The sequence below is a fragment of the Colossoma macropomum genome, unplaced genomic scaffold, assembly GCF_904425465.1.
Source record: "Colossoma macropomum unplaced genomic scaffold, Colossoma_macropomum, whole genome shotgun sequence".
Lineage (NCBI taxonomy): Eukaryota > Metazoa > Chordata > Actinopteri > Characiformes > Serrasalmidae > Colossoma > Colossoma macropomum.
In genome coordinates, this window is record NW_023495821.1 from 113,970 (window position 1) to 179,189 (window position 65,220).

The following is a 65,220-nucleotide window of genomic DNA, read 5'->3' on the forward strand; positions in this document are numbered from 1 at the left end:
CTTTCTATATGATTCTTCCTCATTTTCTGTGATCATGGCTGTGTTTGAAATAGTCTACTACATACTGCTCACATACTGATTGTGCTCAAAAGTAGTATGTCTTTTGTTGTATGTCCTATAATACGGTCATTTCAGGACGGACATATCCATTGACGTAACCACCTGGTTAGCCTTCATCTATGGAATAGCCATTGATTCATTTTTTATGTGGATACAAAAATGACAGCAAAATGCTGCATTGATAACATAGTTAAAACAGTGCTTTACTACAGTTGTTCTCAAGAAATGAAGGAGTTGAACAGCAACTCACAACACCACTGCCCTTCAATACAGTACACAGCTTTTGTCTCATGCCGTTTACTATACTGCTATGGTTCTCAAAGTGGGGTCTGCAAAGCCCCAGGAGTCTTTCACATATAGGCAGGAGGTCTGATTTTATTTTTTTTTTAAATGTGACTGTAATAGAGATCAGTTATGCTATGTGGCCTAATATCACTCACACTACTTTTTTTTGTTATCCAATATAAAGTTTTACATGAAGCAACATCACTACTTTAATCTCCCCTTAAAGCTTTAAGACTGAAACTTGAAACTTGTTACAATCTTTAGTTATATGAGGTGCTGCTGTTTGGCTAGAATGAAACCCTGCAGCCACACCGGCTCTTAGTGGATAAGACTGGTTACTCCTGGAGTAGAGGATGAGTACAATTATGTAATATTGTGGAGCTCATGTAATATTGTATGTAGACTGTACAATTATGTAATATTCTTGCTCTTGCTACTGTATTGTTTCAGAAGTAACCTTGTTATGATCAGTATGATTGTTTTATTCCAAACACACTGACCACTTTCTGTTTGTCCATGTAGTGAAAATAGTCTCATTTAAAATATTCCATTTTATTGACATTCCTTTTTTATTAATAACGTGTAAAATAAGTACAAAAGAAAAGAAAAACTCACACAGGCAATAATACATACATGCTCAATGAACAAAAAAGGCTGCACTGTATTATATCTTCATATTAGATGAGTTAGTTCGAGCACGCATGACTGACTTCACTTACAGAAATTCTGTAAAATAATGTCTAGTTATACTTTGTTTGTTGTGATTTGATAGATAAATATTATTGATTTCTGTTTAAAATATTCAGTGAAATGAAATCTTTCTTGAAATTAAGACACTGTCAAATAATTAAAATAACATCAAACACAATCAACCAGAAAATGATTGCAGTTACATTGACTGTTGTACTTTAACCTGTGAATAAATGTCTTGACTCTCCTTGACTCTGGGTGCTCTGGAAGGAGGTTTCTGTGCAAATTTCACAGTCGCATAATTCAAGGCATCTCTATCCTCAACCTGACACAGAACAAGAGTCATTACAAACCAGCAGAGCTCAGAATAGAAGTAGCATAAAATGGACGATGTTTAATACACTGTAGGTTATAATAAAGGAGTATTTGTATATGAACAGTTTACCTCATTTTTGAGTTTCCTTGGTGACCACTGACAGAACCTTTAGATAAAAAAAAATAATTTATGCAGTTATTTTTAAATGTTGTTATGGTTTTTGCATATTTAGTACTGTGTAAAAGTTTTTGACACCAGAAAAAAAAAATTAAAATCTATTTATTTGCACATTATACATTTTTTATCAGAAACAAGCACGATTAGAATAAATACAAACAACAGTAATACAGTTAGAAGTGAGTCTATATTTGTCAATATTTTTAACACTTAACAGCAATATAAACATTAAAGCTGACCTTTTTTTTTACATAACAGTCAGAGCCATAATCACAATAATGGATATCACGATGGACGTAATCAAGGCAGCAACAATCCAGACGTTATTTTCTGAAACAAGTACATTAAAGACAGTTCAGTACAGATCATGTATTGTTAGATAGAAGTTTCAAGAGTCTATTAAACTATGTAAATTGTAAATATACTGTGAAATTAACTTACAGAAGCTTCATTTACCTTTTCCAGTAGATTTAGCTTCATGTTCACATTCAGCCACAGCACAGTAGTGAGTTCCAGCATCAGAGAGGCTGAGGTTTCTCTTGGGGAGTTTGTAGACACAGCTCTGTGTAGGAGAATCAGTCTCAGAGCTTTTCTCACACTCATCTCTGGTGTGTGGATGAATGTAGATGATTCCTGGATGAGATTCTCCTGATCCATGTCTGATCCAGTACACACTGTGTTCTCCTGAACAGCTCAGAGTAACTGCTTGTACTGAACACTGGAGTTTAACAGGTTCTTCATTCTTGATAGCAGATTCAGGTGGAGGATGATGGTCAGTCTTCTCATCTTTAAAATAGATCAGTAAATGTAGAAGGTAAAGAGAAATGGTCGGGGTATCTTCTGTTCATTTGAGTTTCATTTAAAAAAACAATATTGAAAAATGGCAAATGGGTCGATTCTCGTTTCTGGTTCAGTTATTTTCAGTCAATTTCACAAATTAAGCATAAAATCAAATAAAAAACAAACAGCAATGGAATAAAGGCTCGTATTCTAATAATCCAAATGTAGAATTCCCCATTATAAGCGGAAATAAAGGTGCAGAGCAGGTGTGGAAGCTCAGAAACCACAGAAATCAGGCCTGTGGTTCTGTATTTAGTCGGCTATATTACTTTCTGTATTAGTGTTTGTATATTTGACCTCCACAAACTGTTTAAGAAAGGAACGATACAGGGAAGAACCTGAACTCCCACCATTTGACGGGGGCTTCGTGCTCCCCAGATCAGCTGCTGACGCGCTCAAGTTCAAGAAGTGTTCTGTCGATGTTGTGCTGAACTCCTGCTATGCGTGCGCGCGCTTCGTACAGGCGCATATACACTAGATTACATTGTGTCTTTCAGTCATAATGACCAGTACTGTAGCCTCTTGGTGAAGGAGACTCAGGAGAGGCTGTCATTCTGCTAGAGAAGCGCTCTTTATTGACCCCTACAGAAAAGGCTCATACAGGGCAGCCCATTAGCACTGAAGGTCACCTCCGCTCCCTCCAACTAACTAAACACGCACCCAGGCGCGGTGCCAGGTGGTGCTGAAGCCCCCTCAAAATCGTTCAGCGCCCACTTTATCAACCCTCATAAATGTTGAATTCCCTTGTTTGATTCAGACCCCCGGCGCAGCTCTAATGCCCCCCTAAAGCTCCTTTCCCCCAAAACCGGAGGCGCCGCCGCCGCATGATTAGAAGAACACTATGAACTCAGAGCAGCGCGCGTGGCGGGAGTCGTGTCGCATGTCAGCACAGTTTGTTGCTAATAGAACAAAGTCAATAAACACATATAAAACGATATAAAGCCTCCCATAATGCCACATCTAGACTGACCTTCTCACCACTCATGCTCGATCTTTCCCGGCCTCATCATTTTTAAACGCGACCACCTGATTTCTGAGCTCCTGCGATCATGGGGGGCACTCAGCCCGTTTATTCATCATTAATCTGAATCAGTAAATCGACCCTTTATTCCACTGCTGTTTGTTTGTTGTTTGAATGTTTGATTAGTTTGTGAAATTGTAAAATGAAGCTATTTCTAGTTTTTCGACTGACAATAAGAATCAAAAACGAGAGTCGACCCATTTGCCGTTTTTCAATACTGGATTTTGAAATGAAAATCAAATGAACAGAAATAATGCTAATATCAATAAACAGTACAAAACAACATCAACAACAACAATTACAGCGAATTTGTGAACACAGTTACCTGCAAACAGCAAAAGGGTTCCAGATATGAACTCTAAAGTATTTGTCTGTCCTTTTCCACAGAAATATATTCCTATATCTTCTTCTTTGACTCCATTAATGCTGAGATCAAACATCTCTTCACCCACAGTGAAGTGGCTGTTTTTTAATGTGTTACCAAATCTGTAGTTTACTTTTTCAGAAGAGTTTGGTTCTTTGGTCACAAATGATCTAACGATGTACTGAGGCAGTTTTCCTAAACTCTGTTGATACCAAACTAAATCTTTGGCTGGTTTTTGATCACATTTTATTGTCGTGTTGTCTCCCCGCCTCACTGTTTGTACTTGAAGATCAACGATGTCAGCCGTTTTCACTGAGGAAAAAAAGTCATAATAAACCAGTTATTTATAATAATATGCAAAGGTTTGTATGATCCTAATCAAAATACATGTTTTAATGCACACATTTTAATGCACAATTACTGTTTGATGCTGAATTTAACATACTGTAACAAACATGACAACATATGTGGCTTATGCAAACGTTATGTCACATTTTGTATGTTTTTTATTCAATATATTAAACTCCTTTGTGCACTAAAATTTGCAGAAAAATGCCATATTTAAGTTTTTCCTTGTAGAGAATGTGTTACTTATTTTCCTTTAGGAAATCAACAAAACATGTAATTTGACTGGAGGTGTTCAAACTTTTACATGCGACTGTACATGTAGCAGCTTGATAACATGTTAGTGATATAAACATATTAACCATTCAAAACATCACTTACCAGTTACAAAGAGGCAAAGAGTGAAAAGTAATCCGATCATTGTTGCTGTTTAGACAGAGAGACAGTGAGATCTAATGTTCTGATCTCTTATCTGTTCAGTAGTAAAAGAGGCCCCATGTGTGACCTGAATGGACGTTTTAGAGCTGTGAGCTGTTTTGATTGGTCTGATAGTTTTGAGGAAATATCACGTGGCGAGTGCTATTTCAGACCAGAAATAGTTTAACAGCTGATGGAAACAGCTTTGCTATTTCAAGAATGAAACTGAGGTTAAAGAGAATGAAGCAGAAAAGCCTTTTCTTATTTGAGTCTGTGATGATTCTGTATCTGATTACAATGTTATATAGATTTATACATTAAACATTACAGTTCAGATCTGAGGGTCAGATGTACAAACAAGTGTAGATGCAGTATCAGGGCCAGATATTCATGTTTCAAAATGGGGGAATTCCTCCCTCAAATGTTTCACATAGGGGGGATTTATACATTTGTACTACTTGTGAGCTTGACTATATAGCTTTCTGAAAGAAGGACACTCCAGCTCTTTCATGATTTTAACCAGATGAACAAATTTTGAAGTAGCCCATTTGTTTTCTACTATAAAGTAGGCGGTTTTGAGAAGCCCCTTCATTTCCTCCTCACACTGCAACCGTGCAACTTGAATAGCATTAGCCTTCACATTCTTTGCTGAATCTGCCTCACGCTTTCTTTTCAAGGCTTTTCCAGTGCGTTGTCCAGAGCAGAAGTCGGTCCATTTGGCCAGCCGTCCCACATTCCACATTGGTGCAAACATTGGCTGAAAATGATTAAAAATCATTGCAAATGTCTGCAGGAATTTCCAGCATTGTAAGTGGTAGATTTACGGGAATCGCTGAAATTATAAGCAATACCTGCAATCCCACACTGAAATTTAGGCCCTGAGCATGAAATGTGTCTTGACACGACTACAGTATTGACCAACAATATACCCCCAATGCTAATATACTGCTGGTTTTAAAAGGCAGAGGAGAGCATATATGAGCCACACGTGTAATTTCTCCACCCACTGTTTGCACAATCCTTCCTCATTTTATGTGATCTTGGCATGTTGTTTTCAAAAGTAGTCAGCAGTTTGTAGTATGTGACCAACATGAATTTCTTAGGTACTGGCCTAAAAATGTATTATGTTATTTATTGTTCTGCTGCTACACTCATTGCATTGCTTGCCCTGCTGATCTTGAGATGGTTTTGATCACATCTATTACAATTTTCTGCCTAGATAACATGGTTAAAACAGTAACTCACTTAAGTTGTTCTCAAGATATAAAGAAGCTGAATAGCGACTAGCAGTGGCGCTGCAAGTACAGTAGACAGCTTTTGTCTTATACTACGACTCTGTTTCCAAAAAGGTTGGGACGCTGTGCAAAATATAAAAACATAGTGCAATAATGTGCAAATCATTTAAAGTAGTACAAACACAACATGAAAGTTTACAACTAAGAAATGTTATTATTTTTGGAAAAATACATTCCCATTTTGAAATTGAGGCCAGCAACATGTTTGAAAAAAGTTGGGACAGAGCATGTTTACCACTGTGTCCCATCACCTCTTCTTTCAACAACATCCTCTAAGTGTTTGGGAACTGAGGAGACGAATTGCTGTAGTTTTGAAAGTGAAATGTTTTCACATCCTTGCTTGAAATAAGATTTCAGCTGCTCAACAGTTCAGAGTCTACTGTGTTGAATTATTTGTTTCATAATGTGTAAAGTATTTTCAGTGGGTGACAGGTCTGGACTGCAGGCAGGCCAGTTCAATAACTGGACTCTTGTACTACAGAGCCATCCTGTTGAAATGTATGCATAATGTGGTTTGACTTGCTAAAGTAAGTAAGGCCTTCGCTGAAAAAGACTTTCTGTGTATGACAGCATACATTGCTCTAAAAACCTGTATATATCATTCAGCATTAATGATGCCTTCACAGATGCACAATTCACCCTTGCTATGTGCACTAATGCACCCCCTTACCATCACGGATGCTTTTGAACTGTGTGTTTATAACAAGCTGGAGGGTCCCTCTCCTCTTTAGTCCAGAGGACGCGGCATCCATGACACTTTTTCACTTCACCTCAGTCCATCTTAAATGAGTTCAGGCCCAGAGAAGGCAGCAGCGTTTCTGGATCCTGTTTGTATATGATTTCTTATTTGCTATGTGGATGCAGTGATGAACTGTATTCACAAACAGTGGTTTTTCGGAAGTGTTCCTGAGCCCATGCAGTGACTTCCAGTGCAGTAGTGTCATTTGCATACAGAGATTGAGATTTTTTTTATATGAAATCTCCCAAGTTTTTTGCTATTTTACGTTGAGAAATGTAATTCTTGAATTGTTGCATTATTTCCCCACACAGTTTTTCACAGAGTAGAGAACCCCTCCCCATCTTTAATTCTGAAAGACTCAGCCTCTCTGTGATGCTCTTTTTATATCCAGTCATGTTACTGACCTGTCGCCAATTAACCTATTTAGTTATGATCCAGCGAGGGCCGGGAGACAACACGTGGATTGGGGCTCCATGGTGCAGGACTCCAGGGCTTCAGCTACCTGTGGTCAGAGGCAGGGGCTCACCACCCCCCAGATCCTCTGGGAAAACACAGCAGCAGCAGAAGTCTGGGCCGATGTAAGTTTATGTTAGGGCACCAGGGTGCCTGCTGTGTGCTCCCAGAGCAAGGAGCCCACAGCTCCACCACACGTGTCCTGGAGCTCGCCACTCAAAGCCCAATACAGCAGACCAAGTGGGTCTAGGGCTGCATTCACACAGCAGGTAAAAGTGGCCCAAATATGATCTTTTTTTTATATATATATGTGACACACATGTTGTATCTGTGTGGCAGTGTGAACAGCAAAAAACGCATAAAATCTGACATTTTCAAATTTTCCGATATTCAGCAACGTAACTCACGCTACATCTACACCGCTCCAGCCCCTCAACGCACCACAACATATCCCGTTCGTGGGTTTCGTCAGACACGGCCTCATGGTACATGACAGGTCCGGTGCGTCGAGTCTCAGGGGGCAGCTGGTGTTTGCGTGATTCATATCTGCAGCTCAAGGTATGAAACATTGATTTCACTTCTCAAAGATTCCCATGCAACAAGATGTACCAGCAGCAAAAGCTGATATATTTAAATATAAATAGCTAAATATATTTAAAAACACCTGTTTACCTCCAAAATTTAAAATCCGAATGGAAAAATAATTGGTTGGATGATAACAAACCAAAATGACTGATGTTGCCCTCGAGGGTAATCAATGACCTGAATCCTAATCTTTCCAATTTAAGTTTATTGATGTTCTGGAACAAATATTAGCTAATAATGCATAGTATGTTGACTTGCTGAATATTCAAAACAATAGAAGCATTACTTACATTAATATTGACTTAGCAAGACTACATTTCAATGAGATTTCACAGGGCACTCCCTCGTAACACCCACATGCAACCAAATTAAGGCGGAGGACCCGTTTTCATCCGTCGAAGCGCTGGAGCAGTGTAAATGCAGCATAAATCTAGCCAGCCAGATTGGAATTCATGTGACTTTTCATCCGTCCAACTCTCCTCATAATTTCGTGCTGCTGAGACCTCAGAAACTTTTGGGGTAAATGTTTCTGTACAAAAAGATTAGAAAAGCCCTCCATGTTCAAAGACATTTTGAAAGAAATGGCTGAAAGTGGCTGTTAGAGAACAAGGCTGCAGTTTCAAAGAACAGTTAAAACTCTGAAAGCAAAGTTTAAAGAGTAACTACACCCTAAGACCTTTTTTTCACTCACAGCTGTAATGCATTGCCCTGTCATAATAAAATATACCAGCCTTGCTTGAAATGTGAACACATCTTTACAAACTGTACAAATAACATTTATAAAGTACCAAAGTACAATGGCACATCACAGTATGCAGTCAACCAATGCTGCTGCCCCCTGTTGATGCCCTACTCATGCTGCACTCATAAATATGAAAGCATAGGAGCCTAGAGTGAGGAGATAACCACACTCACATGCTGATCTAAATACTCCCAGCACCACCTTTAAAAGTATGATATGCCAGATGTCTGTAAATAACCCAGTTAATCTAAGCTTAGTTTGTAATAAAGATGTTATGATTAGTGCATTTATTGCTAATCTTCAGCGGATGAGTAAGTAACCTGAAGGACAGATTAAGTGAGGATTCTTGCTCTCCATAAAGCTGCCGGTGTTGCATCCGATTCAGGTTTCGTTCACAAATCAAAGTCTTGGGCGCACTCACTGAATCTTTTCACTTTCCGTAGTTCCACTGTTGCTTGCTGTTGATTTCTGTTCAGTGAGTGTTCACAGCTGAGGGTTTGATTAGTGAAGGGGAATGTGAATTTGAGGGGGAACTGAATGGATGTAACACCAGTAAGTGCCATAAACAGCTTGCAGAGCATAAAGATTTAGGGCCACTGCAGCACACCCTGTCTGACCGGTGATGCAGTCTGAGACCCCATCCTGGTCACATCTGTGAACAACCTGTTTGGTACGATAAAGTCTCCCTGTTATACTTCAGTGCTTGGAATCTAACAGACAGAATGCTAAAAGCTAGGTTGTGATGCTAGAGAACAGCTAGCATAAACTAACTAGCTTAGGCTATAAAGATTGGGTTAGCTTTTTCTGCATTAACTTTTAACATACCTCAGCCACCATCCTACTGCACATGTTCTCAACAAGTGAGAGATTTGTACAGTGCCCACAAGTTCATGTGTATGGAAGGAAACGGTTTTCTAATGGCCTGATAGAAGTATGTTTTTCATAGCTTGTCTGAAGAAATCCACTTTATTAATTTGGGATTCAGTACATCTAAGAAATCAAGACTTGGGTTGTCTCTAATATGGACCTGCTGAACAGATCATTCTAAGCTAGCTGTAAAGGTTTTAGGGAATGTTCTACCATTCAGACGCCTCTCCCGCTCGCTGCTCATCATTTTCTGGTGTTAACTCTTCGGCAGCTTGAGTCAGTGGCTCAAACGGGTAAATGCAGATCAGTTTCATCTTCACCAGCATCACAGGAGCGATCATGAACCTTCATTGACAGACAGCTGGGCTCATCACCCAGATTGTGTTTGAGCCCATGAGCTTGAGTCAGTGGCTCAAACGGGTAAAGATCAAGATGCACTGTCTGATCAGAAACACCTTTCCTCATTGAAGATGGGGATGGCAGTGATAAAAAAGCTTCTTATTAGAACTCGAAGTTGCAAACGTGCTGTTTGATTCCATATTTTTCAACAGCGTCAACCTTTCACATATGTTCTGGTAGCTAATGCTAGCCATAAAAACACAGCAGCCCAGCCCGTCCAGTTTCCCTCTCAGCCCCACCTCCGAAGCCAAACATTACTGCAGTGCCCCGCCCAGCGTGCCTCTCCCATTTTTGAGCATTTTTCAAACTTGGGCCAGGTGGAGTGGAGCTGAAAATAGTGGGGTGTAGTTACTCTTTAAATTATCAGAGGACATGATCCAAAGAAGTGACCGTGCCCTTTTTACAGTGGGCTTCAACACATTCTGGGTGATGAGCCCAGCTGTCAGTCAATAAAGCTTCATGATCACTCCTGTGATGCTGGCGAAGATGAAACTGATCCACATTTGTTGGCAGTCATGATTGTTTACCTCCAGAGGAGCGCGCTATGTGAAGCTATGTTCTTTTGCGCATGCAGGTCAGTTTAGGAGCTGATCTGTTCAGGCTAATGTCACATATAGGTCACATTTAAAAGATATTGTGAATAGCCAAAAATCAGATTTAGTGAAAAATTCCGATTTAGGCCACTTTTATCTGCTGTGTGAATGTAGCCTAAGAGTGATGAAGTAAGTGGCTCCTTTGTTTTTTGTTTTCCTTTTTTAAAATTGCATTCTTTATTAAAATGAAAATGAAACAAACAAAACATAACTAATGGCATTCGCACTGGAACTGTGATGTGTCTCAGAGCCTTGCTCAGCTCCCTGTCACAGGACCTGTCCAGAAAGGGGCACTGCCTGCATCCTCCACCGACATGGTGCGGCCAGGGAAGGGGCCGACACGCACTGACTAGGAAACCTGATAAGAGCACAGAGAGACACACAAACACCAGCACGAGTTAACAAAAGTGATTTATTTACACATCAGCATGAAACAAACAAAACAAAACCAAATGACTTGCTGAGCCTTTTTTTAGAGAGTCCTTTTCTCTCTCTTAGTCTCTTGCTCTCTTTCTCCTGGCATGTGGCATGCAGATCAGCGTCCTCGCGTCTCCTCGCTGGAGAGAGACAGCCAGTTAAAGACTGTAGCTATATTCCAGTTCAGAGGCTGCGTCCTTTGGAGGCTGCATTTGAAGGCAGATTGCGCCACAGCAGCGCGACTAGGCTGTCCCATTTTGAAGGCTCCCTCATGTGTGGCTGAGAAATGTGTCCTTCTTTTCCAAGGCAATGAAAGATCCAATGGGTGGATCCTTCACCAGCCAACATATCCAGAGGTTCATTGCATGCCAGTGAAGATTCGAGAACATGGCAACGTCAACAGAGGAGCGAACGGTGGCTGAGGAGACACTTAAATGTATGTATTGGGTTGAATAGCTTACGATACAAATGTTAAAAAAAGCCAATGTGGTCTGAAGCAAAACATATACTAATGTTCCGTTTTGTTTTAGGGAGCAAGGAGCAGACAGAAGCATCTCCAGTTCTAATAAATGAAAAAAAGAAAAAATAAAATCAAAGTTTCTGTCTTTAAAGAACTGTAAAATAACTTGATAAGAGTGGCATTGCATGATGCAGCGGTAAGGGTGGGAACAGCGGTGCTGCGACACAAACAGGAAATCCACCATAGAGTAGACTGTCTCATTTCAGTTCAGCCTTTGCAGGGGTTTGAAGGACACACCTTCGTAGCCAACGTCCTTCAAAGGATGCAGCTCCTCACTTGTGACAGAGAATGTGCCCACGTCATGTGCTCAGGGCTAGGCTCGTCCTCTCCACTGCCTTGACCGTGCACATGACCTGTGCTCTTCCCATGATTGCACACAGCTAGTGTGCAAGTAAGGATATCTCAGCTGATTTTCAGTCATGGCTGTTGGACAGGTTGTGTACATGCAGGGAATTTTGATTCAGCTGAATGAATCACCAAAAATGGTACTCAGTTAACCCCCTAAATGACCAGAGCCCAACAGCGGGCCCAAAGTTTTATTAACCACTTCTATATAGAATACCTCAACCAGTTTACATTGAGGTCCCTATAGTTACTAAATAATAAGCCTTACTATGTAATAATCCTGGGATTTTAAGGGATTATTTGTTCTGGTACGCTGTCCATGGAAAATGAAATTTATGAAGTATTTTCTGTAAAGAGCTCCCTGGCAGACAGTGCAGCAGCAATGACGGAACATAAAAGTGGAGTTACTGCATGAATAAAAGCTATAAACCTGAACCTTATGGTGATGCATTGTATATTGCATCAGCAAGCACTGATGTACAAAGAAATGGACCCAGAGGTCCATTCTGTTGTGAATAAAGTAATGGTGACAATGAACTTGTGAAATCAAGAGCACTACAGATGAGGACAAACCTGAAAACAGTGCTGTTTTCCAACTCGGCCTGTGTGGCCAAACTTGCTTACCAATTAGCTTATCAATTTACTGAGAGATTATGGATCTATACTGAAAGTCAGTGACAGAGTTAATGGCTTCATTATGCTAACAGAGCTTATCTTAACTAAACAACTAAAAGACCACATTACAGCCATGTTCACCCACCTGACACAGTTTCTCCACACAAGCAGCCTGACAGTAGATGTAGTGAGAGACGCTGCCTGAGCGCATCTTGCATTACATTTAAGTCTTTGAATTCAAATCTTATCTCTAAATGTGAGCCATGGAGGTCTGTAGATTTTTTCACACTTATTAATAGCAGATTCAAATACATGCTGTTTTGGTGGAGCAAACAGGCCTCCATACTAATGCCATCCCATCATTCGAGGGACAATAAAAACTGCACAGAAAGATGTTTCAACAGGTTTGGGATGCTACAGGGTGATAACCTTTTATGCGAGAACTAAAGACTTAATGTCTGTAAAACATAATCATTAAATCATGAACACGGCAGCCGTCCACACCCACCCTACATACAGCAATGTTTAATCCAGACACTGTTTTTATTCACATTATAAGTGGCATTTATCATGAAAGTTCTACCACTACCATAATGCTCATTTCTGTTAGCCTGCTAAAGGTAATTCCTATGTAATATTAGCATTAGGCTAATGGCATGTGCCATGTTTTGGGCTTTAGTTTGATTGTATCACATACTCACCAATCTTATCCACAAAGACTCAGTGTAGCTAAGATCAGTCTTTTTATGAATGAAATTTTATTGTCATTACTTTTTTCATCAAAAACATGTGCAATAAATAAAAAAAGAAAATAAAAATTCATGCAGGCAGCAAAACATAATTATATCTATTTATATATATTTATCTCTCTCTCTCTCTCTCTCTCTCTCTCTCTCTCTCTCTCTCTCTATATATATATATATATATATATATATAGATGAGTTAGTTTCTCCATCATGTCTAGTTAAACTTAATTTATTGTGTGATTTGCTGGACTGGCTTAAAGATTGTTTAAAAGATCCAGTGAAATGAGATAAAACACAAATTAACACAAAGTACACAAAGTAAAATAACATTAAACACAATGAAACAGAAAATGTTCTCAGTTACATTGACTATCGTACTTTAACCTGTGAATAAATATCTTGACTCTCCTTGACTCTGGGTGCTCTGGAAGGAGGTTTCTGTGCAAATTTCACAGTCGCATAGTTCAAAACATCTGTATCCTCAACCTGACACAGAGGAAGAGTCATTACAAACCAGCAGAGCTCAGAATAGAAGTAGCACAAAATTAATAACAGTATAACATACAGAATATTCTGATTTTATTATTATTATATGAAGATGTGTTAATGTCACACTTTACCTCATGTTTTGAGTTTTCTTGGTGACCACTGACAGAACCTGTAGAGAAAAATCACATTTTAAAATGACTTTTAAATGTTGTTAACATTTTTGCATCTTTAATGCTGTACAAAAGTTATCAGCACCTGAAGACATAATGTTTAAAAATCATCATTGCGCAGTTAGAATTTATTTTTTCAGATCAAAACACTAATATTAGAATAAATACAAACAATATCAACATTATAAGTGGTGCGTTTATGTTTTGTTTATAACTGTTTTCTGTTTAATCATTTCCAAAACTCGCTTTATTGCAGCCCAACTCTTATATCATTACTGTAAATCAGGCGCGCTGGTTACGGCTTTAAACAAACCTGTATTATGATGGTCAGCATCGCCGAGAAATCAGGAACCAAACTTTGTTCTTCTAACTAGCTTTGACGACATAAACGACTTTTTTAGAACTAAAAAAATCCTGTCTTTTTACTGTGTTAATGTTCCTTTGAGTTTATTCTTATTCAGTTTTGTCCAGATAAATGTTTTAAACAATTTGATCAGGTGGCCAAGACCTTTGCACAGTACTATATTTAGTATGAAAGGACAAATATATTAAAATAAATACACTTATTAACATTTAACACTGACCTTTTTGTTGTTTCTTACATAAGAGTCCACCCAGAACCATGATCACAATAACAGATATCACATTAGACGTTACCAAGGCAACAATCCAGCTGCTATTGTCTGAAAATTCCAGAAACAAAACAAACCACTAGAGATCATGTTTTGTTAGACAAGAGATTAAAGAGTCTTTAAACTACATATTTTATTTTTGAGTGAAATTAACTTGTAGAAGATTTATTTACCTCCTTCAGTAGATTTAGCTTCATCTCCACATTCAGCCACACCACAGTAGTGAGTTCCAGCATCAGAGAGGCTGAGGTTTCTCTTGGGGAGTTTGTAGACACAGCTCTGTGTAGGAGAATCAGTCTCAGAGCTTTTCTCACACTCATCTCTGGTGTGTGGATGAATGTAGATGATTCCTGGATGAGATTCTCCTGATCCATGTCTGATCCAGTACACACTGTGTTCTCCTGAACAGTTCAGAGTAACTGCTTGTACTGAACACTGGAGTTTAACAGGTTCTTCATTCTTGATAGCAGATTCAGGTGGAGGATGATGGTCAGTCTTCTCATCTTTAAAATAGATCAGTAAATGTAGAAGGTAAAGAGAAATGGTCTGTGTATCTTCTGTTCATTTGAGTTTAATTAAAAAAACAATATTGAAAAATGGCAAATGGGTCGATTCTCGTTTCAGTTATTGTCAGTGGAAAAATCAAGAAATGGCTTCGTTTTAATTTCATAAATTAATCATAAAATCAAATAACAAACAAACAGCAGTGGAATAAAGGCTCGTGGTTCTGGTTTGTTGGTCGGCTATATTACTTTCTGTATAAGTGTTTGTATATTTGACCTCCACAAACTGTATAAGAAAGAAACGATATAGGGAAGAACCTGAACTCCCACCATTTGACGGGGGCTTCGTGCTCCCCAGATCAGCTGCTGACGCGGTGTTGTGCTGAACTCCTCCTATGCGTGCGCGCGCTTCGTACAGGCGTATGGACACTAGATTACATTCTGTCTTTCAGTCATAATGACCAGTACTGTAGCCTCTTGGTGAAGGAGACTCAGGAGAGGCTGTCATTCTGCTAGAGAAGCGCTCTTTATTGACCCCTGCAGAAAAGGCTCATACAGGGCAGCCCGTTAGCACTGAAGATCACCTCCGCTCCCTCCAACTAACTAAACACGCACCCAGGCGCGGTGCCAGGTGGTGCTGAAGCCCCCTCAAAATCGTTCAGCCCTGATAAATGTTGAATTCCCTTGTTTGATTCAGACCCCCGGCGCAGCTCTAACGCCCCTCTAAAGCTCCTTTTCCCCCAAAACCGGAGGCGCCGCCTCGCGTGGCGGGAGTCGTGTCGCATGTCAGCGCAGTTTGTTGCTAATAGAACAAAGTCAATAAACACATATAAAACGATATAAAGCCTCCCATAATGCCACATCTAGACTGACCTTCTCACCACTCATGCTCGATCTTTCCCGGCCTCATCATTTTTAAACGCGACCACCTGATTTCTGAGCTCCTGCGATCATGGGGGGCACTCAGCCCGTTTATTCATCATTAATCTGAATCAGTAAATCGACCCTTTATTCCACTGCTGTTTGTTTGTTGTTTGAATGTTTGATTAGTTTGTGAAATTGTAAAATGAAGCTATTTCTAGTTTTTCGACTGACAATAAGAATCAAAAACGAGAATCGACCCATTTGCAGTTTTTCAATACTGGATTTTGAAATGAAAATCAGATGAACAGAAATAATGCTAATATCAATAAACAGTACAAAACAACAACAACAATTACAGCGAATGTGTGAACACAGTTACCTGCAAACAGCAAAAGGGTTCCAGATATGAACTCTAAAGTATTTGTCTGTCCTTTTCCACAGAAATATATTCCTATATCTTCTTCTTTGACTCCATTAATGCTGAGATCAAACATCTCTTCACCCACAGTGAAGTGGCTGTTTTTTAATGTGTTACCAAATCTGTAGTTTACTTTTTCAGAAGAGTTTGGTTCTTTGGTCACAAATGATCTCACGATGTACTGAGGCAGTTTTCCTAAACTCTGTTGATACCAAACTAAATCTTTGGCTGGTTTTTGATCACATTTTATTGTCGTGTTGTCTCCCCGCCTCACTGTTTGTACTTGAAGATCAACGATGTCAGCCGTTTTCACTGAGGAAAAAAAGTCATAATAAACCAGTTATTTATAATAATATGCAAAGGTTTGTATGATCCTAATCAAAATACATGTTTTAATGCACACATTTTAATGCACAATTACTGTTTATTGCTGAATTTAACATACCGTAAAAAAACATGACAACATATGTGGCTTATGCAAACGTTATGTCACATTTTGTATGTTTTTTTTTCAATATATTAAACTCCTTTGTGCACTAAAATTTGCAGAAAAAGCCATATTTAAGTTTGTCACTTGTAGAGAATGTGTTACTTATTTTCAGTTAGGAAATCAACAAAACATGTAATTTGACTGGAGGTGTTGAAACTTTTACATGCGACTGTACATGTAGCAGCTTGATAACATGTTAGTGATATAAACATATAAACCATTCAAAACATCACTTACCAGTTACAAAGAGGCAAAGAGTGAAAAGTAATCCGATCATTGTTGCTGTTTAGACAGAGAGACAGTGAGATCTAATGTTCTGATCTCTTATCTGTTCAGTAGTAAAAGAGGCCTCATGTGTGACCTGAATGGACGCTTTAGAGCTGTGAGCTGTTTTGATTGGTCTGATAGTTTTGAGGAAATATCACGTGGCGAGTGCTATTTCAGACCAGAAATAGTTTAACAGCTGATGGAAACAACTTTGCTATTTCAAGAATGAAACTGAGGTTAAAGAGAATGAAGCAGAAAAGCCTTTTCTTGTTTGAGTCTGTGATGTTTTTGCGTCTGATTAGAATGTTATGATGAAGTGCAGGTGCAGTATGAAATGTGCCTTAATGTGACTAACACATTCACCCACAATATGCCCGAATTTAATATTCAGTTTACTAAGACTGCAGTACATAAACTGCACATTTCCTCACCCAGTAACTGCTCACTTGTGAGGCTCAGAGATTAAAGTGCATAGTGAACTAAAGGAGCCGTCAACAAAAGAAAATGAGAGTTCAGTGATGAAGAGAGAGCAGTGATAATAAATCATTTTCCCCACATAAACATGTAATTCTACTGTAAACTCTGTGCTGTAATAGATTTTGAGAATAGAAAATGTAAGGATACTGCTAAAGATGATATAGACCATGATTTTGGTTTCTTAAAGGCACAGTATATGATTCAGGAGAACAACTGTTGATATTTGAGATCAACTTCAATACTAATACACCCCTCCTTTCAGTACTCCTTCAGAAGCTCCGCCCCTCAAATTCATGGACACGCATTGTCAGGGTTAATGACTCTGGGCTGCCACATTTGTTTTGTTAGTTCTTTGTGGTCATAAGCACTTCTCAAACTTTGCAGGGGCAAATATCATGATATAACATTAGAGCCAACGACACAGCAGTACTGTAATGTTAGCTAGGTTGTGGGTTAGCAAACTCTTGCCACAACTGCTGCTGCAAAGTTAGGTAGGTGCTATTACAAACATTAGCAAATGGAACAAAACAATACTATTGGTTGTGTGAAACAGCAAAACTAACTCAGTTACCCACCTGTCAAGCAGAAACAGAAAAACCTCCTCATCCTTTTTATGCCTTTTAACTGAAGTCAGATTTCTATTTGCCAGCTTCCTGTTCAGATTTCCCCATCCCACCTTAAATGGTGCAGCAGTTACATTCTGGTGTCTCAGCTTCTTGTTCAGCGGTGGAGAGACATCTAAAAGTTAACGTGGCTGAACTTGGCTTCCTATTCGCTTTTTCCAGTTTCACCTTAAATCATGGAGCAATTCCATTCTGGCACCTGGACTTAACTGCTGCACCATTTAAGTTGGAAGCAAGAATCAAACAAGAAGCTGAGGCACCTGAATATACTGATTTTTGTCTTATCTTGTTCTTTGTTTGAGGCCTTTTTTTCAGTAGGAGGTGTATTTCATTCTCCCAAATAAAGGTACGGAACGTTCACTGGGGCGGGACCCCTCTTGTCACTAGGATGGTTTTCTATGTTGTGTTGACTCCATACAGCCCACCTCATCTCCAAGCTTTTAATTTCACTGTTCTGTTTAGAAACATTGTCATTAGGTTATTATTATGTACTTTTCACCTGGAAAAACTATTCAAGGCACACAATTAGACCTTAAACCACTGTTATACCTTTGAAGGTACATTTACATTGTTTGTACCTTGATGAATGGAAAATGTACCTGTACAGAACCTTTATTTCTAACAGTGTTGGAAGGTCACTTTCACCTCAACGCTTCTTAGTGCACTCTGCCATCTTGCATGCACAATGCAAAATACGTGGTGTTTTTGTTGAGCAAAACAAGTCATGTATTAGCACAGCGATATATTGTCTATGTGTGTCTCATGCTTAATATGTAAGACATACTGCTTCATGTCATTAACTGTAGTAAGACTCTCACTTAAACACACACACACACACACACACACACACCACACACACACACACACACATTCTTTAGTTATAAGAATGTGAGTTATGAGAATATGCTATTGTAGTTTCTAAATGATAGTTTTGGATGAGTTTGTTTTTTATGTAAAATATAGAAATGTAGAAAATGTAGACATAGTAAACAGCACTTAAAGTATTTTTCTATTTAATAGGCATGGAAACACTTTTTAATAGCTAAATAAATAATAAAAAAAAGTCAACATTGGCTGGTTCAGGAGAACAGTGCTCAGTAGAACAGCATTTCTCTGGCTTGTTAAGTCGCCTCCATCCAAAGATCCAAAGATCTTTCCAAACTCATTCTGAACGAAGCCATATGTCTGCTTTTTGTATGTTTTGCAGTATAGTTAGCTAAATAAACACTAGCCGCAGTACGATTGAGCGACTCAAGACCTCTTGACGTTCTTCCTGCTTTAATTCATGGAAAAGCATGTTAATTAGCTAATTAGTTGGATCAGGTGTGGGAGAAAAAAAACACAAGTATGCAAAGCAGGGCTACTCCTGGACTAAAGACTCCCAGGGTTAAATGATACATCCTTTTACCTCAGTTGGCGACTGATTGATTGTTTGATTTTGTCAGTGTCACAGTACTTTGAGTACTGTGATGTTCTTCCTCACAGTTTTAAACTTTTCTATACAGTCCCTTCAGTATTCAGATCTCAAGCAAATGGGTAAGTGTAGTTATAACTGGGTAGTTGTTACATTTTAGTGTTTGAACAGAAACCATGGGTCACAGCTAACACTGATATCAAGACAGATACCTTAGAGAAGGGTGTCCACTCTGTTCCACAAATGAGTGGGTGTGGCAGCTGGTCTTCATTCCAACAAAGCAGGAATTCACATGATCAGTTAGTTCTTCTTGGCAAACAATTTCTTGGTGACCCAATTATTAATATTGTGGAAGGTTTCTCCAAAGAACTCAAACAAGTTGAAGATCTGGGGCCGTATAACAAAAACTTCTTAAGTCTGAAATCTTATCTGTTTAGTCACCATGAAAACTTCAGTTTGGACTGAATTTAGGACAGAAGCTATTACAGAACAACAGTTCTTAAATTCGTAATCTTATCCTAACTGCAGATAAGAAAACAGTATTACAGAAACATCCTAAACAAAATTTCCTAAATTCTGTCCTAACTTTAGGACCCCAGAGGTGACTTACCGCCTACACGTTTTAACCATCTGTTTCTGTTGTTTTGTGCGGTGACAGACAGCACAGTTCACTATAACCAGCATAATGACGTTACAGTTATCTATTTGAAAATGATGCTTGAAATCCCAGACACTGCAGACACACAGATTACCTTTGTGTGTTAATGCTGATGAAAACTTGTCAGATGAAATATCACAGTGAAGGTAGTGAATAATGAAGAGACAGAGCTGAATGTGTGGCTGTTCATTAGCAGGAACAGCCTGAAACTGTGGAGCAGCAACACTCTGATAAACAGCACAAAGCGCTGTCACAATATTCTTAACTTCTAGTTTATTATGCTTTAGTTTTGTTTTTTACATCAGTAACAGTAGCTAACCATCTGGCTAACTGACTTGATTATTTTGGAATGTTTCAGCTCTGCGCATATGGTCAGTTGCTAGGTAACAGATATGACATTGTTGACCTTGATTGAGTTGGTCAAGATTTCCTAATTTGAGATCAGATGCTGTAAGATAAGATTCCTAAATTAAGGCTCCCTTTATTCACTCTAGACTCCCTGAAACCTGCTACAAACACACACAGAACCTAGCCCCACAGTAGAATAAGCCCTGTGAATGTATGCAGCAGAACACCTCAAAATTAACATGCACACATTCCTTTATAAACCAAATAAAACACTCACTATTATTATTTTTAACCCAACAGAACTAGATGTGCTCTAACACCACAGTATGATCTAAGGCAACTGCAACAGTAAGATGAAGTGTAACAATAAGTCAGTAAAATAAAAGCTTATTAGATTTTAGCTTATATTTGGTTATTTACTGTGGTAAATGATGCAGGTAAATCAGGGCATTTGTTTAAATTGTCCTATTAATGACCAGAGCTGTATTTTTCCATTTCCTTTGGTCCAGGTGTCCTTAGATCCTCAGCACAAATCTAAATAATTCTTCCAAATCAATTAAAACATATGGTTAAAATATGAGTGTGTTATTCAAATCGTTTCTCACGTAAGACTAAAGATTTTTAACAGAGTAATATAAAATCTATATTTAAGAAGTTCTAAATTTCAAATGGCTTAAGTTTGATGTTAACCCAAGGCATGATACAAAATTTTATCACTTTAGACTAATCAGAACAAGTTTTATGGCATTGTTTCTTGTAATACTTAATTTCTAGGGAACTACAAGGACTTGAGTGGGTTAAAGTGTAAAAACACATATAACAGGACAACCACAGTAAAACTGGATTAATTGCTGAATGATGATAATATAAACTGGTCAAACAGGGACTTTTATTGTGAAATGCAATTCCATGCGACTAAACCAAGATTGATGCATGGAAATTCACCTGGGGATGGAGTCATGCTGAGCAAGCAAGCCACCTGGACAGAGTCTCTCATTTTTCTGCAGTATCCTTGTGATAAAAATGGCAATGGAATGAGGTTTAAACAGATTTGGGAGCTTCAAGGATGATTAACTTGCATGCAAAAACACTTATGTCTGTAAAACAGTCATAAAAACATGAACATCCCAGCCGTCCACACCTGCCTTACATATAACACTGTTTGATCCAGAAACTGTTGTTATTTCTTTTCATAAGAGGTATTTTTTCTACTATGCTAATTTCCATTAGTCTGACAATGAGAAAGTATCTATATAAGCTAATATTAGCCATATTAGCCTTAAGTTACTGATTATGTCGGATGAACCAAAACAGGCTCTTCACTGAACAGGCAGAAAGACACATATACAACATTTAATCCTCGGGGAGGTCACCACCTGTAGAACATCACACTGTAGCCCTTTTGTAATCACGTACAGTATCAGTCAGTCTACCTCATTCATCATTGGTCAGTTTCTGTCTTATCCACAAAGGGCTGGTGTGCCTAAGGCTGCAAAACAGAAGCACACTTAATTTCACGATTGTGTTTTTATACTGAACCCATACTAACCCCCTTTATCTGTCCATGTGAACATATTCTCATTTAGGAACAGCCTTTATTTATCAATGCAATTTTATTGTCATTTTTCTTTTTTAAATTCACAAATACACCAAGTCTCTCTTGTTATGTGATTTGCCAGATAAACTTTATTGACTTCTATTTGAAAGATACAGTAAAATTATTTTTTTCTGTAAATTAAGGTGATGACAATGGATTGAGATGACAAACATAATAAAACAGAAAAGGTTCTGGGTTACATTGACTATCGTACTTTAACCTGTGAATAAATATCTTGACTCTCCTTGACTCTGGGGGCTCTGGAAGGAGGTTTCTGTGCAAATTTCACAGTTGCATAGTTCAAGACATCTGTATCCTCAACCTGACACAGAACAAGAGTCATTAAAACCAGCAGAGCTCAGAATAGAAACAGCATTAAATAGTCAATAGTTTTACATGTCACGGATTCCCCCTTTGTCCCTCTGAGTGTGTCTGTTTCTTCTCCTCTATGGTAGCCATTTGTCTTTTGTTTTCTTGTACCATGTGCTTTTGTTGTTCTGTGTCTCCTTCCTGGTCCTGCCCCCTTGTTATCTGCTCCACCTGTCTGTGCTCTGCCCCTCATTAGTCCCAGGTGTCTCATTTTCTCTCAGTGTATTTATACCCCTGTGTTTCTTTAGTCTTGGTCTTGCATTGTGGATGTTACTCTGTCGCTTGTGTTCTTTGATCTGGTTGTTCAGCTTTGTTTCATCAAGGACTTGTCTGTCTGTCTCCCACCCTCTACTACTCAATTTCTGGACTCTGTTAAATCAGATTTGAATAATTGCAACTCGCACTTGCATCCTGCCTCCTTGCCTCCACCGTTACAGTAACATTAACACTTTATATCAATTTTGGGGCGACAACTGACAAAACCTTTTAGAAAAAAGTGATTTTATAGATTTCTTTCTTTCTTTCTTTCTTTCTTTCTTTCTTTATTATAATTGTTTATTTTCTTGCATATACATTACTGTTAAATAAAGATACCTAAAAATATATTGAAATCTATGAAAGAAAGCTATGAAATTGCAAAGTACATACTTTACCTTTTTCATTACATTTAGCTTCATCTCCACATGCAGCCACACCACAGTAGTGAGTTCCAGCATCAGAGAGGCTGAGGTTTCTCTTGGGGAGTTTGTAGACACAGCTCTGTGTAGGAGAATCAGTCTCAGAGCTTTTCTTACACTCATCACTGGTGTGTGGATGAATGTAGATGATTCCTGGATGAGATTCTCCTGATCCATGTCTGATCCAGTACACACTGTGTTCTCCTGAACAGTTTGAAGTAAGAGATTGTACTGAACACTGGAGTTTAATAGCAGATTCAGGTGGAGGATGATGGTCAGTCTTCTCATCTTTAAAATAGATCAGTAAATGTCGAAGGTAAAGAGAAATAATGCTAATATCAATGAACAGTACAAAACAACAATAACTACAATTACAGCAAATATGTTAACAAAGTTACCTGCAAACAGCAAAAGGGTTCCAGATATAAACTCTAAATCGCTGATTTTCCTTTTCCACCGGATTCAATATGATTTTAAGGCAGAATTACACCTTCCAGAAGCAGGTAAGGAGGGTTGACATATGAAAAAAATTGCACATTATAACATGAGTTCAAGGGGAAGTGATGTTTGACAGGTGAATGGCACATGTAAGTGGCCCCACAGTGGTTAAGCAGGTCCATCATTCCTCTAGTTCTTTTAAACTTAACTTCCTGACATCTTACTTATTGCCCTCATAGTGGAGGTAGACATGATCTCCCTCCTTATTTCCACTGTAAGATCAATCTGATAAACACTTTTTTCACAGCCTTACTTCCTCCGCTTTTCAAAGTGTGTCAATAATTCTGGGCAACACTTCACCTCCATATCATCTCTATGACCCTCTATGGCTGCATTAGTGTGCTCCACAAGCACGAATTTCATGGTAGAAAATAGATATTAATAGATAAAATAGATGTTTCCTCTTGGCAGAAAGACCAGTTTCTCAAACAACTAGACGTAACTGCTTCACTGAGTGAGTGCACTTGTATAGTAGGCCATCTTCCACTTGTGCTTCTGGTTTTGCCACATAGATCAATTTTAAACTAAGTAAGAACTTTATTGAGCAATATAGAAAAGCTCTGTCTTTTATCCTCTGCAGATTTCTGTGCAGTATCTCTGTAAAAAAGCTGTTATCAAAGCAAATACAGTTGATAAAGTGAGACCTCGTCTAATTAGAATTAATGCACACGCCAGATTATCAAAAATAACTATGGCCTTCAACAACAAGCAAAACATCCTTGAACTTTGGACTAAATACATCATTCACACTGACATGTTAATAGTCCTCGTGGCAATCAGTCTTCTCTGTTTAACACTTTGACCACAAGCCAGCGTCTCGATGTTGCAGTGTTTTCTGCTGTTCGTCCACTTCATCAGACTTCTGCAGCAGTGACTGATAACATCTTCCTGTTAATACAGAAATAGAATAGATACAAGAAACATACATGCCTTCAGACATGATGATGTCCACTCTACAAGAAAAGAATCATGACTCACAATAGTAAAATGAATATTCTGCAGTATCTATGAGACATTAATGGAAATGGCGCTATTGTTTCAAGCCACACAAAAATGCAGCTCTTGGTTGCCTGAGTGAAATGTGTACAGTGGCTCCACATGAATGATATATGTTAAATCAACATAATTACTCTGTGTAGGTGCGATTTTGGGGCAAAACACAAGAAATAATGTGAATTATGATGTTAAAGTGACTCAGAGAAAGACAGAACAACAATAATACACTCACGAGCTGGATCTGCGAGACTTTCACTACCAGGCTCTGATAAATGATCTGATATATATATAGAAAGACAGAGAGAGCTCTGTGTAGGAAGCTACTGAAAGGAGCATTATAAATGAGCAAGATTTCCATTCAAACACTCACTTACGAACTCATCACCTAAGCCACTTTTCCTCCTGGGTTGCAGGGGGTGCTGGAGCCTCCTTGGGCAGAAGGCAAGAAACACCTTGGACAGTTCGCCAGTCCATCACAGTCCAACAGAAAATGCAAACTAATCAGTATTTTCATCAAATACTACTTTCAATAAGACTATCTATATAAATGGTTTTATCAGTGGTTAAAATGATTATAAATTATGTGATCAATCACTTATAAGTAGTTAGAACCAGCATTCAAAATACCACCTGGTATTCAGGGGGCCCCATGTTGTCTGGCTACTCCAGCATTGGCTGGTTGCTAACTAACTCACCATAGTAGAGCTGATGCTACCAACAGCAACAAAATGTTCGATTAAACAATTCTTCTTCTAGGTTGGTAATGCAGCTTTCCACACATTAACTAAGGTCTTACACATCTGCTCTTCTGTATTCGGTCTGAAAAATGAGTTCAGTGATGAATGAATTCACTCTTTCCACCAATCTCTTGGGAAATTGGGCATTTTCAGATTTACAAATATGCTGCAGCATATTTCAGAGGTATCCTGGGCATAGGTACAATTGCTAGGATATGAAGGACTAACTGGGTGAGCCAATTTGCAACAGCGCCACCCTGAGGCAGAGCAGAGCTGCATCCCTAGTTAGTTAAGAATACCAAAAACAGAAGCTCATTGATTGTGGGTAAAGCAGATAAACAATGATCGTTCCCTGAATTTGAATATGAGCATCTATGAGGTGTAAAAGCATGCCGCCACTGGACACTGGAGTAGTGTAGACGTATTGTGTGGAGTGACGAATCACAGTGAAGGGAAATCTTAATGCTTCAGTAGATCAAGACATTTTGGACAATTGTATGCTACCAACTTTATGGGAACAGTTTGGGAAAGAACCTTTTCTGTTCCAGCATGACTGAGCCCCAGTGCACAAAGCAAGGTCCATAAAGCCATGGCTGGGTGAGTTTGGTATGGAAGAACTTGACTGGCCTGCACAGAGCCCTGACCTCAACCCCATCAAACACCTTTGGGATGAACTAGAACAAAGATTGTAAGCCAGGCCCTCTTGTCAAACGTCCATGTCTGACCTCACAAATGCTCTTCTGGATTAATGGGCAAGAATAACCACAGACACACTCCACAATCTTGTAGAAAGCTTCCCAGACTAATGGAATTTGTTATAGCTGCAAAGTGGGACCAACTCCATATTACTGAATTTAGAATGGGATGTCATAAAAGCTCCAGTAGGTGTAATGTGTAGGTGTCCCAATACCTTTGTCCAAATAGTGTAAATAAAAAGAGCTGTTGAGCTGTTGCTTGCCAAATAGTGAGCCAACATTAATAATATTAACCTCAGATCTTGCTTGGTATTTATCTTAGATTGTCTTTGTTCATGGTGGAACAATACATGTATCATGTTGTGAGGCAAAATAGTCCCCAAAGAAAATTTAATTTTTCAGATTTACCACTAATTTTGTCATTATTAACATTACCTATAAAACTCATATCATGATATCATGACCCTTGGTTCCTATCACCACCACTGTAAGAAAATCCAAATTTAGTATGTACGTTTGTCTCAGTTAACCTTTTTTATTATTAAAGTTGTCATAGAATGGAAAGCTGTATTTACATTGCCATAGTTGAGGAGGGAGAGTTTCGTGTGTGGAACTGATGTGCTGAGAACCTTAAACACTGTTGCTTCCTTTAAGTACAAATCTTGCATTTGCAAAATAGTGCAGTAAAACAGGCCAATTCCAAAATCCTAAACTGTCTTGTAACAGTCTTGACACATGAATGTTTATGCTCCCAAAATGTACATACACCAGCCCACATTCTAGCCCAACAGGAAACAACAAGGACTGAGCAACAGCAATGGAAATGATGGACTATTTGAAGAAACTGTACCGTTCTAGGGGGTGAAGGAAAGTCCGAAATTTTCATACCCTTCCCAAGGAACCAAGCTCTCAACAGGCATGGCTGATGTTCGTCTTTAAATGAGGCTGAAGTTGTCTTCTGTTTCGCCAGCTTCTTAATCAAATGTTCTATGTCCACCTTAAATGCTACAGCTTGCACAGGCGACATAATGTAACTGTGGCACCATTTAAGGTGGAACAAGCTGGTGAATAGGAAGCCAACTTCAGCTCCCACATCTTTAGCAGGATACTGGACAACTTTAATTCAAATAGTTTGCTCTACACATTTCACTCTGTGTAGTTTCTCAAACTCTGGACAGTATGGAGCAGGCTTCACTCAGTATTTGGCACAGTTCCAACTTTATTAGCATCACAACACCAACTGCAACCTGTAAGTAGCCAAGTAGCCATGCTGTGTGATTTTATCCACTTTTTGAAGATTGAAGCCTTAAATCTTAAAGCAGTCTTAAATTGAAAGTTTCATAGTGAGCTAACAACTGTAACTTTGTGTTGCTGTCAAGATCAAAAGCAAGTAGCTAGTACAGGTAACGTTATCTACCAGCAAACTCCAAGTAACTAGCATAGCTAACTGAATAGTAGGGAGGGGGGCGGTCAAGGAGTGAAATGAGTCGCCAAATCTACTTCAGCAACATCTGAAACGAGGAGTTATACATTCCCTTTTTGAATGGAGCGATCAGTGATCTGTTCTCCTGTGACCAAGTGTGAGTGACGAGATAAGTGGCATAACTGTACTGGCTTAGAGTGAACTAACCTCTTTCCTTACATTCTAACAGGATTTAGCAGAGTTTAATTACGTCTGTTCCACACAACTACAGCGCTGTTAAAGTGCCAAACAGTCATATTTTAGTATTAGTGCATCCCCAAGAAAGAAAAGAGAAAGAAAGAAGTGGGTTCATGCAAGTTACAGCCCTGATTTAAACAAAAGTAAACTGAGGATTCTGTGTGTGGGGCGTTGTCCAGTGTGAGAATCACACTGCAGTTAATGCTTTTACACAGTGAGCGTCAGATATATTACAGTTCACCCCTCAAATTCTCAAACTACTATGATAGAACAGAGAAACCCAGTTATCTGCTAGCTGGTGTTTGAATACTGTGATGTGCTCTGATATGGATGTGGTAGGAGTGATGGCAGTAAGGCAGTGTGATCCATCATTGGCGTACCGAGCGAGCTAATGTTTGCTGTTTGTACTAAGTTGATGTTGTTTAGAAACTAAACAGTTTAGCACTTGTAACCAGATAGCCTAGCACTCGTCACCAGACAGCTAAAATAATCTGTTTTCTTTCTTAAGTTATGAACATTACAAAAACTGCGGCCGTGCTTTTCTACCTGGCACAAACAGCCAACCAGAAACTTTCTCCCACTCTCCCATTACAGATCTGTGAAATGTTCCACTGTTTGGTGAGTGTTTGTTCTGACCATAAAGAACAGTTTGAAACAGCAACTGACCGCTCAGGAGCAAAAATCAGCCTTCAAACTTGCAAGAAATTGATTTGACATGTATTTATATATGTATTGATATCGAGTGATATGAATTCTTTTATCATGATAACATTTTTGGCCGTATTGCCCAGCTCTATCTGGCAAGCAACAAAGTCACTGTTGCCCTTTTTATTTATGTTAGAACTGCTAATTAATGATTTTTAAGGCATTTATGACCCAGTTTATAGCCATTAACAAACTACTTTTGAACCATTCATAAACCTTTCATGAGGATTACTGTAAAATGGTAGGCAACCTCCTGAAGACGACTTCACAAGCTTGCACTTCACAGTGTGCATGGAGGGATCTGAACCTTTATTAGCTGTAAGTTAAGTAGTTTTATAGTCCTCTGTGAATTGTACATGATTATGTGTGACTGTAGTCGTAACAGGTTCAGAGATGCAGAGCGCTGTGGGTAGTGTTCCATTTAATGAGGGCTGAAGTCTTTGTATAAAACCATTTCCAAGGAATATGTGGACCTAACAGGAAGCTTTTTAGCACAGAATAAATTAGTGTCATTATCTTTTGAATTACTAATAAAACAACCTCACACTGGACAACAGAAACTCTTTGTAAAGTTTATTCTGAGGGTAAAAGTGAGATGATGACAAAACAACAGCAGACATTTTATTCAACGGCAGTCAGAGCTGATACATTTAAATCTGTTTGGCACAGTTTAATTTAGTTGAAAAAACACAGTGTCTCAATATTTATATACAGAGTTCAGCAAAAATTATTCTCCACCAAGAAACGTCTCACCCTTCTACACATTAGACAGATGACCTACAGACAAAATGTCTAAGCTACTCATCATAGCAATAATGGCTCGGTTTCTGTTTTGTGTAAAGCATTTTCAAACATGAACCAAAATGATAACAAAATAAAACAAAATACAAGAAGAAAACATCTTCAGTGTACAGTTAAAGAGTTGTTATTGACACTGACACAGGTGTTGAGTTCTTTTTCAGAAGTGAAAAATTAAAAGGAGCTGATAAAGAATAATCAGCATGTAAGTTGAATCATTAATCAGGAATAACAATCATTAAGCATGATACAGACAACCATAGTGTAAAAAAAGAACACTATTTAAAACAGTCCTAAATGGTTGAAAAGCTAAGTCATTGCTTCATTGGCTGTTAAAAACAGAAGAGGATAAATGAAGTTGCATCACCGACTGAAGCTCAACATGCTTATAAAAAAGCAAACAGAACTTTGTACAGTCACTCATACACTGTTAGAAATAAAGATACTGTGCAGGTACATCTTTTGTTCATCAAGGTACAAACAATATAAATGTACCCTCAAAAGTACAACAGTGGTTTAAAGTTTTTCCCAGGTGAAAAGAACATATTTGCACATTTTCATAACCTAATGTTTTAAAACAGAACAATGATAAAGAGGATTGGAGGTGAGACGGGGTGTGTGGAGTTAATACTACTAACAAATATAATTTCAGTGGATTTTGATACAGTTATGTTCCCTGACTAAAGGTACTGAGATGTACGCTTGAGGGTCCCACCCCAGTGACAAGAGGGGAACTGCCCCACTGACAGTTTAATACCTTTTTTTCTGAGAAGTGTAACGGAAATCACAATGATACATTGTAACATTATTAGGAGGTACAATAAATATATTTATCTGTTAAAATCAGTATTTAGTGTCTCCAATTAAAACGTATTTACTTTTGGCTAAATATAATAAAAATATGAAGCACTGTTTGTGTAACAAACAAACCAGCAAGGACTACAACTTTGACAATGAAGAACGACATAGTGAAGACGTCACCTGCATGGAAAATAAATGAATAAATGCATAAATAAATACATACATACATACATTTTATGCATCATGCCTGCTTAGATTCTAATCTATGTATTAGATTCTATCAATGAATATGAAGTTACATTTTGTTTTTCCAAAAGCAGAAACTTTATTTACCTTTTTCAGTAGATTCAGCTTCATGTTCATGATGAGATTTTCCTGATCCATGTCTGATCCAGTACACACTGTGTTCTCCTGAACAGTTCAGAGTAACTGCTTGTACTGAACACTGGAGTTTAACAGGTTCTTCATTCTTGATAGCAGATTCAGGTGGAGGATGATGGTCAGTCTTCTCATCTTTAAAATAGATCAGTAAATGTAGAAGGTAAAGAGAAATGGTCCGGGTATCTTCTGTTCATTTGAGTTTCATTTAAAAAAACAATATTGAAAAATGGCAAAAGGGTCGATTCTCGTTTCTGGTTCAGTTATTTTCAGTTAATTTCACAAATTAATCATAAAATCAAATAACAAACAAACAGCAATGGAATAAAGGCTCGTATTCTAATGATCCAAATGTAGAATTTCCCATTATAAGCGGAAATAAAGGTGCAGAGCAGGTATGGAAGTTTAGAATCCACAGAAATCAGGCCTGTGGTTCTGTATTTAGTCGGCTATGTTACTTTCTGTATAAGTGTTTGTATATTTGACCTCCACAAACTGTATAAGAAAGAAACGATATAGGGAAGAACCTGAACTCCCACCATTTGACGGGGGCTTCGTGCTCCCCAGATCAGCTGCTGACGCGCTCAAGTTCAAGAAGTGTTCTGTCGGTGTTGTGCTGAACTCCTCCTATGCGTGCGCGCGCATCATACAGGCATATGGACACTAGATTACATTCTGTTTTTCAGTCATAATGACCAGTACTGTAGCCTCTTGGTGAAGGAGACTCAGGAGAGGCTGTCATTCTGCTAGAGAAGCGCTCTTTATTGACCCCTGCAGAAAAGGCTCATACAGGGCAGCCCGTTAGCACTGAAGGTCACCTCCGCTCCCTCCAACTAACTAAACACGCACCCAGGCGCGGTGCCAGGTGGTGCTGAAGCCCCCTCAAAATCGTTCAGCGCCCACGTTATCAACCCTGATAAATGTTGAATTCCCTTGTTTGATTCAGACCCCCGGCGCAGCTCTAACGCCCCTCTAAAGCTCCTTTCCCCCAAAACCGGAGGCGCCGCCGCCGCATGATTAGAAGACCACTATGAACTCAGAGCAGCGCGCGTGGCGGGAGTCGTGTCGCATGTCAGCGCAGTTTGTTGCTAATAGAACAAAGTCAATAAACACATATAAAACGATATAAAGCCTCCCATAATGCCACATCTAGACTGACCTTCTCACCACTCATGCTCGATCTTTCCCGGCCTCATCATTTTTAAACGCGACCACCTGATTTCTGAGCTCCTGCGATCATGGGGGGCACTCAGCCCGTTTATTCATCATTAATCTGAATCAGTAAATCGACCCTTTATTCCACTGCTGTTTGTTTGTTGTTTGAATGTTTGATTAGTTTGTGAAATTGTAAAATGAAGCTATTTCTAGTTTTTCGACGGACAAGAAGAATCAAAAACGAGAATCGACCCATTTGCCGTTTTTCAATACTGGATTTTGAAATGAAAATCAAATGAACAGAAATAATGCTGATATCAATAAACAGTACAAAACAACAACAACAACAACAATTACAGCGAATGTGTGAACACAGTTACCTGCAAACAGCAAAAGGGTTCCAGATATAAACTCTACAGTATTTGTCTGTCCTTTTCCACAGAAATATATTCCTATATCTTCTTCTTTGACTCCATTAATGCTGAGATCAAACGTCTCCATATTCAAAGTGAAGCGGCTGTTACTAAATCTGTAGTTTACTGTTTCAGTCACAAGTGGTCTCACGATGTACTGAGGCAGTTTTCCTAAACTCTGTTGATACCAAACTAATAAATCATCTTTGGCTGCTTTTTGGTCACATTTTATTGTCGTGTTGTCTCCCCGCCTCACTGTTTGTACTTGAAGATCAAGGATGTCAGACGTTTTCACTGAAGAAGAAAAATCATAATAAAGCAGTTATTTATAATAATATGCAAAGGTTTGTATGATTCTGATCAAATTACATGTTTTAATGCACAATTACTGTTTGATGCTGAATTTAACATACTGTATGCAAACGTTATGTCACATTTTGTATTTTTTTTTCAATATATTAAACTCCTTTGTGCACTAAAAGTTGCAGAAAAATGCCATATTTAAGTTTTTCCCTTGTAGAAAATGTGTTACTTATTTTCCTTTAGGAAATCAACAAAACATGTAATTTGACTGGAGGTGTTCAAACTTTTACATGCGACTGTACATGTAGCAGCTTGATAACATGTTAGTGATATAAACATATTAACCATTCAAAACATCACTTACCAGTTACAAAGAGGCAAAGAGTGAAAAGTAATCCGATCATTGTTGCTGTTTAGACAGAGAGACAGTGAGATCTAATGTTCTGATCTCTTATCTGTTCAGTAGTAAAAGAGGCCCCATGTGTGACCTGAATGGACGTTTTAGAGCTGTGAGCTGTTTTGATTGGTCTGATAGTTTTGAGGAAATATCACGTGGCGAGTGCTATTTCAGACCAGAAATAGTTTAACAGCTGATGGAAACAGCTTTGCTATTTAAAGAATGAAACTGAGGTTAAAGAGAATGAAGCAGAAAAGCCTTTTCTAATTTGCGTCTGTGATGATTCTGTATCTGATTAGAATGTAATATAGATTTATACATTAAACATTACAGTTCAGATCTGAGGGTCAGATGTACCAACAAGTGCAGACGCAGCATCAGGGCCAGATATTCATGTTTCAAAATGGGGGAATTCCCCCCTTAAATGTTTCATAAAGGGGGATTTATACACTTTGGGGGGATTCTACTTGTGAGCTTAGCTATAAGTCTTACCTTGTCCCGTTCTTTTTGAAAGCTTTCTGAAAGAAGGACACTCCATCTCTTTCATGAATTTAACCAGATGACCAAATTTTGAAGTAGCCCATTTGTTTTGTTTTGTTTTGAGAAGCCCCTTCCTTTCCTCCTCACACTGCAACCGTACAACTTGAATAGCATTAGCCTTCACATTCTTAGCTGAATCTGCCTCACGCTTTCTTTTCAAGGCTTTTCCAGTGCGTTGTCCAGAGCAGAAGTCGGTCCATTTGGCCAGTCGTCCCGAATTCCACACTGGTGCAAACGTTGGCTAAAAATGATTAAAAATCATTGTAAATATCTGCAGGAATTTCCAGCATTGTAAGTGTTAGATTTGCAGGAATCAATGAAATTATGATCAGTACCTTTAATCTCGCACTGAAAAAAAGTAGTCAGTGGTTTGTAGTATGTGACCAACATGAATTTCTTAGGTACTGGCCTAAAAATGTGTTTATTTATTGTTCTGCTGCTGCACTCATTGCATTGCTTGCCCTGCTGATCTTGAGATGCTTTTGATTACATCTATTACAATTTTGTGCCTAGATAACATGGTTAAAACAGTAACTGACTTAAGTTGTTCTCAAGATATAAAGAAGCTGAATAGCGACTGCAAGTGAATAGTGCTGCAAGTACAGTACTCAGCTTTTGTCTTATACTAAAACTCTGTTTCCAAAAAAGTTGGGATGCTGTGGAAAATGTAAAAACAGAGTGCAACAATGTGCAAATCATTTAAACCCTATTTATAATTTAAAGTAGTACAAAAACAACATCAAAGTTTACAACTAAGAAATGTTATTATTTTTGGAAAAATACATTCCCATTTTGAATTTGAGGCCAGCAACATGTTTGAAAAAAGTTGGGACAGAGCATGTTTACCACTGTGTCCCATCACCTCTTCTTTTAACAACATCCTCTGTTTGGGGACAAAAAGTGTTTGGGAACTGAGGAGACGAATTGCTCTAGTTTTGAAAGTGAAATGTTTTCACATCCTTGCTTGAAATAAGATTTCAGCTGCTCAACAGTTCAGAGTCTACTGTGTCAAATTTTTTGTTTCATAATGTGTAAAATATTTTCAATGGGTGACAGGTCTGGACTGCAGGCAGGCAGTGGTTTGACTTGCTAAAGTAAGTAAGGCCTTCGCTGAAAAAGACTTTCTCTGTATGACAGCATACATTGCTCTAAAAACCTGTATATATCATTCAGCATTCATGACGACTTCACAGATGTGCAATTCACCCTTGCTATATGCACTAATACACCCCCATACCATCACGGATGCTTTTGAACTGTGTGTTTATAACAAGCTGGAGGGTCCCTCTCCTCTTTAGTCCAGAGGACGTGGCATCCATGACACTTTTTCACTTCATCTCAGTCCATCTTAAATGAGTTTAGGCCCAGAGAAGGCAGCGGCGTTTCTGGATCCTGTTTGTATGTGATTTCTTATTTGCTATGTGGATGCAGTGATGAACTGTATTCACAAACAGTGGTTTTTCGGAAGTGTTCCTGAGCCCATGCAGTGACTTCCAGTGCAGCAGTGTCCCTTGCATACAGAGATTGAGATTTTTTTTATATGAAATCTCGCAAGTTTTTTGCTATTTTACGTTGAGAAATGTAATTCTTGAATTGTTGCATTATTTCCCCACACAGTTTTTCACAGAGTAGAGAACCCCTCCCCATCTTTAATTCTGAAAGACTCAGCCTCTCTGTGATGCTCTTTTTATATCCAGTCATGTTACTGACCTGTTGCCAATTAACCTAATTAGTTGTGAGATGTTCCAGCGAGGGCCGGGAGACAACATGTGGATTGGGGCTCCATGGTGCAGGACTCCAGGGCTTCAGCTACCTGTGGACAGAGGCAGGGGCTCACCATCCCCCCAGATCCTCTCGGAAAACACAGCAGCAGCGGAAGTCTGGGCCAGCTGCTATTGTAGTGCCTCATGTTAGGGCACCAGGGTGCCTGCTGCCTGCTCCCAGAGCAAGGAGCCCACAGCTCCACCCCACATGTGTCCTGGGGCTCGCCACTCAAAGCCCAATACAGCAGACCAAGTGGGTCTAAGGCTGCGTTCACACAGCAGGTAAAAGTGGCCCAGATATGATATATATATATTTTTTTATATGTGACACACATGTTGTATCTGTGTGGCAGTGTGAACAGCAAAAACGCATAAAATCTGACATATTCAAAATTTCTGGTATGCAGCAACGTGACTCACGCTACATCTACACTGCTCCAGCCCATCAACGCACCGCAACATATTGCATTCGTGGGTTTCATCAGACACGGCCACATGGTACATGACAAGCCCGGTGTGTTGAGTCTGCGTTGAGTTGGTGCAGCTGGTGTTTGCGTGATTCATATCTGCAGCTAAAGGTATGAAACATTGATTTCGCTTCTCAAAGGTTCCCATGCAACAAGATATACCAGTGGCAAAAGCTAATATATTTAAATATAAATAGCAAAATTTATTTAAAAACACCTGTTTACCTCCAAAATTTAAAATCCGAATGGGAAAATGATCGGTTGGATGATAATAAACCAAAATGACTGATGTTGCCCACGAGGGTAATCAATGACCTGAATCCTAATCTTTCCAATTTAACTTAATTAATGTTCCGGCAAAAAAAAATATTAGCTTAATAATGCATAGTATGTTGACTTGCTGATTATTCAAAACAATACAAGTATTACTTATATTAATATTGACTTAGCAAGACTACATTTCAATGAGATTTCACAGGGCACTCCCTCGTAACACCCACATGCAACCAACTGAAGGCGGAGGACCCGTTTTCATCCGTCGAAGCGCTGGAGCAGTGTAAATGCAGCATAAATCTAGCCAGCCAGATTGGAATCCATGTGACTTTTCATCAGTCCAACTCTCCTCATAATTTCGTGCTGCTGAGACCTCAGAAACATTTGGGGTAAATGTTTCTGTACAAAAAGATTAGAAAAGCCCTCCATGTTCAAAGACATTTTGAAAGAAATGGCTGAAAGTGGCCGTAAGAGAACAAGGCTGCAGTTTCAAAGAACAGTTAAAACTCTGAAAGCAAAGTTTAAAGAGTAACTACACCCTAAGACCTTTTTTTCATTCACAGCTATAATGCATTGCCCTGTCATAATAAAATATACCAGCCTTACTTGAAATGTGAACACATCTTTACAAACTGTAAAAATAACATTTATAAAGTACCAAAGTACAATGACACATCACTGTATGCAGTCAACCAATGCTGCTGCCCCCTGTTGATGCCCTACTCATGCTGCACTCATAAATATGAAAGCATAGGAGCCTAGAGTGAGGAGATAACCACACTCACATGCTGATCTAAATACTCCCAGCACCACCTCTAAAAGTATGATATGCCAGATGTCTGTAAATAACCCAGTTAATCTAAGCTTAGTTTGTAATAAAGATGTTATGATTAGCGCATTTATTGCTAATCTTCAGCGGATGAGTAAGTAACCTGAAGGACAGATTAAGTGAGGATTCTTGCTCTCCATAAAGCTGCCGGTGTTGCATCCGATTTACGTTTCCCTTCACAAATCAAAGTCTTGGGCGTGTGCACTCACTGAATCTTTTCACTTTCCATTGTTCCACTGTTGCTTGCTGTTGATTTCTGTTCAGTGAGTGTTCACACCTGAGAGTTTAATTAATGATGGGAAATGTGAATTTGAGAGTGAATTGAATGGATGTAACACCAGTAAGTGCCATAAACAGCTTGCAGAACGTAAAGATTTAGGGCCACTGCAGCACACCCTGTCTGACCGGTGATGCAGTCTGAGACCCCATCCTGGTCACATCTGTGAACAACCTGTTTGGTATGATACAGTCTCCCTGTTGTACTTCTGTGCTTGGAATCTAACAGACACAATGCTAAAAGCTAGGTTGTGATGCTAGAGAACAGCTAGCATAAACTAACTAGCTTAGCCTACAAAGATTGGGTTAGCTTTTTTCTGCACTAACTTTTAACATACCTCAGCCACCACCCTACTGCATGTTCTCAACAAGTGAGAGATTTGTACAGTGCCCACAAGTTCATGTGTATGGAAGGAAACGGTTTTCTAATGGCCTGATAGAAGTGTGTTTTTCATAGCTTGTCTAAAGAAATTCACTTTATTAATTTGGGATTCAGTACATCTAAGAAATCAGGACTTGGGTTGTCTCGCATATGGACCTGCTGAACAGATCATTCTAAGCTAGCTGTCAAGGTTTTAGGGAATGTTCTACCATTCAGACGCGTCTCCCGCTCGCTGCTAATCATTTTCTGGTGTTAACTCTTCGGTGGCTTGAGTCAGTGGCTCAAACGGGTAAAGCTCAAGATGTACTGTCTGATCAGAAACACCTTCCCTCATTGAAGATGGGGATGGTAATGAAGAAAAAGCTTCTCATTAGAACTCGAAGTTGCAGAAGTGCTGTTTGATTCTGTTACTCTCCATATTTTTCAACAGCGTCAACCTTTCTCATATGTTCTGGTAGCTAACGCTAGCCAGAAAAACACAGCAGCCCAGCCCGTCCAGTTTCCCTCTCAGCCCGACCTCCAAAGCCAAACATTACTGCAGTGCCCCGCCCAGCGTGCCTCTCCCATTTTTGAGCATTTTTCAAACTTGGGCCAGGTGGAGTGGAGCTGAAAATAGTGGGGTGTAGTTACTCTTTAAATTATCAGAGGACATGATCCAAAGAAGTGACCGTGCCCTTTTTACAGTGGGCTTGAACACATTCTTGGTGATGAGCCCAGCTGTCAGTCAATGAAGCTTCATGATCACTCCTGTGATGCTGGCGAAGGTGAAACTGATCTGCATTTGTTGGCAGTCATGATTGTTTACCTCCAGAGGAGCGCGCTATGTGAAGCTATGTTCTTTTGCGCATGCAGGTGAGTTTAGGAGCTGATCTGTTCAGGCTAATGTCACATATAGGTCACATTTAAAAGATAGTGTGAACAGCCAAAAATTGGATTTAGTGAAAAATTCCGATTTAGGCCACTTTTACCCGCTGTGTGAATGTAGCCTAAGAGCATTGAAGTAAGTGTCTGGCTCTTTTTTTAAAAATGCATTCTTTATTAAAATGAGAACGAAACAAACAAACCAAAACTAATGACATTCGCACTGGAGCTGTGGTGTGTCTCAGAGCCTTGCTCAGCTCCCTGTCACAGGACCTCTTAAACCCAAACCTATTGGGTTTAAAATGAGTCGAATAGCTTAAGATACAAATGTTAAAAAAGCCAATGTGGTCTGAAGCAAAACTTATGCTAGTGTTCCGTTTTGTTTTAGGGAGCAAGGAGCAGACAGAAGCATCTCCAGTTCTAATAAATGAAAAAACGAAAAAATAAAATCAAAGTTTCTGTTTTTAAAGAACTGTAAAATAAATTTGATAAGAGTGGCATTGCATGATGCAGCGGTAAGGAGGGGGGGGCAGCGGTGCTGTGACACAAACAGGAAATCCACCATAGAGTAGACTGTCTCATTTCAGTTCAGCCTTCGCAGGTCTACGCAGCCTTTGAAGGACACGCCTTCATAGCCCACGTCCTTCAAAGGATGCAGCCCCTGAATTGGGCCAGAGTGTGAGCCCACGTCATGTGCTCAGGGCTAGGCTCATCCTCTCCACTGCCTTGACCGTGCACATGACCTGTGCTCTTCCCATGATTGCACACAGCTAGTGTGCAAGTAAGGATATCTCAGCTGATCTTCAGTCACGGCTGTTGGACAGGTTGTGTACATGCAGGCAATTTTCATTCAGCTGAATGAATCACCAAAAATGGTACTCCGTTAATCCCTTAAATGACCAGAGCCCAACAGCGGGCCCAAAGTTTTATGAAATTTTATTCAACCAGTTTACATTGAGGTCCCTATAGTTACTAATAATAAGCCTTACTATGTAATAATCCTGGGATTTTAAGGGATTATTTGTTCTGGTACGCTGTCCATGGAAAATGAAATTTTATGAAGTATTTTCTGTAAAAAGCTCCAGACAGTGCAGCAGCAATGACGGAACATAAAAATGGGGTTACTGCATGAATAAAAACTATAAACCTGAACATTATGGTGACGTGTTGTATATTGCATCAGCAAGAACTGGTGTCCAAAGAAATGGACCCAGAGGTCCATTCTGTTTTGAATAAAGTGATGGTGACAGTGAACTTGTGAAATCAAGAGCACTACAGATGAGGACAAACCTCACAAAAAGTACTGTTTTCCAACTCGGCCTGTGTGGCCAAACTAGCTTACCTGGCTGACATATTCAGCTTGCTGAGAGATGCATCTATACTGTAAATCAGCAACAAAATCAATGGCTTCATTAAAAGTAACTGAGCTTGTCTTAACTAAACAACTTAAAGACCACATCACAGCCATGTTCACCCACCTGACAGAGTTTCTCCACACAAGCAGCCTGACAGTAGATGTAGTGAGAGACGCTGCCTGAGTGCATCTTGTATAACAATATTTGAATTCAAATCTTATTTCTAAATGTGAGCCATGGAGGTCTGTAGATTTTTTCACACTTATTAATAGCAGATTCAAATCCATCGTTTTAATGGAGTAAACAGGCCTCCATACTAATGCCGTTCCGTCGTCCGAGGGACAATAAAAAGCGCACAGAAAGATGTTTCAACAGGTTTGGGATGCTACAGGGTGATAACCTTTTATGTGAGAACTAAAGAGTTAATGTCTGTAAAACATAATCATTAAATCATGAACACGGCAGCCGTCCACACCCACCCTACATACAGCAATGTTTAATCCAGACACTGTTTTTATTCACGTTATAAGTGGCATTTATCATGAAAGTTCTACCTCTACCATAATGCTAATTATGTTAGCCTGTCAATGATAATTCCTATGTAATATTAGCATTAAGCTAATGGCATGTGGCATGTTTTGGGCTCTAGTTTGATTGTATCACATACTTGCTGTAGTTGCTACAGCAGGAGTCACCAATCTTATCCACAAAGACTCAGTGTAGCTGCAGTGTTTCATTACAGTGAAATAGATTTATTTTAGATTTTTTTTGCTTTTTGCTACTGTTTGTCTTAAGAAGTAAACTTGTTATGATCAGTAGGATTGTTTTTTATTGTACATGCACACTGACCCCTTTCTGTCCGTGTGGTGAACATATTCTCATTTATGAACTGTCTTTTTATGAATGCAGTTTTATTGTCATTTCTTTTTTCATCAAAATCATTTACAATAAATAAAAAAGAAAATAAAAATTCATGCAGTAGCAAAACATATTTATATCTATTTATCTCTCTCTCTCTCTCTCTCTCTATATATATATATATATGTGTATATATATATATATATATATATATATATATATATATATGTACACATATATATATAAATATATATTAGATGAGTTAGTTTCTCCATCATGTCTAGTTAAACTTCATTTATTGTGTGATTTGCTGGATTGCCTTAAAGATTGCTTAAAAGATCCAGTGAAATGAGATAAAACACAAATTAACACAAAGTACACAAAGTAAAATAACATTAAACACAATAAAACAGAAAATGTTCTCAGATACACTGACTATCGTACTTTGACCTGTGTATAAATATCTTGATTCTCCTTGACTCTGGGGGCTCTGGAAGAAGGTTTCTGTGCAAATTTTACAGTCGCATAGTTCAAAACATCTGTATCCTCAACCTGACACAGAACAAGAGTCATTACAAACCAGCAGAGCTCAGAATAGAAGTAGCACAAAATGAATAACAGTATAACATACTGAACATTCAGATTTTATTATTATTATATGAAGATGTATTAATGTCACACTTTACCTCATGTTTTGAGTTTTCTTGGTGACCACTGACAGAACCTTTAGAGAAAAATCACATTTTAAAATGACTTTTAAATATTGTTAAGATTTTTGCATCTTTATTGCTGTACAAATTTATCAGCACCTGAAGAAATAATGTTTAAAAATCATCATTGCGCAGTGAGAATTTATTTTCTTAGATCAAAACCCTAATATTAGAATAAATACAAACAATCTCATCATTATAAGTAGTGAGTTTATGTTTAGAAGTGTTTTTTTGTTTAATAATTTCAAAAACTCTCTTTATTGCAGCCCAACACTTATATCATTACTGTAAATCAGGCGCGCTGGTTACGGCTTTAAACAAACCTGTATTATGATGGTCAGCATCGCAGAGAAATAAAGAACCAAACTTTGTTCTTCTAACTAGCTTTGAAGACATCAACTACTTTTTTAGAACAAAAAAAAATCCTGTCTTTTTACTGTGTTAATGTTCCTTTGAGTTTATTCTTATTCAGAATTGGACGTTTTGTCCAGATAAATGTTTTAAACAATTTGATCAGGTGGCCAAGACCTTTGCACAGTACTATATTTAATGTGAAAGGACAAATATATTAAAATAAATAGACTTATTAACATTTAATACTGACCTTTCTGTTGTTTCTTACATAAGAGTCCACCCAGAACCATGTTCACAATAACAGATATCACATTAGATGTTACCAAGGCAACAATCCAGCTGTTATTGTCTGAAAATTCCACAAACAAAACAATTGAAGAAAAAACACTAGAGATCATGTTTTGTTAGACAAGAGATTAAAGAGTCTTTAAACTACATATTTTATTTTTGAGTGAAATTAACTTGTAGAAGCTTTATTTACCTACTTTAGTAGATTTAGCTTCATCTCCACATGCAGCTACAGCACAGTAGTGAGTTCCAGCATCAGAGAGGCTGAGGTTTCTCTTGGGGAGTTTGTAGACACAGCTCTGTGTAGGAGAATCAGTCTCAGAGCTTTTCTTACACTCATCACTGGTATGTGGATGAATGTAGATGATTCCTGGATGAGATTCTCCTGATCCATGTCTGATCCAGTACAAACTGTGTTCTCCTGAACAGCTCAGAGTAACTGCTTGTACTGAACACTGGAGTTTAACAGGTTCTTCATTCTTGATAGCAGATTCAGGTGGAGGATGATGGTCAGTCTTCTCATCTTTAAAATAGATCAGTAGATGTAGAAGGTAAAGAGAAATGGTCCGGGTATCTTCTGTTCATTTGAGTTTCATTTAAAAACCAGTACTGAAAACGGCAAATCGGTCGGTTCTTGTTTCAGTTATTGTCATTGGAAAAATCAAGAAATAGCTTCGTTTTAATTTCATAAATTAATCATAAAATCAAGTAACAAAAAAACAGCAATGAAATAAAGGCTCGTGGTTCTGGTGTGTTGGTCGGCTATATTACTTTCTGTATAAGTGTTTGTAATGACCAGTACTGTAGCCTCTTGGTGAAGGAGACTCAGGAGAGGCTGTCATTCTGCTAGACAAGCGCTCTTTATTGACCTCTGCAGAAAAGGCTCATACAGGGCAGCCCGTTAGCACTGAAGGTCACCTCCGCTCCCTCTAACTAACTAAACACGCACCCAGGCGCGGTGCCAGGTGGTGCTGAAGCCCCCTCAAAATCGTTCAGCGCCCACGTTATCAACCCTGATAAATGTTGAATTCCCTTGTTTGATTCAGACCCCCGGCGCAGCTCTAACGCCCCTCTAAAGCTCCTTTCCTCCCCAAACCGGAGGCGCCGCCGCCGCATGATTAGAAGACCACTATGAACTCAGAGCAGCGCGCGTGGCGGGAGTCGTGTCGCATGTCAGCGCAGTTTGTTGCTAATAGAACAAAGTCAATAAACACATATAAAACGATATAAAGCCTCCCATAATGCCACATCTAGACTGACCTTCTCTCCACTCATGCTCGATCTTTCCCGGCCTCATCATTTTTAAACGCGACCACCTGATTTCTGAGCTCCTGCGATCATGGGGGGCACTCAGCCCGTTTATTCATCATTAATCTGAATCAGCAAATCGACCCTTTATTCCACTGCTGTTTGTTTGTTGTTTGAATGTTTGATTAGTTTGTGAAATTGTAAAATGAAGCTATTTCTAGTTTTTCGACTGACAATAAGAATCAAAAACGAGAATCGACCCATTTGCCGTTTTTCAATACTGGATTTTAAAATGAAAATCAGATGAACAGAAATAATGCTAATATCAATAAACAGTACAAAACAACAACAACAACAACAGCGAATGTGTGAACACAGTTACCTGCAAACAGCAAAAGGGTTCCAGATATAAACTCTACAGTATTTGTCTGTCCTTTTCCACAGAAATATATTCCTATATCTTCTTCTTTGACTCCATTAATGCTGAGATCAAACGTCTCTTTATCCACAGTGAAGCGGCTGTTTTTAAATGTGTTATATAATCTGTAGTTTACTGTTTCAGTCACAGATGTTCTCACGATGTACTGAGGCAGTTTTCCTAAACTCTGTTGATACCAAACTAATAAATCATCTTTGGCTGCTTTTTGGTCACATTTTATTGCCGTGTTGTCTCCCAGCCTCACTGTTTGTACTTGAAGATCAAGGATGTCAGCCGTTTTCACTGGAGAAAAAACAGTCATAATAAAGCAGTTATTTATAATAATATGCAAAGGTTTGTATGATCCTGATCAAATTACATGTTTTAATGCACACATTTTAATGCACAGTTACTGTTTGTTGCTGAATTTAACACACTGTAAAAAACATGACAACATATGTGGCTTATGCAAAAGTTATGTCACATTTTGTATTTTTTTTCCAATATATTAAACTCTTTTGTGCACTAAAAGTTGCAGAAAATGCCATATTTAAGTTTTTCCTTGTAGAGAATGTGTTACTTATTTTCATTTAGGAAATCAACAAAACATGTAATTTGACTGGAGATGTTCAAACTTTTACATGCGACTGTACATGTAGCAGCTTGATAACATGTTAGTGATATAAACATATTAACCATTCAAAACATCACTTACCAGTTACAAAGAGGCAAAGAGTGAAAAGTAATCCGATCATTGTTGCTGTTTAGACAGAGAGACAGTGAGATCTAATGTTCTGATCTCTTATCTGTTCAGTAGTAAAAGAGGCCTCATGTGTGACCTGAATGGACGTTTTAGAGCTGTGAGCTGTTTTGATTGGTCTGATAGTTTTGAGGAAATATCACATGGCGAGTGCTATTTCAGACCAGAAATAGTTTAACAGCTGATGGAAACAGCTTTGCTATTTAAAGAATGAAACTGAGGTTAAAGAGAATGAAGCAGAAAAGCCTTTTCTCATTTGAGTCTGTGATGATTCTGTATCTGATTACAATGTTATATAGATTTATACATTAAACATTACAGTTCAGATCTGAGGACCAGATGTACATATCTGTGCAGGAACAGCATCAGGGCCAGATATTCATGTTTCACATAGGGAGGATTTATACAGTTTGGGTGGGATACTACTTGTGAGCTTAACTATAAGTCTTACCTCGTCCCGTTCTTTTTGAAAGCTTTCTGAAAGTAGGACACCATATCTCTTTCATGAATTTAACCAGATGAACAAATTGTGAATTAGCCTGTTTGTTTTCTGCTATAAAGTAGGCGGTTTTGAGAAACCCCTTCGTTTCTTCTCACACTGCAACCGCACAACTTGAATAGCATTAGCCTTCACAGTCTTAGCTGAATGCTTTCTTTTTAAGGCTTTTCCAGTGTTTTGTCCAGAGCGGAAGTCGGTTTATTTGGTCAGCCGTCCCGAATTCCACACTGGTGCAAACGTTGGCTGAAAATTATTAAAATCATTGTAAATGTTTGCAGGAATTTCCTGCATTGTAAATGTTAGAGTTACGGGAATCACTGAAGTTATGAACAATACCTGAAATCCCGCACTGAAATTCAGGCCCTGAGCATGAAATGTGCCTTGACACAACTACAACATTCACCCACAATATACCCCCCGATGCTTATATACTGCTGGTTTTAAAAGGCAGAGAAGAGTATATATGAGCCACACATGTAATTTCTCCACCCACTGTTTATACAATCCTTCCTCATTTTATGTGATCTTGGCATGTTGTTTTCAAAAGTAGTCAGCAGTTTGCAGTATGTGACCAACATGAATTTCTTAGGTACTGGCCTAAAAATGTATTTATTTATTGTTCTGCTGCTGCACTCATTGCATTGCTTGCCGTGCTGATCTTGAGATGGTTTTGTTTACATCTATTATCAAGTTAATTTTCTTCATAGATAACATGGTTAAAACTGTAACTTACTTAAATTGTTCTCAAGATATAAAGAAGCTGAATAGTGACTAGCAGTGGCGCTGCAAGTACATTACACAACTTTTGTCTCATACTACAACTCTGTTTCCAAAAAAATTGCTGTGCAAAATGTAAATAAAAACTTTTATTGCAACAATATGCAAATCATTTAAAACCTATGTATAAATTAAAGTAGTACTAAAACAACATCAAATTTTGCAACTGAGAAATGTTATTGTGTTTAGAAAAATACATTCCCATTCTGAATTTGAGGCCAGCAACATGTTTCAAAAAAGTTGGGACAGAGCATGTTTACCACTGTGTCCCATCACCTCTTCTTTTAACAACATCTTCTAAGTGTTTGGGAACTGAGGAGGTGAATTACTGTAGTTTTGATAGTGAAATGTTTTCCCATCCTTGCTTGAAATAGGATTTCAGCTGCTGAACAGTTCAGACTCTCCTTTGTCAAATTTTTTGTTTCATAATGTGTAAAATATTTTCAATGGGTGACAGGTCTGGACTGCAGGCAGGCCAGTTCAGCAAAAGATTACTACAGAGCCATCCTGTTGAAACATATGCATAATGTGGTTTGACTTGCTGAAGTAAGTAAGCCCTTCCCTGAAAAAGCAATGTATGCTGTCTGTATGACCTGTATATATAATTCAGCATTAATGATGCCTTCACAGGTGCAATTCATCCTTGCTATGTGCACTAATGCTTCCCCATACCATCCCGGATGCTTTTGAACTGTGCATTTATAACAAGCTGGAGGGTCCCTGTCCTCTTTAGTCCAGAGGACGTGGCATCCATGAAAGGCAGCAGAGTTTTTGGAACCTGTTTATGTATGATTGTGTTCCTGAGCCCATTCAGTGACTTCCAGTGCAGCAGTGTCTCTTGCATAGAGCGATTTCTGTAGATTCTTTAATTTTTTTTTTGATACTATGTTGGTAGATGATAAAAGTTTTTTGCTATTTTACATTGAGCAATGTTATTCTTGAATCATTGCTTTATTTCTCTGCACAGTTTTTCACAGAGTAGAGAACCCCTCCCCATCTATAATTCTGAAAGACTCAGCCTCTCTGTGATGCTCTTTTTTATACCCAGTCATGTTACTGACCTGTTGCCAATTAACCTAATTAGTTATGAGATGTTCTAGCGAGGGCTGGGAGGCAACATGTGGATTGGGGCTCCATGGTGCAGGACTCCAGGGCTTCAGCTACCTGTGGACAGAGGCAGGGGTTCACCATCCCCCAGATCCTCTGGGAAAACACTGCCTTTGCTCCCAGAGCAAGGAGCCCACAGCTCCACCCCGCGTGTGTCCTGGGGCTTGCCTCTGCAAACCCATACAGCAAGTATAGACTAAGTGGGTCTAATGCTGCATTCACACAGCAGGTAAAAGTGGCCCAGATATGATCTTTTTTATATGTGACACACGTTGTATCTGTGTGGCAGTGTGAACAGCAAAATACACTTAAAATCTGACATTTTCAAAATTTCCATTATGCAGCAACGTGACTCACGCTACATCTACACTGCTCCAGCCCCTCAACGCACCGCAACATATTGCATTCGTGGGTTTCATCAGACACAGCCACATGTTACATGACAGGTTCGGCAGGTCGAGTCTCAGGGGACAGCTGGTGTTTGTGTGATTCATATCTGCAGCTCAAACATTGATTTCGCTTCTCAAAGGTTCCCATGCAACAAGATATACCAGCAGCAAAAGTTAATATATTTAAATATAAATAGCTAAATATATTTAAAAACAACTGTTTACCTCCAAAATTTAAAATCAGACTGAGAAAATGATCGGTTGGATGATAATAAACCAAAATGACTGATGTTGCCCAGGAGGATAATCAATGACCTGAATCCTAATCTTTCCAATTTAACTTTATTAAGGTTCTGGAAAAAAATATCAGCTTAATGATGAATAGTATGTCGACTTTCTGATTATTCAAAACAAGAGAAGCATTACTTACATTAATATTGACTTAGCAAGACTACATTTCAATTAGATTTCGCAAGGAACTCCCTCGTAACACCCACATGCAACTAACTAAAGGGTCCGTCGAAGCACTGGAGCAGTGTAAATGCAGTGAAAGACTAGCCAGCCAGATTGGAATTCATGCGACTTTTACATCCATCCAACCCTTCTCATAATCTTGTGCTGCTGAGACCTCAAAAAAATTCAAAAATTAAATGTTTCTGTACAAAAAGATTAGAAAAGCCTTACATGTTCAAAGACATTTTGAAAGAAATGGCTGAATGTGGCCATGAGAGAAAAGGAGTATTTGTGTTTAAAGAGTAACTACAAACTAAGACATTTTTTCATTCACAGCTATAATGCATTGCCCTGTAATACTAAAATATACCAGCCTTGCTTGAAATGTGAACACATCTTTACAAACTGTAAAAATAACATTTTTATCGTGGTCAGTTCGGCCTCTGAAGGACCGATTAAGTGAGGATTCTTGCTCTCCATAAAGCTGCCGGTGTTGCATCCAATTCACGTTTCCCTTCACAAATCAAAGTCTTGGGCGTGTGCACTCACTGAATCTTTTCACTTTCCGTAGTTCCACTGTTGCTTGCCGTTGATTTCTGTTCAGTGAGTGTTCACACCTGAGGGTTTGATTTATGAAGGTGAATGTGAATTTGAGAGTGAATTGAATGGATGTAACACCAGTAAGTGCCATAAACAGCTTGCAGAACATAAAGATTTAGGGCCACTGCAGCACACCCTGTCTGACCGGTGATGCAGTCTGCAACCCCATCCTGGTCACATCTGTGAACAACCTGTTTGGTACGATACAATCTCCCTGTTATACTTCTGTGCTTGGAATCTAACAGACAGAATGCTAAAAGCTATGTTGTGATGCTGGTAATGCTAGAGAAGAGCTAGCATAAGTTAACTAGGTTAGGCTACAAAGATTGGGTTAGCTTTTTTCTGCATTAAGTTAACTTTCAACATACCTCGGCCACCACCCTACTGCACGTTCTCAACAAGTGAGAGATTTGTACAGTGCCCACAAGTGCATGTGTATGGAAGGCTACAGTAATCTAATGGCCTCATAGCTTGTTTAAAGAACTTTATTTATTCAGAATTCAGTACGTGTAAGAAGTCAGGACTTGGGTTGTCTCAAATATGGACCGGCTGAACAGATCATTCTAAGTTAGCTGTCAAGGTTTTAGGGAATGTTCTACCATTCAGACGCCTCTCCCGCTCGCTGCTCATCATTTTCTGGAGTTAACTCTTCAGCAGCTTGAGTCAGTGGCTCAAACGGGTAAAGCTCAAGACACACTGTCTGATCAGAAACACCTTCCCTCATTGAAGAAGAGGATGGTAGTGAAGAAAAAGCTTCTCATTAGAACTCGAAGTTGCAAAAGTTTGATTTTGTTACTCTCCATATTTTTCAACAGCGTCAACCTTTCTCATGGTAGCTAACGCTAGCCATAAAAACACAGCAGCCCAGCCTGTCCGGTTTCCCTCTCAGCCCCACCTCCAAAGCCAAACATTACTGCAGTGCCCCGCCCAGCGTGCCTCTCCCATTTTTGAGCATTTTTCAAACTTGGGCCAGGTGGAGTGGAGCTGAAAATAGTGGGGTGTAGTTACTCTTTAAATTATCAGAGGACATGATCCAAAGAAGTGACCGTGCCCTTTGTACAGTGGGCTTGAACACATTCTTGGTGATGAGCCCAGCTGTCAGTCAATGAAGCTTCATGATCGCTCCTGTGATGCTGGTGAAGGTGAAACTGATCTGCATTTGTTGGCAGTCATGATTGTTTACCTCCAGAGGAGCGCGCTATGTGAAGCTATGTTCTTTTGCACATGCAGGTCAGTTTAGGAGCTGATCTGTTCAGGCTAATGTCACATATAGGTCACACATTTAACAGATATGGTGAATGGCCAAAAATCAGATTTGGTGAAAAATTCTGATTTAGGCAACTTTTACCTGCTGGGTGAACGTAGCCTAAGAGCATTGAAGTAAGTGGCTGACTCCTTTGTTTTTTCTTTTTTTCCCTCTTGGCATTTCCTTTCTTTATTAAAATGAAAACAAAACAAATGAAACAAAACTAATGGCATTCGCACTGGAGCTGCGGCGTGTCTAGCTCAGCTCCCCATCACAGGACCTGTCCAGAAAGGGGCATTTCCTGCATCCTCCACCAATATGGCGCAGCCAGGGGAGGGGCCGACACATACTGACTAGGAAACCTTATAAGAGTACAGAAAGACACACACAAACAACAGCACGAGTTAACAAAAGTGATTTATTTACACATCAGCATGAAACAAACACCAAACAAAACCAAATGGCTTGCTCTCTTTCTCCTGGCATGTGGAATGCAGGTCAGCGTCCTCATCTCTCCTTGCTGGAGAGAGAGAGACAGTTAAGGACTGTAGCTACATTCCAGTTCAGGGGCTGCGTCCTTTGGAGGCTGCATTTGAAGGCCGATTGCGCCACAGCGGCGTGACTAGGTTGTCCCATTTTGAAGGCTCCCTCATGTGTGGCTGAGAAATGTGTCCTTCTTTTCCATGGCAATGAAAGATCCAATGGGTGGATTCTTCGCCAGCCAACAGATCCCAAGATTCATTGCGTGCCGGTGACGATTTGAGAACATGGCAACGTCAACAGAGGAGCGACCAGCGGCTGAGGAGACACTTTTAAATGTATGTATTGGGTTTAAACTGAGTCGAATAGCTTACGATACAAATGTAAAAAAAAAAACAGTGTAGTCTCTCTGTTGAGTAGACAGAGAGAAGCATCTCCAGCTCAAAAAATCAAAGTTTCTTTCTTTAAAGAACTGTAAAATAACTTGACAAGAGTGGCATTGCATGATGCACCGGTAAGGGCAGGAACAGCGGTGCTGTGACACAAACAGAAAATCCACCATAGAGTAGACTGTCTCATTTCAGTTCAGCCTTCGCAGGTCATTGCAGCCTTTGAAGGACACGTCTTCGTAGACCGCATCCTTCGAAGGATGCAGCCCCTGAATTGGGACACAGTGTGTGTTTCTACTTTGATTCAGCGCAGCTGTGCACGTTCAGAAGAGGAGCACACATCATGTGCTGAGGGCTAGGCTCATCCTCTCCACCTCCTTCACTGTGCACATGACGTGTGTTCCTTCCATGATTGCACACAGGATATCTCAGCTGATCTTCAGTCATGGCTGTTGGACAGGTTGTGTACATGCAGGCAGTTTTCATTCAGCTGAATAAATCAACAAACAGTGCTACTCTGTTAACGACCCCCAAACGACCAGAGGTTTTATTAAACACTTCTATAACCTAAGAATAGCTCAACCCGTTTGCATTGAGGTCCCTAAAGTATTAAATAATAAACCTTATTATGTAATAAGTCTGGGATTTTAAGGGATTATTTGTTCTGGTACGCTGTCCATGGAAAATGAAATTTTGTGAAGTATTTTCAGTGAAAAATCTCCCTGTCAGACAGTGCAGCAGCAATGACGGAACATAAAAGTGGAGTTACTGCATGAATTAAAGCTATAAACCCGAACATTACGGTGACACATTGTATATTACATCAGCAAGTACTGATGTCCAAAGAAATGGACCCAGAGGTCCATTTTGTTTTGAATGCAGTGATGGTGACAGTGAACTTTGTGAAATAAAGAGCACTACAGATAAGGACAAACCTGAAAACAGTGCTGTTTTCCAACTCGGCCTATGTAGCCAAACTAGCTTACCTGGCTGACATATTCAACTTGCTGAGAGATGCATCTATACTGAAAGTCAGCAACAAAATTAATGGCTTCATTAAGCTAACTGAGCTTATCTTGACTAAACTAAAAGACGACATTACAGACATTACATTATGTTCACCCACCTGACAGAGTTTCTCCACACAAGCAGCCTGACAGTAGATGTAGTGAGAGACGCTGCCTGAGCGCATCTTGCATGACATTTCAATCTTTGAATTCAAATCTTATTTCTAAATGTGAGCCATGGAGGTCTGTAGATGTTTTCACACTTATTAATAGCAGATTCAAATACATGCTGTTTTAGTGGAGCAAACAGGCCTCCATACTAAAGCCGTCCCGTCGTCCCAGGGACAATAAAAAAGTGCACAGAAAGATGTTTCAACAGGTTTGGGATGCTACAGGGTGATAACCTTTTATGCGAGAACTAAAGAGTTCATGTCTGTAAAACATAATCATTAAATCATGAACATGGCAGCCGTCCACACCCACCCTACATACAGCAATGTTTAATCCAGACACTGTTTTTATTCACATTATAAGAGACATTTATCATGAAAGTTCTACCACTACCATAATGCTAATTATGTTAGCCTGTCAATGGTAATTCCTATGTAATATTAGCATTAAGCTAATGGCATGTGGCATGTTTTGGGCTTTGGTATGATTGTATCACATACTTGCTGTATTCGTTACAGCAGGAGTCACCAGTGTTATCCACAAAGACTCAGTGTAGCTGCAGTGTTTCATTACAGTGAAATAGATCAGTAGGATCAGCCTTTCTGTCTGGGTAGTGAACATATTCTCATTTAAGAACAGTCTTTTTATGAATGCAATTTTATTGTCATTTCTTTTTTCATCAAAAATATGTACAATAAGTAAGAAAGAAAATAAAATCTCATATAGGCAGCAAAACATATCTATATCTATATATATATATGTATATCTATGTCTGTCTATCTATATAGATATATTAGATAGATTAGTTTCTCCATCATGTCTGGTTACACTTCATTTGTTGTGTGATTTGCTGGATTGGCTCTTCTGTTTAAAAGATCCAGTGAAATGAGATAAAACACAAGTTAACACAAAGTACACAAAGTAAAATAACATTAAACACAATAAAACAGAAAATGTTCTCAGATACACTGACTATCGTACTTTGACCTGTGAATAAATATCTTGACTCTTCTTGACTCTGGGGGCTCTGGAAGGAGGTTTCTGTGCAAATTTCACAGTTGCATAGTTCAAAACATCTGTATCCTCAACCTGACACAGAACAAGAGTCATTACAAACCAGCAGAGCTCAGAATAGAAGTAGCATAAAATTAATAACAGTATAACATACTGAACATTCTGATTTTATTATTATTGTATGAAGAGGTGTTAATGTCACATTTGCACTTTACCTCATGTTTTGAGTTTCCTTGGTGACCACTGACAGAACCTGTAGAGAAAAATCACAAAATTTTAAAATGACTTTTTGAATATTGATAAGATTTTGCATCTTTAATACTGTACAACAGTTTTCAGCACCTGAAGAAATTATATTCATCATTGTGCAGTGAGCTTTTATTTTTTCCGATCAAAACACTAATATTAGAACAAATACAAACAATATCAACAGTATAAGTAGTGAGTTCATGTTTAGAATTGTTTTCTGTTTAATAATTTCAAAAACTCTCTTTGTTGCAGCCCAACTCTTATATCATTACTGTAAATCAGGCGCGCTGGTGACGCCTTTAAACAAACCTGTATTATGATGGTCGGCATCACAGAGAAATCAGGAACCAAACTTTGTTCCTCTAACTAGCTTTGAGGACATCAACTACTTTTTTAGAATTGAAAAATTCTGGTGTCTTTTTACTCTGTTGATATTTCTTTGAATTTATTCTTGTTCAGAATTAGATGTTTTGTCCAGATAAATGTGTTAAACAATTTGCTCAAGTGCCAAAGACTTTTGCACAGTACTATATTTAGTATGAAATAATATTTATATAAAAATAAATACACTTATTAACATGTAACACTGACCTTTCTGTTGTTTTTTACATAAAAGTCCACCCAGAACCGTGATCACAATAACAGATATCACATTAGATGTTACCAAGGCAACAATCCAGCTGGTATTGTCTGAAAATTCCACAAACAAAACAGTTGAAGACAAACCACTAGAGATCATGTTTTGTTAGACAAGAGATTAAAGAGTCTTTAAACTACGTATTTTATTTTTGAGTGAAATTAACTTGTAGAAGCTTTATTTACCTTTTCCATTAGATTTAGCTTCATCTCCACATTCAGCCACAGCACAGTAGTGAGTTCCAGCATCAGAGAGGCTGAGGTTTCTCTTGGGGAGTTTGTAGACACAGCTCTGTGTAGGAGAATCAGTCTCAGAGCTTTTCTCACACTCATCTCTGGTGTGTGGATGAATGTAGATGATTCCTGGATGAGATTCTCCTGATCCATGTCTGATCCAGTACACACTGTGTTCTCCTGAACAGTTCAGAGTAACTGCTTGTACTGAACACTGGAGTTTAACAGGTTCTTCATTCTTGATAGCAGATTCAGGTGGAGGATGATGGTCAGTCTTCTCATCTTTAAAATAGATCAGTAAATGTAGAAGGTAAAGAGAAATGGTCCGGGTAACTTCTGTTCATTTGAGTTTAATTAAAAAAAAAAAAAAACAGTATTGAAAAACTGCAAATGGGTCGATTCTCGTTTCAGTTATTGTCAGTGGAAAAATCAAGAAATAGCTTCGTTTTACAATTTCAAATTAATCATAAAATCAAATAACAAACAAACAGCAGTGGAATAAAGGCTCGTGGTTCTGGTTTGTTGGTCGGCTCTATTACTTTATGTGTAAGTGTTTGTATATTTGACCTCCACAAACTGTATAAGAAAGAAACGATATAGGGAAGAACCTGAACTCCCACCATTTGACGGGGGGCTTCGTGCCCTCAGATCAGCTGCTGACGCGCTCAAGTTCAAGAAGTGTTCTGTCGGTGTTGTGCTGAACTCCTCCTATGCGTGCGCGCGCTTCGTACAGGCGTATGGACACTAGATTACATTCTGTCTTTCAGTCATAATGACCAGTACTGTAGCCTCTTGGTGAAGGAGACTCAGGCGAGGCTGTCATTCTGCTAGAGAAGCGCTCTTTATTGACCCCTGCAGAAAAGGCTCATACAGGGCAGCCCGTTAGCACTGAAGGTCACCTCCGCTCCCTCCAACTAACTAAACACGCACCCAGGCGCGGTGCCAGGTGGTGCTGACGCCCCCTCAAAATCGTTCAGCGCCCACTTTATCAACCCTGATAAATGTAGAATTCCCCTGTTTGATTCAGACCCCCGGCGCAGCTCTAACGCCCCTCTAAAGCTCCTTTTCCCCCAAAACCGGAGGCGCCGCCGCCGCAAGATTAGAAGACCACTATGAACTCAGAGCAGCGCGCGTGGCGTGAGTCGTGTCGCATGTCAGCGCAGTTTGTTGCTAATAGAACAAAGTCAATAAACACATATAAAACGATATAAAGCCTCCCATAATGCCACATCTAGACTGACCTTCTCACCACTCATGCTCGATCTTTCCCGGCCTCATCATTTTTAAACGCGACCACCTGATTTCTGAGCTCCTGCGATCATGGGGGGCACTCAGCCCGTTTATTCATCATTAATCTGAATCAGTAAATCGACCCTTTATTCCACTGCTGTTTGTTTGTTGTTTGAATGTTTGATTAGTTTGTGAAATTGTAAAATGAAGCTATTTCTAGTTTTTCGACTGACAATAAGAATCAAAAACGAGAATCGACCCATTTGCCGTTTTTCAATATTGGACTTTGAAATGAAAATCAAATGAACAGAAATAATGCTGATATCAATAAACAGTACAAAACAACAACAACAACAACAACAATTACAGCGAATGTGTGAACACAGTTACCTGCAAACAGCAAAAGGGTTCCAGATATAAACTCTACAGTATTTGTCTGTCCTTTTCCACAGAAATATATTCCTATATCTTCTTCTTTGACTCCATTAATGCTGAGATCAAACGTCTCTTTATTTACAGCGAAGTAGTCTTTAAATGTGTTATCAAATCTGTGCTTTACTTCTGTTTTAGATTCTTGACGAGATTTTTCAGTCACAAATGTTCTCACGATGTACTGAGGCAGTTTTCCTAAACTCTGTTGATACCAAACTAATGAATCATTTTTGTTTGTTATTCGGTCACATTTTATTGTCGTGTTGTCTCCTCGCCTCACTGTTTGTACTTGAAGATCAAGGATGTCAGCCGTTTTCACTGGAGAAAACAAAGTCATAATAAAGCAGTTATTTATAATAATATGCAAGAGTTTGTATGATCCTGATCAAATTACATGTTTTTAATGCACACATTTTAATGCACAATTACTGTTTATTGCTGAATTTAACATATTGTAAAAAACATGACAACATATGTGGCTTATGCAAAATTTCTTTAATATTTTGTATGTTTTTTTTTCAATATATTAAACTTCTTCATGCATGAAAATTTGCAGAAAAATGCCATATTTAAGTTTTTCCTTGTAGAGAATGTGTTACTTATTTTCAGTTAGGAAATCAACAAAACATGTAATTTGACTGGAGGTGTTCAAACCTTCACATCCGACTGTACATGTAGCAGCTTGATAACATGTTAGTGATATAAACATATTAACCATTCAAAACATCACTTACCAGTTACAAAGAGGCAAAGAGTGAAAAGTAATCCGATCATTGTTGCTGTTTAGACAGAGAGACAGTGAGATCTAATGTTCTGATCTCTTATCTGTTCAGTAGTAAAAGAGGCCTCATGTGTGACCTGAATGGACGTTTTAGAGCTGTGAGCTGTTTTGATTGGTCTGATAGTTTTGAGGAAATATCACGTGGCGAGTGCTATTTCAGACCAGAAATAGTTTAACAGCTGATGGAAACAGCTTTGCTATTTAAAGAATGAAACTGAGGTTAAAGAGAATGAAGCAGAAAAGCCTTTTCTTATTTGAGTCTGTGATGATTCTGTATCTGATTAGAATGTTATATAGATTTATACATTAAACATTACAGTTCAGATCTGAGGACAAGATGTACAAACAAGTGCAGGTGCAGTATGAAATGTGCCTTAATGTGACTAAAACATTCACCCACAATATGCCTGAATTTAATGTTCAGTTTACTAAGACTGCAGTACATAAACTGCACATTTCCTCATCCAGTAACTGCTCACTTGTGAGGCTCAGAGATTAAAATGCACAGTAAACTAAAGGAGCCATCAACAAGAGAAAATGAAAGTTTATTGCTGAAGAGAGAGCAGTGATAATGAATCATTTTCCCCACATAAACATGTAATTCTACTGTAAACTCTGTGCTGTAATAGATTTTGAAAATAGAAAATATAAGGAGACTGCTGAAGATGACAGTCATAGACCAGGCAGATCTGTGACTTATTTTTGGGATTTTGGTTTCTTAGAGGCACAGTATACGATTCTGGAGAACAACTGTTGATATTTGAGCTAAACAGCAAAACTAATACAACCCTCCCTTCAGTGCTCCTTCAGAAGCTCTGCCCCTCAAATTCATGGACACACATTGTGAGGGTTGTCAAGGTTTGTCAGGGTTAACGACTCTGGGCTGCCAGATTTGTTTTGTTAGATCTTTGTGGTCATGAACCCTTCGCAAACTTTGCAGGGACAAATACCATGATATAACATGATATGATATACAATACATGATATAACAATAAGTAAACGACACAGCAGTACTGTAATGTTAGCTAGGTTGTGGGTTAGCAAACTCTTGCCACAATTGCTGCTGCAAAGCTAGCCAGTTGCTATCACAAACATTAGCAAATGGAACAAAACAATACTGACCTATTGGTTCTGTGAAACAGCAGAAGTAACTTAGTTCTGTCAAGCAGAAACAGAGAAACCTCCTCATCCTTTTTATGCCTTTGAATTGAAGTCAGATTTCTATTTGCCAGCTTCCTGTTCAGATTGTCCCCATCCCACCTTAAATGGTGCAGCAGTTACATTCCGGTGTCTCAGCTTCTTGTTCAGCGGTGCAGAGACATCAGAAAGTTGACGAGGCTGAAGTTGGCTTCCTATTCGCCTTTTCCAGTTTCACCTTAAATCATGCAGAATCTTGTTTTATGTTTGAGGCCTTTTTTCAGCAGGAGGTATGTTTCACTCTCCCAAATAAAGATACAGAACAGTCACTGGGGTGGGACCCCTCTTGTCACTAGGATGGTTTTCTATGTTGCACTGAATCCACACAGCCCACCTCATCTCCAAGCTTTTAATTTCATTGTTCTGTTTTGGGTCATTGGGTTTTTATTATGTACTTTTCACCCGGAAAAACTATTTAAGGCACACAATTAGACCTTAAACCACTGTTGTACGTTTGAAAGTACATTTACATTGTTTGTACCTTGATGAATGAAAAATGTACCTGTACAGAACCTTTATTTCTAACAGTGTCGGAAGGTCACTTTACCTCAACGCTTCTTAGTGCACTCTGCCATCTTGCATGCACAATGCAAAATACATGGTGTTTTTGATGAGCAAAACAAGTCATGTATTAGCACAGCAATATATTGTCTATCTGTGTCTCATGCTTAATATGTAAGACATACTGCTTCGTGTCATTAACTGTAGTAAGACTCTCACTTAAACACAAACACACACACACACACACACACACACACACATTCTTTAGTTATAAGAATGTGAGTTATGTGAATATGCTGTTGTAGTTTCTAAACTGAAGGATAGTTTTGATGAGTTTGTGTTTTATGTGAAATGTAGAAATTTACAAAAAATTAGAAATAGTACACAGCACTTAAAGTATTTTTCTATTTAATAGGAAATAATAAAAAAGTCAACATTGGCTAGTTCAGGAGAACAGTGCTCAGCAGAACAGCATTTCTCAGGCTTCTTAAGTCGCCACCATCCAAAGAGCCAAAGATCTTTCCAAACTCATTCTGAATGAAGTGATATGTCTGCTTTTTTGTATGTTTTGCAGTATAGTTAACTAAATACACACTATTAATACATATAAGTTTGTAAAGTTAACTGCTACACACTGAGTTGAAGCAAAGTCTCTGACACAGCGTGCAGGAGTGTTTCGACAAGCAAAAACTAGCTTGTTTAAAGAGGCTACTACAGCCTACAAAAGGTGTAGAATTGGAATGTATTCCTGCTTCTAGCTAGCATAAAAGTTACACCTCATCTAAGAGAAAATTCAGCTTATGGCCGTTGGTACAATGGTCTTAAAGTTATGCTCAGAAATTTGTGACCAACTCAGCTTATGACCAGGTCTTTGTTCAGCCCTGACAAAACACAGCTTTTGACGTCTTCATTTGTTGTGTTCACCAGGCTGCAGCAGCCACATTTGAAGAGGACTTTATTAGAATCCATTGTGTGCACTGCCATTTTAATATGGCAGGGTTTATATACATATCGCTACTGATTGGGTAACACCTCTGACACACCCATCAAATGAGAGAAAATGTTCCTCAAAGCCTGTTGTGCACTTTTTCACACCATTTCGATGGAACATGTCGTTCAACCCAGAAACTGTAGCAAAACGGTGCACAATGTTTTGAGACTGAATGTGCCCCAGGTGTAAGCACTGTTTCTGCAGACCCTGCTGTCTCCACACCTGTGTCACACGTAGCTGATTCGTCAGTGTCCCAGTGTTCCTGTTACCAGGGGCCTTATACCCGACTTTGTATTCACTACGTAATGATTCACTACCCGCGGTACTAACTGGGTAGTTGTTACATTTTAGTGTTTGAACAGAAACCATGGGTCACAGCTAACACTGATATCAAGACAGATACCTTAGAGAAGGGTGTCCACTCTGTTCCACAAATGGGTGGGTGTGGCTGCTGGTTTCCATTCCAACAAAGCAGGAGTTCACATGATCAGTTAGTTCCTCTTGGCAACCAATTTCTTGGTGACCCACTTATTAATATTGTGGAAGGTTTCTCCAAAGAACTCAAACATGTTGAAGATCTGGGGCTGTATAACAAAAACTTCTTAAGTCTGAAATCTTATCTGTTTAGTCACCATGACAAACTTCAGTTTGGACTGAATTTAAGACAGAGACTATTACAGAACAACATTTCTTAAATTCATAATCTTATCCTAACTGCAGATAAGAAAACAGTACTACAGAAACATCCTAACTAAACAAAATTTCCTAAATTCTGTCCTAACTTTAGGACCCCAGAGGTGTCTTACTTTCTGTTTTAACCGTCTGTTTCTATTGTTTTATGCAGTGAGGCAGAACAGTTCACTATAACCAGCATAATAACGTTACATTTATCTAAACTGAAAATGATGCTTTGACTTGAAATCCCAGACACTGCAGACACACAGATTACCTTTGTGTGTTAATACTGATGAAAACTCACAATATTCTTAACTTCTAGTTTATTATGCTTTAGTTTTGTTTTTTACATCAGTAACAGTAGCTAACCGTCTGGCTAACTGACTTGATTACTTTGGAACGTTTCAGCTCTGCACGTATGGTTGGTTGCTAGGTAACAGATATGACATTGTTGACCTTGATTGAGTTGGTCAAGATTCCTTTTGAGATCAGATGCTGTAAGATAAGATTCCTAGATTAAGGCTCACTTTGTTCACTCTAGGCTCCCTGAAGCTTGTTACAAACACACACACAGAACCTAGCTCCACCCTTCAAAATAAGAGTCCACAGTAGAATAAGCCCTGTGAATGTATGCAGCAGAACAACTCAAAATTAACATGAACACATTCCTGTTTAAACCAAATGAAACACTCACCATTATTATTTTTAACCAAACAGAACTAGATGTGCTCTAACACCACAGTATGATCCAAGGCAACTGCAATAGTAAGACAAAGTGTAACAATAAGTCAGTAAAATAAAAGCTTATTAGATTTAAGCTTATTTGGTTATTTACTGTGGTAAATGATGCAGGTGAATAAGGGCATTTGTTTAAATTGTCCTATTAATGACCAGAGCTGTAATTTTCCATTTCCTTTGGTCCAGGTGCTCTCAGAGCCGGAGCACAAATCTGAATAATTTCATTAGCCATATTAGCCTTACGTTACTGATCATGTAAGATGAACCAAAAACGGCTCTTTATTGAACAGGCAGAAAGGCACATATACAATTTTTAATCTGCAGGGGAGGTCACCACCTGTAGAATATCACACTGTAGCCCTTTTGTAATCATGTACAATATCAGTCACTCTACCTCATTCATCATTGGTCAGTTTCTGTCTCATCCACAAAGGGCTGGTGTGCTTAAGGCTGCAAAACAGAAGCGCACTTAATTTCACTTGTTTAATCAGCTGGACTGTATTTCTGTGATGATCAATATGATTGTTTTTATACTAAATCCATTTATATTTATATTCTCATTTAAGAACAGCCTTTATTTATAAATGCAATTTTATTGTCCTTTTTTAAAATACTGTGTATTAAATAAGAAAAGTAAATAAGTAAATAAGTAAATAAGAAAAAACCTACAATCAAAAAAACCCAACAAGCAACAACAAAAAGCTGCACTGTATTGTATCTGCTTATATGATTAGATGGTTTGACTAACTTGACTTACAGAAATACAAGTCTCTCTTGTTGTGTGATTTGCTAGATAAACATTATTGACTTCTGTTTGAAAGGTACAGTAAAATGATTTTTTCTGTAAATTAAGGTGATGACAATGAATTGAGATGACAAACATAGTAAAACAGAAAATGTTCTCAGTTACATTGACTATTGTACTTTAACCTGTGTATAAATATCTTGACTTTCCTTGACTCTGGGGGCTCTGGAAGGAGGTTTCTGTGCAAATTTCACAGTTGCATAATTCAAGACATCTGTATCTTCAACCTGACACAGAACAAGAGTCATTACAAACCAGCAGAGTTCAGAATAGAAGTAGCATAAAATAGACAATAGTGTAACATACTGTACATTCTAATACTGGAGTTTTTATATATGAAGAGTTTTTATATATGAAGAAGTGAAGATATGTGAATGTAACATTCACATTTTACCTCATTTTTGGGGCTTCCTGGGCGACCACTGACAGAACCTTTTAAAAAAGAGTAATTTTATAGATTTCATTATTTATTTATTTATACATTTATTATAATTATTTATTTTCTTGCATATACAGTACTGTTAAAAAATCAAAGACACCTAAAATATATTTATATATTTAAAAAGCTAAGAAATTGCACAGTAAGTACTGATTGGCTCAAAAAACACTATTAGGATAAAAATACAAAACTTTAACACAATAAGTGGTGATTTTATGTTTGTCAGCGTTGTCATTAATCATTTCAAAACCTTTCCTCGAGGAGACCAGTACTATTTGTAGTCATCATCCAACACCTGGTTAAATTAAATCAGGAGTGCTGGTGGTGGAATTTACTAAATCTATGTAATAGCTGGGAGAAATCGGGGAAAACATCAAAACCATTTTTTTCATTTTTTATTTATTCTATTTGTATGACATTTATTCATGTTTGTTTACTATGTATATTTATGTTTACTGTATATTGTTTTTACAATCACACATTTTTCACAGAGAATGGTTTTAAACAATTTACTTAGGTGCGTTAGGCTTTTACACAGGACACAATTTAATACCACACATATTAAAATGAAAACACTTAAAGACAACACAGAGATCAAAGCTGACCTTTTTGTGGTTTCTTACATAACAGTCCGCCCAGAACCATCATCACCATAAGAGATGTCATACTGGATGTTGTCAAAGCAACAATAATCCAGGTGTTGTTTTCTGAAAACAAATAAAGTGAGTTAATTGCAGATCATGATTTGTCAGATAAGAGATTAAAGAGTCTTTAAACTACTTGAAATGGAAGTTTTCAGTGAAATTAACTTACAGAAGCTTTATTTACCTTTTCCAATAGATGTAGCTTCATGTTCACATGCAGCCACAGCACAATAGTGAGTTCCAGCATCAGAGAGGCTGAGGTTTCTCTTTGGGAGTTTGTAGACACAGCTCTGTGTAGGAGAATCAGTCTCAGAGCTTTTCTTACACTCATCACTGGTGTGTGGATGAATGTAGATGATTCCTGGATGAGATTCTCCTGATCCATGTCTGATCCAGTACACACTGTGTTCTCCTGAACAGCTCAGAGTAACTGCTTGTACTGAACACTGGAGTTTAACAGGTTCTTCATTCTTGTTAGCAAATTCAGGTGGAGGACGATGGTCAGTCTTCTCATCTTTAAAATAGATCAGTAGATGTAGACTTTAGAGAGAAATAAGGCTAATATCAATGAATAGTACAAAACAACAACAACAATTACAACAAATGTGTAATAATGGGATAAAGCTATGGGTGTTTTTCAGGGGTTGGCCTAGACCCCTTAGTTCCAGGGAAGGGAAATCTTAATGCTTTTGCAGACCATGACATTTTGGACAATTGTATGCTTTAAACTTTGTGGGAACAGCTTAGGGAAGACCCTTTTCTTTATCAGCATGACTGCCCCAGTGCACAAAGCAAGACCTATAAAGCTATGGCTGTGTGAATTTGGTGTGGAGGAACTTGACTGGCCTGCACAGAGCCCTCTCGTCCAACATTAGATAGTGCAAGTAGAGCATCAAAAGAGGTGTGTATGAGTGTGTGGGTCTTGCGGGGTCTTGCGGTCGGAGGCGGTGCAGTTCCCAAACCAGGCGATGATGCAGCCGCTCAGGATGCTCTCCACAGTCCCCCTGTAGAACATGGTGAGGATGGGAGGGGGAGATGAACCTTCTTCAGTCTCCGCAGGAAGTAGAGGCGCTGCTGGGCTCTCTTGGCTATGGAGTTGGTGTTGAGGGATCAGGTGAGGTTCTCTGTGATGTGGACGCCGAGGAACTTGGTGCTCTGGACGATTTCCACAGCAGAGCCAGTGATGGTCAGTGGGGCGTGGTCACCCCGCACTCTTCGGAAGTCAACAACTATCTCCTTAGTTTTGTCTACATTCAGAGACAGGTTGTTGGTTCCGCACCAGTCTGTCAGCCACTGCACCTCTTCTCTGTATGCTGACTCATCATTATTGCTGATCAGACCCACCACAGTCATGTCATCAGCAAACTTGATGATGTGATTTGAGCTGTACTTTGCAGCACAGTCATGAGTCAGCAGGGTAAACAGCAGCGGACTGAGCACACAGCCCTGAGGGGCACCGGTGCTCAGTATGGTGGTGCTGGAGATGTTATTACCTATCCTGACTAACTGAGGTCTCTTAGTCAGGAAATCCAGGACCCAGTTACAGAGGGAGGCGTTCAGGCCCAGCAGGCTCAGTTTTCCAATCAGCTGCTGAGGGATGATGGTGTTGAATGCTGAACTGACGTCTATGAACAGCATTCTGACATAAGTGTCTTTATTGTCCAAGTGGGTGAGAGCCAGGTGGAGTGTGGTGGAGATGGCGTCGTCTGTAGAGCGGTTGGGGTGATATGCAAATTGTAGTGGGTCCAGTGAAGGAGGAAGCTGGTTTTTAATGTGTCTCATGACAAGCCTCTCAAAGCACTTCATGATGATTGGGGTGAGTGCAACGGGACGGTAGTCATTGAGGCAGGACACTATAGACTTCTTCGACACAGGGATGATGGTGGTGGACTTGAAGCATGTTGGAACGACTGCAGTGCTCAGAGAGATGTTGAATATGTCCGTGAGAACATCAGCCACCTGTGCGGCGCAATCTCTGAGCACTCTGCCCGGTATGCTGTCGGATCCTGGTGCTTTCCGTGGGTTGACTCTGAGTAGAGTTCTCCGCACATCAGCTGTGGACAGACACAGTACCTGTTCATTTGGAGGAGGTATGGTTTTCCTCGCCGTCATACCGTTCTGTGCTTCAAACCGAGCACAGAAGTTGTTTAGCGCGTTCGGAAGGGAGGCATCACTGTCACAAGCAGGTGGAGGTGACTTGTAATTGGTGATGGCCTGGATGCCCTGCCACATGCACCGTGTGTCAGCAGTGTTTTGAAAATGTTCATGGATTTTCTTTGAGTAGGCACGCTTAGCCTCTTTGATGGCCCAGTAACATCATCAATACACTTGCTGATGTAGCCAGTCACTGATTCTGTATACTCCTCCAGATTGATGGAGTCACCAGAGATTGCACCTTCTCTGAACATCTCCCAGTCAGTGTGCTCAAAACAGTCCTGAAGAGCAGAGATAGCTCCTGATGGCCAGGTTCTCACTTGCTTCTGATCTGGTTTGGCACGTCTGATGAGCGGTCTGTATGTTGGAACGAGCATCACAGAGATGAGGTCTGAGTAGCCGTAGTGGGGACGGGGCTCAGCCCTGTACGCGCCGGGGATGTTTGTGTAAACAAGATCAAGCGCGTTAGCCCCACGGGTTGCAAAGTCCACATACTGGTGAAATTTGGGGAGTACTGACTTCAGATTTGCATGGTTGAAATCTCCAGCAACAATAAACAGTCCGTCTGGGTGCATGTTTTGGAGATCACTGATAGCGCTGTACAGCTCGTTCAGTGCGGCGTTAGCGTTAGCACTGGGGAGCTATATACACCGCTACTATGAACAGCATATTTAGCTCTCTTGGCAAGTAAAATGGCCTGGCTCTGACAATCGCAAACTCCACCAGCGGTGAGCAGTGACTAGAGACTAGCGCCACGTTTCTACACCATTCAGTGTTGATGTAAACACACAGTCCCCCACCTCGAGTCTTACCGCACAGCTCAGCGCCTCTGTCCGCACGGAAGCACAACAGGCTGTCGAGCTGAACGGCTAAGTCCGGAGTTGAGCTCGTCATCCATGTCTCCGTAAAAACGAGAACACAGCAGTCTCTGAACTCAGGCTGGGTAGCCCGCTGAATCCGGAGGTAGTCTAGTTTATTCTCCAAGGAACAAACGTTTGATAGAAAAGCGATGGAACGGCTGGTCGTCTGGGGTTAGCCATTAGCCTAGCGCGCACCCCGCCTCGCTTCCGCCTTCTCGCGCATCGCTTTCGGCCAGCAGGCTCACGCAGCGCCGTGGATCTTAGCAGGCCTAGCTCGCGCAGCTCTTCCCGCAGTTCGTTTGGAAGTAGAGATTTCTCAGCTGTAGCAGACTCTGGCGATGGTAGACGCTGGTGCTGGTTGAAGTAGTCATGATATATAGTTTTGGTCGGGTTACACGACAGATAGCAGACAAAAACAGCAAAAGCACCGTTTTGCTGTTCCCGAAGTGGCCGCTGCAGCTACCCGCCGCGCCGCCGGAACAGAAGAGTGGAAGCTGTTATAGCTACAAAGGAGGGACCAACTCCATATTAATGCCTATGGATTTGGAGTGGGATGTCATAAAAGCTCCTGTAGGTGTAACGTGTAGGTGTCCCAATACGTTTGTCCATATAGTGTAAGTAAAAAGGGAACAATGAGTTGTTGTTTGCCAAATAGTGAGCCCACATTCATCTATATTTTTAAATCTCAAATCTTGCTGGTTATTGATCTTACATTGTCTCCTCCATCATTTTTAAAACAATTTATTGTGAAGCAAAACAGTCTCCAAAGAACACAGT

General features: G+C 39.2%; 4 protein-coding genes across 6 annotated transcripts; all 4 read right to left on the minus strand.

Annotated features, from left to right (window-relative positions):
* Window positions 1–1,660: 1,660 nt before the first annotated feature.
* LOC118803078 lies at window positions 1,661–4,765 on the minus strand. 2 transcript variants are annotated; one of them, XM_036563583.1, is made up of 4 exons: window positions 4,480–4,761; window positions 3,715–4,065; window positions 1,985–2,314; window positions 1,661–1,858 (listed from the first exon to the last, which is right to left on the minus strand). In XM_036563583.1, exons 1-4 carry the CDS (start codon window positions 4,517–4,519, stop codon window positions 1,776–1,778), a joined length of 804 nt encoding a protein of 267 aa, XP_036419476.1. In that variant the 5' UTR covers window positions 4,520–4,761; the 3' UTR covers window positions 1,661–1,775. The 2 variants fall into 2 exon arrangements, with proteins under 2 accessions (XP_036419476.1, XP_036419477.1); XM_036563584.1 differs by lacking the exon at window positions 3,715–4,065 and having other exon boundaries at window positions 4,480–4,765.
* An 8,284-nt stretch (window positions 4,766–13,049) lies between these two features.
* LOC118803085 lies at window positions 13,050–44,005 on the minus strand. Of its 2 annotated transcripts, none has more exons than XM_036563590.1 (6): window positions 43,701–44,005; window positions 42,950–43,288; window positions 41,513–41,842; window positions 41,282–41,380; window positions 40,654–40,691; window positions 13,050–13,317 (listed from the first exon to the last, which is right to left on the minus strand). In XM_036563590.1, the coding sequence occupies exons 1-6, from the start codon at window positions 43,738–43,740 to the stop codon at window positions 13,201–13,203; spliced, it is 963 nt and encodes a 320-aa protein (XP_036419483.1). In that variant the 5' UTR covers window positions 43,741–44,005; the 3' UTR covers window positions 13,050–13,200. The 2 variants fall into 2 exon arrangements, with proteins under 2 accessions (XP_036419483.1, XP_036419482.1); XM_036563589.1 differs by lacking the exons at window positions 40,654–40,691; window positions 41,282–41,380; window positions 41,513–41,842; window positions 42,950–43,288; window positions 43,701–44,005 and adding exons at window positions 13,452–13,489; window positions 14,075–14,173; window positions 14,296–14,625; window positions 15,869–16,219; window positions 16,635–16,725.
* On the minus strand, window positions 29,598–32,539 carry LOC118803086. The gene is made up of 4 exons (XM_036563591.1): window positions 32,331–32,539; window positions 31,631–31,957; window positions 30,051–30,230; window positions 29,598–29,897 (listed from the first exon to the last, which is right to left on the minus strand). The coding sequence occupies exons 1-4, from the start codon at window positions 32,368–32,370 to the stop codon at window positions 29,791–29,793; spliced, it is 654 nt and encodes a 217-aa protein (XP_036419484.1). The 5' UTR covers window positions 32,371–32,539; the 3' UTR covers window positions 29,598–29,790.
* Window positions 44,006–51,835: 7,830 nt separating the features above from the next.
* Window positions 51,836–55,485, minus strand: LOC118803084. Its single transcript, XM_036563588.1, has 6 exons — window positions 55,393–55,485; window positions 54,617–54,976; window positions 52,949–53,278; window positions 52,718–52,816; window positions 52,093–52,130; window positions 51,836–51,952 (listed from the first exon to the last, which is right to left on the minus strand). Exons 1-6 carry the CDS (start codon window positions 55,430–55,432, stop codon window positions 51,836–51,838), a joined length of 984 nt encoding a protein of 327 aa, XP_036419481.1. The 5' UTR covers window positions 55,433–55,485.
* Window positions 55,486–65,220: the final 9,735 nt, after the last annotated feature.

Bases quoted from the DNA above. Each gene is read 5' to 3' on its own strand.
- LOC118803078 (XM_036563583.1), bottom strand. From the start codon at position 4,519: ATGATCGGATTACTTTTCACTCTTTGCCTCTTTGTAACTG. The intron at 4,066-4,479 runs GTAAGTGATGTT...TTTTTTCCTCAG, and splicing joins TCTTTGCCTCTTTGTAACTG to TGAAAACGGCTGACATCGTT. The intron at 2,315-3,714 runs GTAACTGTGTTC...TCTATTTTAAAG, and splicing joins AACCCTTTTGCTGTTTGCAG to ATGAGAAGACTGACCATCAT.
- LOC118803085 (XM_036563589.1), bottom strand. From the start codon at position 16,674: ATGATCGGATTACTTTTCACTCTTTGCCTCTTTGTAACTG. The intron at 13,490-14,074 runs GTCAGTGTTAAA...TTTTCTCTACAG, and splicing joins ATGTAAGAAACAACAAAAAG to GTTCTGTCAGTGGTCACCAA. The intron at 13,318-13,451 runs GTAAAGTGTGAC...CCTCTGTGTCAG, and splicing joins AAGAAAACTCAAAACATGAG to GTTGAGGATACAGATGTTTT.
- LOC118803086 (XM_036563591.1), bottom strand. From the start codon at position 32,370: ATGATCGGATTACTTTTCACTCTTTGCCTCTTTGTAACTG. The intron at 31,958-32,330 runs GTAAGTGATGTT...TTTCTTCTTCAG, and splicing joins TCTTTGCCTCTTTGTAACTG to TGAAAACGTCTGACATCCTT. The intron at 30,231-31,630 runs GTAACTGTGTTC...TCTATTTTAAAG, and splicing joins AACCCTTTTGCTGTTTGCAG to ATGAGAAGACTGACCATCAT.
- LOC118803084 (XM_036563588.1), bottom strand. From the start codon at position 55,432: ATGATCGGATTACTTTTCACTCTTTGCCTCTTTGTAACTG. The intron at 52,131-52,717 runs GTCAGTGTTACA...TTTTCTCTACAG, and splicing joins ATGTAAAAAACAACAGAAAG to GTTCTGTCAGTGGTCACCAA. The intron at 51,953-52,092 runs GTAAAGTGCAAA...GTTCTGTGTCAG, and splicing joins AAGGAAACTCAAAACATGAG to GTTGAGGATACAGATGTTTT.